Source organism: Epinephelus moara, chromosome 6 (assembly GCF_006386435.1).
Source record: "Epinephelus moara isolate mb chromosome 6, YSFRI_EMoa_1.0, whole genome shotgun sequence".
In the NCBI taxonomy this organism is placed as follows: Eukaryota; Metazoa; Chordata; class Actinopteri; order Perciformes; family Serranidae; genus Epinephelus; species Epinephelus moara.
The window spans coordinates 40,626,215-40,691,188 of record NC_065511.1 but is presented as its reverse complement, the minus strand read 5'-3'; the positions used below and the strand labels follow the sequence as shown (position 1 = coordinate 40,691,188).

At 42.2% G+C, this 64,974-nt stretch overlaps 2 protein-coding genes across 4 annotated transcripts; one reads left to right on the top strand and one right to left on the bottom strand.

Annotated features, from left to right (window-relative positions):
• Positions 1-4,442: 4,442 nt before the first annotated feature.
• On the top strand, positions 4,443-44,075 carry bcan (brevican). Its single transcript, XM_050046665.1, has 15 exons — positions 4,443-4,605; positions 23,766-23,848; positions 24,391-24,783; positions 28,400-28,574; positions 29,028-29,155; positions 29,679-29,972; positions 31,179-32,114; positions 34,986-35,837; positions 37,420-37,641; positions 40,066-40,170; positions 40,288-40,446; positions 42,357-42,439; positions 42,666-42,810; positions 43,059-43,241; positions 43,609-44,075. The coding sequence occupies exons 1-15, from the start codon at positions 4,601-4,603 to the stop codon at positions 43,740-43,742; spliced, it is 3,897 nt and encodes a 1,298-aa protein (XP_049902622.1). The 5' UTR covers positions 4,443-4,600; the 3' UTR covers positions 43,743-44,075.
• A 6,150-nt stretch (positions 44,076-50,225) lies between these two features.
• Positions 50,226-61,315, bottom strand: hapln2 (hyaluronan and proteoglycan link protein 2). 3 transcript variants are annotated; one of them, XM_050046175.1, is made up of 6 exons: positions 61,119-61,315; positions 60,761-60,865; positions 58,161-58,520; positions 55,755-55,871; positions 55,493-55,675; positions 50,226-52,450 (listed from the first exon to the last, which is right to left on the bottom strand). In XM_050046175.1, exons 1-6 carry the CDS (start codon positions 61,150-61,152, stop codon positions 52,173-52,175), a joined length of 1,077 nt encoding a protein of 358 aa, XP_049902132.1. In that variant the 5' UTR covers positions 61,153-61,315; the 3' UTR covers positions 50,226-52,172. The 3 variants fall into 3 exon arrangements, with proteins under 3 accessions (XP_049902132.1, XP_049902133.1, XP_049902134.1); XM_050046176.1 differs by having other exon boundaries at positions 58,161-58,517; XM_050046177.1 differs by lacking the exon at positions 60,761-60,865 and having other exon boundaries at positions 58,161-58,517.
• Between the last annotated feature and the right edge of the window lie 3,659 nt (positions 61,316-64,974).

Sequence of the window (64,974 nt, the reverse complement as noted above, 5' to 3'; positions counted from 1 at the left end):
GTGCCACAGCAACGGTGCGCTTGCAAAAATATTGCCGGAGGGAAACAGGTTTTGGTGTAACACGCCCACAAAAATATCACCTACAGGACGCGAACCATGGCAGAAAAATGGCTACATCCCCGCAAGATCAAACACCGCAAAAGTTAGTAAAGGACGTGTTGAAAATGGTTGAAAACTGCTACACAGCCGGAGGTGGTAGGGCGGGACTTCAGCGGGTGGCTTGTTCCGCCCAATGAGAGGCTGATCTCTGCAGCGAACTTCCGCCCACTCAGACTACAGCTGCACTGAATCCAATCAGCAGCAGGGTGATCATGTGCTGAGTAGACTCCATATACGGTTCTGTGCACATGCCCACCACCTGAGAGCGCCCCATATCATGCAAACAACCAGACACTTTGCATTACATACACCCCACAACAGACAGTTAAATTCACTGTATCTCTCTACATCAAGGGGAAGGTTAGGGAAGGTAGTGCAAGGGGAGACGGGAGTGTCCTGTCATCCTTATTCCTCAGTCCTACCTTTTCTTTCCTCACTCAGGTGCAATCACGTAATATCAGCAAAAACATGCATGTTGCATGTTAATTCTGCCGTAAAGTTGGGCATTTAACACAGGGGTCTATGGGGACTGACTTGCAGTTTTTGGCACTTGTGCATTGGCTTCATTTTTCAGCCAGAGTTCGCTGCTTGGTTGCTTTCTTTAAATCCAGTACCCTGTTAATATAAAACATCCAGGATCACCTCTGCACACTTGGATAATTGCTGCATAAAGTAGACGTGATTGTCACAATGTGTTTCAGAAAATTACAAATATTGTGGAACAGCCCTCCTCAGTTCATCTTGAAGATCAGACACACTTTACCTGAACCATCCTGAGGCCTTTAGTCATCATGTGAAGCCCTTCAGTCACCAAGTAACCTTGGACCTCTTCATACTTTGGGCCACAGACAAGGTTGAGCAAAAAAAATATTGCAAAGCAACATGTGATTTAAGTCTAGATTAAACCATACTGCTTATCCCTCCTAAATCTCCTTGTGCATGGGCAATAATGTGAGTAATTTGATTTGATGCCCTGTTATTAGCTCCATAAGTAAAAGCTAGAGCTTTAAAACCAAAAGAGGCTTTGGATTTTCTTCTGTGGTTGTGTTAACATGTCAAAAACAAGATTTTCTCCTTCATTTTTTGAGGCCAAATAAAAAATGAAAATGAGAAACATCTTTTCGGCTCACTGATCCTTTCTGTAATTTAGACCTTTGTTAAACGCACCTCCACATTATTGATTTAAATTCTATTCCTGACATTTGAAATGAAAGAAGATTAAGTGTTCACCTGCTGTATTAATAAGTCCTTGAAATACATGAAAGAGTGCCGTTGGTCTCATTAGGCAATACACTATGGATTTCATGGATTTTATTACCCCCTGGGTCAAGTTATTGGGAGCTTGACTCTGCAGATTACCCTTTCCATGCACACATCATATTAGTCATGGCCCAGCAACGGCCACATGTGCATAATTCGGCTTTTATTACCCACTGCTGAGCCATCAGGAATTTGTCCATTTCGCACATTGGCAGTTAACCTTACACATACAGTACATACGAGAGCACAGTGTGGGGTGGAAGCAGGATCAGCATATACAGAAGCACAAAGAGTCTTATACGTATGAAAGCTGCAGAGGAGGAATTAAAAGTCTCTGTGCTGTCTTTCTGGGACACCAGTTGGCTTTGATGGATGTTTCAGACCAGGTTTACTGAAAAGAACAACATGTTTTAAAATGCTTTTGCCATGTCCAGATTCAACCAACGGGACCGAATACATTTTCTACTGTTGTCAATTCCAAGATTCATATTCAAAGCTCTAAAAAGCTGAAGAGACAGATTTTTCTCAAGAGTTGGTGGAGACCAGCACAGTTGCAAGGAGAAAATGTTGGCACTGTACATTTAGTTACATTTGTACATTTCATACGTATCATATCAACATCAGCCGTTTGTTTTTAGCACGACACACGCCACAATTTCAGCTGTGGCTGTGGCACCAATACATGTTTATTTTTAGTACAACATCAGCAGCATTTTCAGTGGCAATTGTGCCACCAAAACCAGGTGTTCTTTGGCGAGACATAAGCATTTCCAGCCGTGATTGTGTCATCAAAATTGGTTGTTTTTTTAGCAAGACTGAGACAAGTCCAGCTTTAATTTGGGCATCAAATGCAGGTGATGGCTCCAAAATTGTTTGTATTTGAGCGTCACAGGTGGCATTTACAGCCGTTACTATGGCAGCTAAATTGGTTGCTTTTTAGTGAGACATTGGCGGCATTCCCAGCCGTGATTATGTCACCAAAAGTGGGTCTTTCCTAGCAAGACGTCAGCAGGATTTCTGGCCATCATTGCCGCATCAATATTGGTTGGCTTTTAGCAGGACATGAGAGGCATTTTCAGCAGCGATTGTGCCACCAAAATTGTAAGTGGCATTTCCAGCCGGGATGAGGCACCAAAAACCAGGTATTTTAAGCCAAAGCATGATCTTACACTAACCATAATACAGTGGTTGTGGTGCCTAAACATAACCACACGTTAACCACATCATTGTTGAAGTGTAAAGTTTCAACATATCCACAGCATAATAACGTACAAATGTCACATATCTGTGGTTTGCAGAAACGTACAATGCCAGCATTTACTCTGGCGAATGGGTTGTCGAGATCTACTGAGGCGTATTCAATAATGGAGCAATTAATAAATTGAAGACTTTATCTCATTATGATACCTGTGTCTTATAATAAGAGGGTTTCTGGTTCAAACCCAGGGTGGGGGAGCCCTTCTGTGTGGAGTTTGCATGTTCTCCTGTGGGTTTCCTCCAGGTGCTCCAGCTTCCTCCCACAGTCCAAAGACATGCAGGTTAATTGGTGACTCTAAATTGTCCGTAGGTGTGAGTGTGGATGGTTGTCTGTCTCTATGTGTCAGCCCTGTGATAGTCTGGTGACCTGTCCAGGGTGAACCCTGCCTCTCACCCAGTGTCAGCTGGGATAGGCTCCACCCCCCTGTGACCACCAGCAGGATAAGTGGTTTTGGAAAATGAATGACTATCTTATAATTACAAGAAAGCATCTGCCCTGTCAGTGAATAGTTTCAAGGGACAGTTAAAGACTCACCTGTACAGACTAGCTTTTGAGTGTTAGGGAGCGATCACACCGAGATGAAACACTAGAAATGCGACGCCAGTAAAACCATTATTTTCCTATGATACGGCGCGTCTGACTGGCGTTCAAGCGCCTTTTTAGATGGCCGTTTTTCCAGCGTCTTTTTAGACACGTTTTTAGACGCATGTAGATGCTGAAAAGTTAAAATATTTTCAACTTTTTGAGCATCAGACAGCAGTAGCTAGCGCACATTGAATAAGCGCTTCCAGCGTTTCAAGCATCTTTGAAGCGTCTGTGTCTCTAGCGTCTCATTTCTGTGTGATCGCCCCCTTAGGCCGTATCCACTGTTTTATATTCCGCTTTCTGTTGTTCTCTCAGCTTGTCTACCTTATTTCCACTGGCTCTGCAGTGCCATGTGATCATGTTCTATTTTTAATTTTATTTATTTATGTATTTTATTACTCTACATGCACTGACCTTGCATTGCCATATGCATTGTGTGTATGTTTTCTTGAATGTTTCAGTTGCACGTTTGTTGTGACTGATTAAACTGTGGTTTTATTGTTTGTACTGTTAAGCACTCTGTGTGCGCGTACTATGAAGGGTGCTATATAAATAAAAGTTTACTTACTTACTTACTAAATGAAGGTGGAAAGAAATGTGAATATAATCAAGTTACCACAATAAAGACCCTGTTATTTTGAGCTAATATTGACGGGTGTTAGTTTTGAGACCTTGCCTTTAAAATTATAAGCCACAAAATTGCAAAATGCGATAGTGAACCAGCACAGTTATGTGTAAACGTCTATTTTTTTCTTCCTTGTTGTTGATGTTTTACAGTAAGTGGACAGAAACAGACGTCTGCTAATGAATGCTAACATTGCTGCTGGAGTTGTAAATTGGCACCTGTTTGTTTGCTCCTCTGCCCCCTGGTGGCCATAAAAAATCCCTTGTTGCCGCTTTAATTGTGATTTATTCTTGAACCTAAAATAGGGCACTTCAAGGTCAATGCACAACACACCTCATTATATCAGATTACTTTGGGGACTTCTGCATAAACTGCAGCCCACTTAGCTCCACATATATGAACAGAAAATATCAAAATAATTGATTAGCACCTTCCATTTGTTCGTTTCTCAGCCTGTCCTCTACCTCAGCAGGATTATGATTTTCCAGGCAGCAGGAGGAGGAGGAGGAGGAAGAGGAGGAGGAGGAGGTGCAGGTCTTTAAACACTGCCCTCTGCTCAGTTTCTCCTCTCTTCACCTCCTCTGCTCGCGGCGGTCGGGACGAACACAAGTCAAAGCTCCTGAGTCGCTCCAGCTCTGAGAGGCTGCTGAAGGACCTTCGGTCGGAACACAGACACAAAGATCCACCTGCACCTGCACCTGCACCTGCCCGGAGGCTCCGCGAGGACACGAGCAACTTCTGCAGACATACACCGACAGCTGAGCCTGAGGAAGATGAAGTAAGAAAATCTTTTACATCATCTCTCACATTTCTTTGCCTTTATCCTTTGTTGCGCCGTGGATAATACACTGGCTCCATCTTTGATCAACCTTTTACTCGTTTTGAATCGTTTAATTGTTAATGATCCCAATTGAATAATCATCAATCATAAGGAACACGTGACATGTGTGTTATTAGGCGGCGCGTCCAGATCTTAAGTAACAGTGACAGCATCTCAGCTGCTGCAGCATCACTGAGTGTTTCTGCAGACATGATGGACAGTGGTGATAAAGTACTGAGGTCCTGTATCAAAGTTAAATTAGTGATGTTCCAGAATATAAAAATACTCCACGTTTAAAATAAAAGTACCATTAAAATGCAGGCTCCTCATAGTGTTCAGATTGGCTTCTGTCAGAGTAATATTACTGTATACATTATGTGAATGAATTATTATTGTTAATGCATGAATATGTAAGACTTTTGCTGTTGTGGCTGGTGGAGCTGTTTTAAGTGTTGTAGACACTGTTGGCTACTTGTTGATGCTTTTTTGTGATTAACTTTTATATTTTATTTTCTTATCTTCAAATATAAACAAGCTTAACACAAGCTAGCACCATGCATATCATATACATATATTAATTATATGTGTGTCAGTCCATCAAGCTTTTGTAACTGTAAGAGGAGATTTCCAACATAGAGCCAGCATCTTTTTGGCTGCAGTGATGCCCGTTAGGAGAGCACGTCTGTTCAAACATGTTTTTTATGATTAAAGTTTATTGAATTTCAAATTTCTCACCAACACTAAACCACCTCAAATTGGAAAAAAAGGAAAGAAAACTAACAACAAGCTCCCTGAACAACACCAGACAGAAGACAGAAAAAATAATGAAATAGAAGAACATGTGTATTCAAACATGTTAAATTTAAGGAGGAGGTATCATTTCACAGTAGCGCAGTGGGAGAACATGGCACATGTACATCACACATCAGATAGACTAGCTCACACCTTGCTCCAAAAAAGCCTCACATCCTGGCATTCTCAATACATATGCATGAAAGTCCCTGTAAGTCCATCTGAGCACAAGGTGCAGTTCTGAGACGATGAATGAGTGAGGAAGGTCCTATGGATAAAATTGACACGAGTCTGCTGGTGATCTGGGGCCGGTTGCACAAAACCCCTAAAGTTAAGACTTTCCTTGAAGTCCTGGTTAAGGTTTCCTCAAAATAAAACTGGTTGCACAAAACACCCTTAAGTCTACTCCTGAAGGCTAAGTGTTTGTTTTTCTCCTTGTCTTCGTCTTATACTTAAGGAATCCCTGGAACAAGTTTATTGTGACAAATGAGAGGAGAAGAGTGTTCTGATTTTACACTTCAGATTTGACTGATTAAATTTTGTCGCACTTTCTTCCTACAGTCGTTTTCTGTTTTCTGTTTTTTTTAGCGATCAAATTTACTTCATAGTTGTGCTTTCTATGATCGTAATCCTCTAGAAGTATTATCTTCTCCTCCTCTGACCAATGTGGTTTTCTTGTCTTCTTTTCCTCTGCCATTTTTTTCACCATCTAATATAAGCCGACTTTGTGAGATGAAATCAGACATCACAAAGGTGACTCCAAACAAACAATCTCCATGGGAAGTTTTATTGCTATAAAATCTCCGTCAATGCAGTGAATGGGTTAACATTTTCCTCAACAAAGAAAACCTTTCAAGGGATTTTGTTCAGCTGTGTCAGCTAAGGAGAAATGAAACTCTAAGTGTCATACTTAAAGAAAAAACTTAAGGTGTTTTGTGCAACCAGTCCCTTGGTTTTTAGCATCAACAGCAACTCAGTCCTTACATGTATAATGGAGAGAGCTTTATATGAAATACACCAAAAGATTGATTATAGTTGAGAAAGCAAACCTTTTTTTATGCTCTTGTTGGAGTATAAGAGGAGTGTTCCATGATATTCCAGATGTTTTCATCGTGGGTCGCAGTTAGAGATACAGAAAAAAGGATGAGCATGGTAAATTGTGAGACAGACTTAAAGTTGTCATTAAAGTTGTGTAGCCCGTTCTCACCTTGAATGTTTGCAAAAGTATGGACACCTTCAGGTCTCCAGACCAGGCGTGAAAGTAAGATCCCCCCCAGTGAGGAGAGAATAGTAAAGATTGGGCTATTTTGATGCCATGAACTGTTAGATTCTTTCTCAGGAAGACGGCATATTCACAAAAGACAAAAGCTGTCCTGGTTTCAAAGGAACAGCTGAGAAAATTATTGCTGAGCTCTTTCTTGAAAACATTTAAAAATATGTACTGCAGCTCTCCTTAGATTTATATTCACACAAAGGGACTTAAATACCAGACAGTCTTAGCTGCTGTTTCAGGAGGTTAGGACCAGGAACTGAGGTCTCTTCCTCTCCAGAACAAACAGACCAGGTGATTTAAACAGGTAAAAACCCAGAATAAAGCTTCACGTTTACTAATCAGTGCATCTCCAATGTTCTTGTCTCAGAGGGGCTGCTAACTACGGTGGCTAACTCAAAAATTACAATGTCCCCATCTAGAGCCAGTGTTTGGTTTGTCTGTTTTGGGCTACTGTAGAAACATGGCGGTGCAACATGGTGATCTCGGCAGACGAGGACCTGCTCCCTATGTAGATATAAACAGCTCATTCTAAAGACCGGTTCAGACCAATGATTCGTGATGGGAGGAAACCGTTTAAGAACTTTGCATAGAAAAGTTGCAGCGGTGTGAACTGGCTGGTCTGAGCTGCTCGACTCAAGCCGGCCGATGGTGTCACCTGCACCCCAGCTGGTTAAATCACTGGTAGCTGGTTTTAGAATGTAAAGCATGTTACCTGTTTCTACAGTCAATCAGCTGAAGTGAAGCCCACTGGTCAAGTCAAAATGAGTCAAAATGTTCGCTTGCTGCGGCATGTACGTGGCAGGCTGAGCCCTCTGTTTCTGTCCTCAAGGTGTGCTGGTGTCAGACTGTGGGTCACTGCTGCTGCTTCCTGTATGTGCTTTAGTCAGATAGTGTGTTTGAGTCAAGGCAAGGCAGGTCACTGTGGATGCTCACCCTTTACTGAGGTTTACAAAAAACAAAATCAAGGCAAGACATTGCAACTTTATCTGTGTAGCACCTTTACGTGAGGCTACAATCAATATTTTTCAGATTTACTGAGCTGTATAGTCTCAGCTCATAGGTTTTCTGTCTGGTCCTCAACTTTACTGTTCTGGTTCACTCTCAGCGCTCTCATAGTGTCATTTTCCAGCCCAACTGGCAAAAAAAATGTTGGCATTGTACGTTTCAATACACCACAGATAGGTTCCATTTTTATGTTATTAAGTAGGTTATATTTAAGCACAAAAACGACTTTGTTACAGCTACGAAAAGATCATGTTTTGGCTTAAAATACCCAAATTTCAAGGCACTATCCCCGCTGAAAAAACTAGCTGCTAAAAAACACCCAAATTTGGTGTTCAAAAAGCTGCTGGAAACACAGCTAAATCACAGCTGGTTTTGTTGTTTGTTGGTTTCAAACAGTGGCCTGCAGCTTCGTAGGCGTCTCACCTCAGTGTCACGCTATTCACCAGTTCACCACCCTCCACTTCCCGATGACAAAGTCACCTCATATACTATATCACTTTGGAAACATTAATATGATACATATGAAATATAACATACATGGTTTGCAGAAATGTACACTAAGCAGATTTTTGATCTCAGAACCAAATAAGATGAAGCTAACCTGGAAATCCAGATGCCCCGCCCCTAGCAAATTCGAATTTGCTCTGCACGGGGATGTGGCCCCGACGAGCAGAGCCCGTTGAATCGCCATCGGACCAATCAGATCAGTCTATCTGACAGAGGCGGGCTCTGGGCGGGCGTAACATGATGAGGACAACACTGCGCTGTAGGAGTCTAAAAGTAAACAGCCAAGATGGCAGCTGCCGAAGGACCGTGTCCATTCAATTTAGCTTTGGAAGAAACGCTAAGCCAACTACACTTATCTTGTCCCATGAGAGAGGAACAGAAGACTGCCCTAGAAGCCTTCGTTTCCAGGAAGGACGTATTTGCTGTTATGCAAAAGCATAATACATCAGTTAGCCCCACTGGTCGGCAAACCAATGGGGCTTAGTGCAATGAATACGTCACCTTGTTTGTTGCTGGCTATCGTGCTATCCAATTGCGTACGGCGGCATTTAATATGCCTCAGTTAGTGCCGCCCCCTGGGTAGGAAGGGTGCATCGGTGAGGGCCAGACTAAGATGAAGCTGCTTTTAGCTATAATGCAGCACAAGGTTAAAGGCAACGTCCAGATGATCTTAAACGCATCCCAGCTTAAGCAACTTTAAAATTTAAATGTAAAACTCAGAGTCCTTTGATTAACTGATGCATGCACTGCACTTATTGAGTTCAGGTTATCTTATTACTAAACTATACCTGGACATTAATTGTGTTTCGGGTCGTTTATTTTATTTATTTACTTATTTTTTTTAATTAAATTTCTTTATTTGAATTGATAGAGGGGATGGTGGATGGTGGGACGCCTGATAAACTGCAGACCACTGTTCAAGACCAACGAACAACAAAAGCGGTTGTTTTTTACCGAGACTGCGTTTCCAGCGGGGATTGTGCCCCAAAACTGTGTATTTTGAGCCAAAACATGAGCTTTTTCTAACCACACAAGTGGTTTTGTGCCTAAACCTTACCACACGTTAACAACAGTGTTGTTGAAACGTGCATTTTCTGCTAATTATAATGCAAATATAATGTATCTGTGATTTGTAGAAATGTACAATGCCAAGATTTTCCTGGCAATTGGTTGAAGGGTGCAAAAGTTTATGCTCTGTTCTCTTAGTTGTTGTTGCAGCTCTGGTGGCAGCGTTCTGACTGTGCTGAAGTTGTTTTAATGGTCTTTTTTGAAAGAGCAGATAAGAGGCAGTTGCAGCAGTCCACCCTGCTGGAGATGAAGGCATTAAGGAGTTGTTCTGGACATGAGACCTCTAACTCTTACTTGTCTGAGATGATAAAATGCTGGTTCAGCTCAGATCTGAGTCCATTAAAACACTGCTGTGTCTTCATACTGCTTGCATCAAACTGAGCTGTTAGTCTCTCCCCCTGGTTACAGCGATTTCTGTCTTGTAGAAATAATTATAAAGGGACTCATTTCTAAATTTCTTATCAGACACCTGTTCTGATTACACATGTAAAGGGGGTGACTCTTCAGGTGGTGTGGTTTTAACTCTAATTAGTTTTGGTTTCTCAGTGAGTGACGGTGCAGTCGGCCCTCAGTGGGGGCCGCAGGTCATGCAGGTCACTGTGACTGCTGCACAGTTTGGTTATACTAACAGAGGGTGAAGCTCCTCTGCAGCAGCATCAGTAAGTTTCCTCTGAAATGTGACTCAAACTAAATAATGAGTTCAGACCTGAGCTGTGTTGTTTTTTTTGTCACCCTGTCTGAGGTATAAGCCTTTAAAGCTCACAGCAATTCTGCCTAATCAGCTTGCGGCACGCAGACTGCAACACACACACACACACACGCACACACACAGAAATACATACACACAAATACACACACTTGAGTTTTATAACTTATGGCTTTTGTCACTTCTTTAAAAGTTTTGCCCCGTGGCACACACAGTCAGCCGCTCTCAGCTAATAAGACATGGCTGCTGCTGCTGCTCGAGGCCGACTGTTGAATCATTCCTGTGAACTTAACGTCTCTCTCAGCACTCAGTCATGCTGTATGGAGTCCGGAGTCTCTTTCTTCCTCTCTGCCACTCTTTTCTCTGAGAGGTCTCCGTTGCTTCCAGCCCTCCCCGGCTGCTCCTTGCTTCCTGTCAGAGTGTGTCTGTCAGGGGGGTTCGGGTTGCCCCTGGAGATGTGCAGAGCGAGTCATTCGAGGTGGTGCGATGTGGGACTGGTGGGTTAGTGTGATGGAGGAGCTGCAGAGGGGCAAAAGGGTAACGGCAGCGGTCCTTCGCTGTGAGAAAGCAGAGGGGTACAGCGCAGGGGAAGTTGACCCAACGATGGCTCAGCGAGTGGTTCTGCACCCCATTCTCAAACCTGAAAGACGGAAGAAAAGAGAGGCTGTGCTCAGCTTTATGGGGGTGTGTGAACTCTCTGAGGCTGCGTCCACAAATTCCATACTAACATGCTATTTAGTATGCTAAAACAGTATGTCTGAAAGCTTAGAATGAAACCAACAGTATCAATCAATCATTTATTTGTCGCATGGAAGGTAAAACCCATCAGTTAACTTGTTCACTGTAATTTAGTTCTTGTTCACGTCTTCTTACATTGTTGGCTGCTGCTGTATAATTATCCATGTTTCTGGATGGTTTCTGGTGGTGGAATGATTGAACTGTCCACACATCCCGACCTCAACAAGGCAACGGGAGCAATTTGGGGTTCAGTGTCTTGCTCTAGGATACTTCGACATGCCAAGTGCAGGAGCCGGGGATCTTTTGATTAGTGGACAACCTGCTCTACCCCCATTTTGCATGGAGCAAAAGATACAGCGATCAAATCTACCAAGAGGAGAAGACACCAAACTATATATGCCTGTATGTCCCTTTGTTTCACTGCGTGTCCCCTCTCTAAATTTGGAGGTTTTTGCGGTCCGTAAACACAGCGCAGGCGGAGCTCTTGAATTATTTTTTCATCAGCAGCAGTTTTAGATCCATTCTGAGCTGATCAGATCAGAGAGGAGCAGCTGCTGCAAGTGAATGATAACATTTAGACCTAGCAAAATGAATGATTAAGTTTCACTTTAGTTTGCCTGACGTTTTGCTGCTCCGTCTGTGCCTCGAGTACGCTCTGTGCTCAGACAGTTTGGTGCGATAAAAACCAAACATGTATGTATATATATATATATATATATGTATGTATTCCAATCGCGCTCCTAATGAAGCTCCAAAAATAGAAACAAAAATCTATTTGTGGCGGCAGATGTTTTAATGGCAAAATTAAATGAATGAATGAATGAAATGAAATACAAATGGCCATTTTGCGTTTGAAGTATTTCTTAAAGCCGATCAGGTATCAGCCAGATGTAACTGATCACCCATAGTGTCTTCATCAATGTCATTATAAAATTTAACGTTTTGTTTATTCATTCAGTCACAGCCAACTTAATTTTTAATGATAGAGGGGATGGTGGGTAGTGGGACGCCTGCTAAACTGCAGACCACTGTTCTAACCATACAAGTGGTTTTGTGCCTAAACGTTACCACACGTTAACAACAGTGTTGTTGAAACGTAAATTTTCAATGTGTCTGCTAATTATAATGCAAACATAATGTATCTGTGGTTTGTAGAAATGTACAATGCCAAGATTTTTCTGGCAATTGGTTGAAGGGTGCAAAAGTTTATGCTCTGTTCTCTTAGTTGTTGTTGCAGCTCTGGTGGCAGCGTTCTGACTGTGCTGAAGTTGTTTTAATGGTCTTTTTTGAAAGAGCAGATAAGAGGCAGTTGCAGCAGTCCACCCTGCTGGAGATGAAGGCATTAAGGAGTTGTTCTGGACATGAGACCTCTAACTCTTACTTGTCTGAGATGATAAAATGCTGGTTCAGCTCAGATCTGAGTCCATTAAAACACTGCTGTGTCTTCATACTGCTTGCATCAAACTGAGCTGTTAGTCTCTCCCCCTGGTTACAGCGATTTCTGTCTTGTAGAAATAATTATAAAGGGACTCATTTCTAAATTTCTTATCAGACACCTGTTCCGAAATCTTTAGTATATAATTTTGCCATATTTATTTCTGTACTATTCTAAATCAGATTTTTTTTTTTTTTTTTTTTAAAGTTGTACCAATAGTTTTTAGGTATTGGATCATTTGGTACTCAATGTTGGCAGATACCCTGAGTTTAGGTTCTTTGGTTGGTATCTGGAGAGCAGAATTCAGATTGATGCAGTCCAACTAGGGATTATATTGGATATTGGATTTTTGGCCGATATCGGATGTGCCAATATGTAACAAGTCATTTGACTGATAATCGATCCCGATTAATATATCCACTTTTTCCCCACCTGACTGTAGTGATCATCAAGTCTCATCTCTGGTGGAATTAACATCATATTTTACAGGCATACTCTTATCGTGATGGTCCACCAGCAGATGGAGACATGAAATACAATGCTTTGAAAGTACGTAGTATACATTCATTGTGCAAAATAAGAAAAAGCATGTCGGCCGATTCTGATTACGTGCTGATATTATCATGCATCCCTATCCCAACCTGTAACCATCACCTGAAGTGACTTTTAACACCATGTTCAGACAAACTTGAGCCAGTCCATTCACACAGCGTGGGAGCAGATGCTGGGTTGTCCAGTGAAAAGCTGAACCTGGCATAACTGCAACGCAGCGTGATGTCATATGACGCTGTTGGCCAATCGCATACATACAAGCTGATAGTCCTGGTTTACTTGTGAACCTTGGATTTCTAGTTTAGCTTGCAATCATTGCAACACAAGACAATATAGCTGCTGCTGGACTGGAATCACAAATACTTGTCGCAACTTTAGACATCTAGCTCATGACAGAAGCAGCAGGAATAACTCGATTTCTTTTTGGACGTGTTTGTGGGTGAGGTGTGAAGACTTGTTGTGCTGTATTCTAAATGTGTGTGTTGCTCTGGTCTATCTGCTGAAGCACCAGCCCTCTCGTCACACACTGTGTAAAGTGACAAATGGGCCAAACTCTCACGAAGCTGCTGCAGTCCTTTAAGAATGTAGTTCACCCCTCCTCCCTCTTCCTCACCCCATCTCCCCCTCCCTCCTCCCCTCCAGCCTCAAATGACCTTTTCTGGCAAACTGAGCGGTCAAACATCCTCTCTCTTGGCCCCCGCCGCCTTTTCCCTCAAGGTGAAGTCATTGACTATTCAGCCACTTGTGATGCCTGTCTTTGCACTTCTGATGTTGCCCGGGATGCGTCCTCTGCCTGCTCTGCCTCCTCATAGGAAACCTCTCTCTCTCTGCTCACTGAGGCCGTACACCCAGCTCAGAAAGAGAAAGAGTGAGTCAGACAGATAGCTGATAAGTTTGAAATGAAGGCATTGTTAGATTTGAATAGTCAGACGTGGTGGAAGCTTGTCAGGAGCAATTATGCCAAATTTGTCCATTTGATGTGGAGAGAAAGAGATATGACAGGAAGCTGACAGGTTGGCAGGTTTGCCGTCTCCTTTATTCTGACTGCTCTGTTATGAAGGTTAACACTGGCCCAGAGTTACATCTTACAGAAGAACCTCAATCTAGGTTCACTTTTCTTTATTTCAACACTTCCAATGGTCCTTTTTCCAGCCTGGTTCCAGACATCAGATCTGACGGCTGTTTCATGTTGGATCAGTCTGAGTGCAGGAAAAAGTTCAGCTAACAACTGAGCTACATGAATGAAAAACAGCGACACAAGAAAGGCAACAATCGTGGATGAGTTTGACAGAGGTGTGAAGTGTACTCCCAATAAGTTATGGGAGGAAAGGAAAAAGCAGTTGTGTCTGATTTCTGATTTTCTGTTGCACCCACTACAAGGGAGTGCATTTATTTATGACAGCAGTGACGCTGCAGAAATATGTTCTAGGAAGAAGCGGTTTTGTTGTGATGTTATATTTGTAAGTTAGCGATGGCTCTTGTGCAGATGTTTCCAGTATCCACTCAGTCAGCTCTGCTACATTTGGGCTACATTTATGCCCCTACATCTATGTTGCAAGTGTTGGTGGTGCTTGTTTTGGTTGGAGTTGCATGGTGGTGGCGTGTAGCTGAGAGTCACTCATCACGAAGAGGAAATCACCTCATCAGTCTGTTAAGTCTTGTCCTGCCGACTTCTAGCTAGCTAGCTGCTAGATAACCAGTTTGAGGTTTTCAAATGTATACAAAAGTTAACATCGAGGAAAAGATGGAGAAGATGGACGCCAGCTGGACTCACATCCTGCTTGCAACTGTACAGGTGTTAGAAAATAAACTGGACGACCTCTGTGCCGCAACAGTTTCCAGCAGGATATCAGGAGCATTGATATCCTTTGATTCACCAGAAATTAGTTGTGTTGTTGTCGTTGAGCCCAGCTCAAAAATTCACCAGGATGACATGATCAACCAGTTTTAATTTATCAGTTTTTAAAATTCAGTTTATCGGTATAATAAGAAATGTCAAAGATATATTTGAGGTCATTTAGAAACTGTCCCTGAGTTCCACATCTTTTTATTATACCTCCCTGTCGGCGATAGCTGTCGTCAAAGGCATTCATGTTTTTGGGTTTTCCATCTCATTCTCATGCCTGCAATATCTCAAGAACGCCTAGGAAGACTTTTTATGAATTTGGCACAAACTTCCACTAGGACTCAGCGATGAAGTAGTCAGATATTGGTGGTCATAGATCAAAGGTCAAGGTCACTATGTCCTTGGCCTTGTCATTCTTGTGAACACGTTATCTCAAGATTTAGATTTAGATTTTGGTGGTCAAAGGTCACTGTGTCCTTATATCTGTCTCATTTTCATGAACATGATATCTTAAAAACAGCTTGAGGGAATTTCTTTAAAATTTGGCACAATGTCTACTGAACGTCAAGGATGAACTGATTTAAATTTGGTCAAAGGTCAAAGGTCACTTCACCAAACATGTTTTTGGCCATAACTCAAGGATTCATACGCTAATTCTGACAATATTTCACACAAATGTCTAACAGCATAAAATGATGAAGTGATGACACTTTATACCCAAAAGGTCAAAGGTCAGCTTCACTGTGACATCATAATGTCCTGCAAAACACTTTTCTGGCCAATACTCAACGTCATATCTCTATCTTGGGTGTCCACGTTGAAACTCTGCTGATTGTATAGATCTGAGCTGCCGAGGGGATGATGTGTGTGAAGCGTCCATGTTTTCACAGACATGGATGTAGGTGCAACTTGAGTGGTCTGTGGAGGCGTACAAACACGAAGCACTATTTCTAGTTCCCTTTACTGTCAGCACGTAGTGAAGCTGCCCTCACAACGTATGTGCGGTTGCATGGAGGATGCATACATTGGGACCTACTACTCAGTCATAACATTGCACCTTGAATGTCGACCCTCCTGCTCAAATAACCGTTCAAATACAGCAGTCCGTAGCACAAAATCTAAAGTTAATAAAAAAGTATTTTGATTTGGAATGCAGTGCACTTTAACACTTAACGTTATCTTGGAGATACAGCACCTGGAGAGCTGTGCTGTTGTTTCTCTGCGATATATGTAGACTAAACTTTTAAGTCATAACTGTATCCATCATATTTAATCATATTTGTGCCGTCTGTCAGCTGTCAGTGGGCTGTCATCTGCGGCTCAGTCAGTGTGATGAATCTTCTGCTGCACAGAAGACTGTGGGCCAGAATAGCCAGAAAAGCATGCTGACTTGCAAACTACAGAACCCAAACTGGATGCAGTGGAACATCCTGGTATTTGTTGCGTACTGCATTATTTGACAAACTACTGATTATTTTTCTGGCATACTAAACAGTAGGCTATGGTAGTGTCTTTTGTAACTTTGATAACCAAACTTATATGATGCATTTAGGTTAAATGCAAATGAGCAAGAATATTGTTCACCTCTTGTTTTCAGACTTTTTAACCCCACAAATATTAATATCAGTGTTAGCATCAAGACGACAGCGTCTGTAATATCTTAGCATTGATTTTTCACAGCCTTTTCACAGTTAAAACTTCTGGATGTGGGTATTTACCAGTCTGCAGCTCTGTTCAGTGAAATGATTTAAACGTCCTGCTTGATCCCGAGTGGCATTTCTACTTTCAAAGCTTTTATTTCGGAGCCAACTTTAGGCATTAAAAAATCGTTTAGTGATTATTCATTAATCCTGTTTTGATTAGAAATGTGTCTCTGCTGAGATCGACAAAACAAACTTTAATTTCTGTCGCCATCTTAACTTTAGTACTCCCTTCAGTCAAAGGGAAGTGCTCGTTGACATACAGTAATTTTTTAATGCCTGTGATTTTCATGTATCCTCAGGAGAGACGAGCTCCTCGTCTCAGTTGTCCTCTCCTTGTATAAGATGATAAAAGATGAAAAAGTCTGGATTTAGCTCCTGCTTGTTAATTCAGGCCTGCAGGTGAAGCGCTGACAAGTCTCGCCCTTGGTTGGTGTGGAGTCAGTGTCGCCAGCTGTTTCCTGTTTGTTTTGGTTTGTTTGTGCCTCGATGAGCTGACAGAGAACGTTTCATCCGCAGCAAACACACAAAAAGAGAAAAAGTGGAATCAGTCTTACTCACAGGCTTACTCACTATGTATTTTTCATTTCTCCAGCTGGAGGCTCTGATCATTTATTCACTTCCTGCTTCTCCCACAGTGATGCAGATGTGTTCAGTGACACAGGGACAGACAGGACTTAAAGTTAGACTGCTCCTCTGGGCGTCATTCAGTGAAACGTGACGCTCTGCTCGGCAGTAGCCTGAAAAATTGATCCCAAGCTGCAGACCTACAAGTCTTACCTGTAGTGCTGTTGATCGGTCTAGACTGTCTTGGTGTAAAGATTAAAGTTTCACTGATTGTTACACACCTGAGTGTGTGAAATTTGTTCTCTGCATTTCACCTATCCCCTGAGGGATGGCAGCAGCAGTGCCGCGCTCAGGAATCATGTAACCCCCCAATTCCAACCCCTGATGCTGAGTGCCAAGCAGGGAGGCAATGGGTCCCATTATTATAGTCTTTGGTATGACCCGGCCGGGGATCGAACCCACAGTCTCAGGGTGGACACTCTACCACTAGGCCACTGAGCTGGTTGCCCACATGGATGTATTAAGAGACCCGGATACAGCATTGAATGTGTTGCCCTGTTCAGTCCTATAAGAGCTGCTCACTGGTGCATGAAGCCAAAATGGTTCAACTGCCGTGGATAAAATTACCCAGATGATCCGGGGATTATTGGCATTACTTCTGCATAGAGCATGTGCACCAGAGACTTACAGCGGCCGAGCACTGCAGAGTGCGACTGAGTGGCTGACCTCCACTGGCCGTATGTTTAATTTCCGGTTTAGCGCACTACTAGTCTCTATATACAGACTCTACATTCAGTGAATAAACGGTCCATGCGGTGAACTAACGAGGCGGAACATAATTGGCGTCACTGCAAACTCTGAATCCATCGTAAGGGTTCAGCATATTTACTTATGTATAAATGGAAGTTGGAAACGGAAATTCGCCTCCTCCGCCCAAATCAAACCGGAATGCCAAAAAATCGAGGATCTGCCCCCAGAGGCTGTATCGCCGTCTGCTGGAAGTCAGACGCTGAATACAGCCGATGGGTTCCAAGAATGGCGCACTACTAACTTGAATGGGGACAAAAATCTTAATCTTTAATCCTTCCAAATGTTATTTGACCGAATGGATCAAATCCTGACAGTGAAGGAGTCATTTCTCGCGGGTTGTGACACTCAAGAAAATGTATCCACTGATTTAGGGTGCATCCCATTTCCACCCCTTCCCTCTTCCCCTTGGTTTTGCACGTTCACGTGAGGGGTTGGGGTGTCTCAATTCTCATTTGGAGTAAGGGCTAGGGCCAAGACCGAGGGCTACATAGCCCTTGAAATTGGGGCGGCAGTAGCTCAGTCCATAGGGACTTGGGTTGGGAAGCGGAGGGTCGCCTGTTCGAGTCCCCGTCCGGACCAAAATATGGAGCGTGGACTGGTGGCTGGAGAGGTGCCAGTTCACCTCCTGGGCACTGCCGAGGTGCCCTTGAGCAAGGCACCGAACCCCCCAACTGCTCGGGGCGCCTCACCAAGGGCAGCCCCCTCACTCTGACATCTCTCCACTTTGTGCATGTATAGGTCCTGTTTGTGCATGTGTGTGTCTTTCGGACCTGTGTGTAATTGACAAGCAAGAGTGAAAACATTGAATTTCCCCTCAGGGGAATTAATAAAAGTAAATAAACTAAACTAACTAACTAAACAAAGATTCCGGAGGGCCACGCTTGAAAGAGAGGGCTATGAGGAATTTCGCATCATCCACGGCGTAACCATCAATCAGACGGACGGCAAAAGTTTTTTTATGTAGCAATGGCTGAACGATCTCCCAGAGAATCGCACAAATGTATTTTCAGCATTTTAATTGATATTATAATCACGGCACTCATGTTTCATGATACAGTTAATCCAATGTTCAAGCGGTTTTGCCGACGTTAACATTTCGGTGTTCCCTTTGTGTGTCACAACCAGAGACGGTGGGATTTTTGTTTGTTTGTGTCAACTCTTTTCACTTCTGCTGGCGTACAGTAGCAGCCAGCTTGCAGGAAGGCACGATGATGCAAACGGTAATCAAGTGGTGTCTCATTTCTTAGGAGAACATTTCTACCCCTAGCCTGCTCAACTCTGTATAGAGGGCGAGGGGAAGACGCAGACGAAGGGGAAGGGGTAAGAATGAGAATTGGGATTCACCCTTAAAGATGTTTCTTTCGCTATGTAAGTCAATAGGAAAAAGTCTGTTTGGGTTGCGGGGCATCATGTGACGGACCCTGCCCAGTGATGGCAGTGTCAGCAGCCCAATTCTGGGGCGTCATTCATACCAAGTCTCAGCCGAGTCAAGCGACCAGATGCAGCCAGGCTAATTTCACCCGGCATGCAGAGTTCAGGCCGATTCTGGGCCAGGTCATTTTGGCTACCCAGGTGGAAACTGCAGTACCATTGTTTGGCCACGATGAAAATTGACAGTATTTTGCTGTAACTGTATTTTTGATTTAGGAGTGGACTCTTTGAATTAAAAGTTTTCATGATATTAAAAAAATTGATTAAAGTGCCTGCAGGATGATCTACTTCCCAACTGTCCATCTGAACACTCAGCGTGCTCTGATCAATATAGTTTATCCAGTAAATTAATAATACAGGTTTTTATTCTGCTGTTCTCTGCACAAACCAAGAAAGGAAAAGTTGTTGCTGTCATGTTAAAGCCTTGTTATATTAATGTTTAATAAAAAAAATTAGATTGTATGCCCTGCATGTCAGTTTTCCACCTAGTATCGAATAATAATGCATCAGATTTATATAGCGAATATATTTTTCATGGTATTTTATCAAAGATAGAAATTCCAGTGCCATGACAACACCACAGAAGAAGAAGTGAAAGTTGTTTTTGAGTTTTTTAGGCTTGTTGAACGAGCTCATTGAGTCAGAGGTTTCTTGGTGGCTTTAACTGTGGTCCAGTTCAATCACCAACAGATAGTGAAACTGCTTCCTCTAACTTGCGTCTGGACCCTTGGTTGTAGTCACCTCATGCAGCTTCTGGTAATATAAAGACGTTCTCTTGCTGGATCAAAGCCTTTCTAAACACAGTTTGAGGCAGTTTGTCAGCATGTTTGTTGTGGGAAGAGAAAACTTGTGTTATCTCCAAGAAGAAAAAAAAAAGTGTTAACAAAGGAACAAATAGGATTATAATACAACAAAGAAGCACAGCAGACGGGGAAAGAAAAGTCAGAGTGAATATGGTGGAGGATGAAAGAGTGGTAATAATGGTAAATCTAGTTAAGTTGGAGGCCGGGCTTCAGTCCGACCCTCCGGGGAGTTCTGAGGGAATCAGGATTCAGCTCACGCTCTGCAGCTCCTGAAGTCTGACTCACAGCAGCTACAAAGCTCCAAGGACACACAGACAGTCCCTCTTTCTGTCTGTCTGAGTCTGTCTGTCTGCTGCTGGACACACACACACTAACACACACACTCACACTAATAAGCCAATAAACATTTTCATCAAACAATAGTAAGAGTCAATATTGTCTTTGAATTCTCAGCGTGTTTAAGTGCAAGCTGCTGCGTTATTATGGAGTTATTATAACATTTTGATATTGATTGAATTATTAGTGACTCTGCATCAATTTTAACCTACAAAACCCAAATATTCACTTAGAGCAAAACAACAAATCTGCACCACAACTCTTTCTTTATTGACTCAGGAGAGCCTCAGTGAGGTCGATAGATAGTCAGCCACAACAGTGAGTCACAGACAAACAAAAAATATGATGTGAGTTTGACAGAAATGCAATTGTGAAATAATTATACAGTTTCTAATACAAAGAGATAAAAGATTTCATCATGGGCAGATTATAGCACACACACACACACACACACACACACACACACATTGGGCCTCTGGGCACAGATATGCAAAGGGCCCCGGCATCTCTCCTACACAGGAGCAAGACACAGACTTTATAGCTGTGTATTGTTGCTGTGTGTGTAGTTTGTAGCAATTATGGTCTCTTTGAGGTAATTTTGTGTCATATTGGGTTCATTTTGTGTGTCTGATGTAATTTTATGTCTTTTTTTGGTAGTTTTGTGTTGCTTTGTCATTGTTTTGTGTCTCTTGATGGTGATTTTGTGTGTTTTTACTCATTTTATGTTACTTTGGCATTATTTTGTGTGTCTTTGTGGTTGTTTTGTCTTTCTCAGTTGTTTTATGTCTCTGTGGATATTTATGTCTTTTTTTTAGTCCTTTTGTGTCCTTTGTGGTTGTTTTATGTCTCTGTTTGGATTTTTTTGAGTCCTTTTTAGTCTTTTAGGTCTCTTTGTGGTCGTTTTATGTATTTTAGTAGCCCTTTTTGTTTCTTTATGGTAATTTTACATCTTTTATGTGTCGCTTTGTCAGTATTTTGTGTCTTTTTTTGTAGTTTTGTGTCTCTGTGGTTGTTTTGTCTATTTTTGTGCAAATTCTTAATGGTCATTTTGTGTGTCTGTGTATGTTTTGTGCGTTTTTATGGTTATTTTTTCTTTCATTTAGTTGTTTTGTGTCTCTTTGTGGTCCTTTTTTTGTATTTTTGTAGCTGTTTTGGTCTCTTTAAGGTAATTTTGTGTCTTTTTTGGGTAGTTTTGTGTGTTTTTGTGGTTGTTTTATGTATTTTTGTAGCTGTTTTGGTCTCTTTAAAGTAATTTTGTGTCTTTTTTTGGTAGTTTTATGTTGCTTTGTCATTATTCGTGTCTTTCTTTGGTATTTTGTGTCTCTTTGTTGTTGTTCTGTGTATTTTTGTAGCCACTCTTTAAGGTAACTTTTATGTCTTTTTTTGTTTTGCGTCTCTTCGTGGTTATTTTGTCTTTTTTTTTCATTGTTTTGTGTCTCTTTGTGGTTGTTTATTTTTGTAGCCATTTTGGTGGCTTTAATGTAATTTTATGTTTTTTCTTTGGTTGTTTTGTATCTCTGTGGTTATTTTGTGTCTTTTTTGTCGCTGTGTGTCTCCTTGTGGTTATTTTGCCTGTTTTTGTTGCTGTTTTGTGTCTCTTTGCAGTTCCTGTGCATCTCTTTGTGGTCTTTTGTGGCTTAGTGATCACTTTGAGTCCCTCCTTGGTCAGAATGTGTAAATTCGAGTGACATTTTCCAAGTGAAGGCTGCGGGGCCCCTGACCTTTAGGCCCCTGGGCCTGTGCCCAGTTGGCCCATTCAGTAATCCATCCATGCATCCAGGAGAGAACCCAAACAAAACCTTAAAACAACCAAAGAGTTGTGTAAAACAATGAGAATAAATAATCTAAATCAGTCTCTTGCGTTTCTGAGTGCAGGATAGATAGTTTGTATTCACAGTGTTGGACATGATGGATAAAGTCATCATCCTGTCTGTTATACTGCAGAGACTCTGATGATATTGGCTTGTTGTTACTTCAGTCGCTGTTTAAATGTTTGATGAAAATCGGCCACCTGCCACCTTTCCTCTCTGAGTGTGATGAATGGCTCCGAGTATTAAGTCAATATGTGTTTTTTCTCTGTAGTGAGCATCTAAATTCTGAGAGGGAGGAAGTCACACAAACTAAACCAACTAATAAATCAGAGTCTCAGTCTGGAGACATTTGGTGTTTTTGATTCGTCACCAAAGGCTGAACATTGTTGTATTTATCTCCGCCTAGTCTGGCTTTTTAAGGGGGGTTGTAAGTTTGTTTTATTTGTTACTTTTTATGTTGAAAATTAAATACAAGAAACAAAACAAAAAGAATGGTATTTTTGTCTTGCTTCAAATTTCATCCTCAAATGCAACCTGTTATCACAGTTAATTAATCTGTGCACACTGATTTTTGAACATTTAACCACTGTATGACTGATGGAAGGCTTCATAGATTCCTCTCAACATTGTTTTCATTAACTTCATTGTACAGTAATTAGGTTAAGTTAAGTTAGGACAGTGCGCGCTGTGTGTGCATTTTATTTAAATTTATTGAAAGGATAGCCCCTTGAGATGTAGCATCTCGACACAAATACAAGACAAAAACATACAGACAAAACTGCATTACTTAGCAAACATACACTACAGATACACAGATACAGACATCTCGCTCACCATTTCCCACCCACTCCCCCTGCCCTCATAGTTTCATAGTAGTTTTCAGCAGGACAACTCATAAACATGAGCATTTTTTTTTAATTCTTATTTAGACCCAAGTCAGTCACAAAGTTTCCTGTTTTTTTTTGTTTTGTTTTGTTTTTTAAAATAAAATAAGAAAGCGATCAAATAAAGATAAAAATTTGTTGTATGACTAATCATATATGCAGAGATGGTATTAGTGGTATAATAAATAAAAGTAAACTCACAAATTTTAACCCTTGAGAAAAATATTAGGCAGGAAGAAATAAACAAATTAATTAAAATAGATTAAAATAATTAAATAAAAAATAATAAAACAATAACAATTTTACTTAAACAATAAAAACAATAAAAAAAATACTCATAGATACATAAAAAATAAATAAATAAAAGTAAATAGTTAAAAATGGGAGCTTGCTATCAGTAAAATAATAAATATATATATATTTAAATCCCTTAACATTGTCTGGTCTCAGACCTAAAAAACACGAGCAAGTTTTACCCAACAACATAATGATTACCTTGTCAGTTCACAGCGACACAGTTCAGTACTATCACCTGACTGTTTCTCGTCTCATCTATCTTTAGCCGTTGTTTCCTTTGTGGTATGTAACACCTCTTTGCTCAGTATAATGAATGCTGCCTCCACCTGACTGAGTGTAATTAAACACATGGGCTTGAACCTGTATCGATGGATGACAGGGTCAAAGTTCCCTCTTCTGTACACTGGGGGGAACATGACCCTCGGTCCCCATGGCGATCACGCACATCCTACCAACACTTCTACTTGACATGTTGTTACCTTTTGTCAGCAGATGTGTTTGGTGCAGTCCAGAGGTTTTTGTCATGTTCAAGTTCAAACACTGTCTCTCACCCACAGACTGGATGTGCCCCTTCCTGTACTGCTGTGTACCATCTGTCTCCTCGTCCTGCCGTCGTCCTCTACCCACCACCACGAGTCAGGTACGCACCCCTCCCTCTCCGCCCCCCTCTCTTTTCACCACTGACACACACCACTCCATTAAATCATACGTGACCTCTGACTTAAAGGGCAGCGGGATGCTGTTTAATCATTTCCTGTCGTTCATTGTTTTTGCTGACACGAACTCTCCGGAGGCCGTTTTCAAGGGCGTCCGAGTGCCCCAGCAGGAAGTCAGACGGATATAGTGTCTTCTCCTGTAGTTGGACTGTAGTGAGAATATTGGCAGATTTTTCTATAACATTGAAACATATGGCATGTAAAGCAAAATAAAATGGGGAAATGCAAACTGATTTTGATTCCACGATACCGGCATGCTGTCTGAAATCGCACGCTGGAGTGGCATCATGCCGCCGTTGTTTGGTTCAGTGTAAAACTGTACAGGCGGCATAAAGAAGGGACTTCATAGCAACGCCGTGTAGAAAAAGCTTCCAGACATGAGAGAGGCATCAATCTTGCCTCATCAGTTGAAAGTAGCATATCTCTCAAAATGTCACCTCTAACTTTAAAGGTTGCCTCTCCTCAGATGACTCGAAGCTGCTGCAGGTGACCATCCCCACCACCCCGCCTGTGGTTGCTGTGCTGGGCGGCTCTCTGACGTTACCCTGCCTGGTGTCTCTGGCCCATCCACCGCCATCCCCCTCCACCAACGGCCGCCACGCCGTGCTGTCCCTCCCCCGGGTAAAATGGAGCGTGCTGACTCAGGGCCGAGAGACGGAGATCCTGGTGGCCCGCGGCGACAGGGTGAGAGTCAGCGAGGCCTACAAAGACAGAGCCTCGCTGCTCAACTACGCCTACTCCCCCGCCGACCTCACCCTGCGGCTGGAGAGCCTGAGGCAGAACGACACCGGCTTCTACCGCTGCGAGGTGCAGCAGGGCCTGGAGGACGCTGATGACGTGGCTCAGGTCAAGGTCAAAGGTGAGACACATACACAAAACTAATTATTTTTTAGCAAGACTTGGGCGGCGTTTCCAGCCATGATTGTGCCACTGAAAGCAGGTATTTTAAGCCAAAACATGATCTTTTTCAAACCATAACCAAGTGGTTTGTGTGCCTAACCTAACCACATGTTAACCACAGTGTTGCTGAAGCCTTTCAGCATGTCCGCCACATAATAAGGTACAAATTTTACATACATGTGGTTCAAACAGTTATTCTGGCAACTGAGGAGCTCCAGGAAAATGCTCATATGCTCATACATAAATAAATTGGTGGTTTCGTTAGTCCAAATAATGTGTGCCCCCTTACCTCAGACACAATTTGTCTGTGGACCTGATTTGCCAAAATTTCTAATATATCCTTCTGAATGGTGGCCGACAGCCAGTTGTAGACAACCAGTCATTAGCTACTATAAAACTCCATCCAGATGGATATTCCTCTGCAGTGGAATTAGATATAGCCAAGATATTTTATGGGTTTAATAAGCAGCTCCAAAACTGTCCTGGCAAATTTCTGGTCTTTCTCAGGCTGTCCGTGCTATTGATCATCTCCCACTAATGCAAATCTCTCCCTAATTTTAACATCAGCTGCCCCGTGACTTTTTTTTCATATCCTTTTGACAGGCACCTCATCATATGCTGTTCAAAATTCAAACATATGTTCAGACAGCTCATGATAATATCTACAGACTGTGTTGTTTCACCTCTTGTCAATACGGACCCAAATCTCTTATTTAAAATTTCCTTGATCCTCATTTGAAGTTGTTCAGGGGCACTGGCTTAAAGGCCGACTCAAAGCTTTTATTTCTACTCTGAGGAGCCATGAGCGAGGAAACACAAGCGTAGCACTCACAAAAACCTTCTGTCAGCTGCATGCCCCCTTATTGAATATCAGTTATTGATAAGACTCTGCAGCTGATCGGACTGATCTGATACATCACAACATCAGTGGAGTTTCATACCAGAGTGAAGACAACAGATAACAGATTAAACTCAAATGGATCACTGCCACGTTTTTTAATTTTTCTGATTTTACCATCTAGTTAAAAATCTGAACAACAAAATGACCATAATCAACTTTCTTTCTTAATTAGAGAGATTTTTCTTTTCACAATTTGTTATTTCCCCAATTAATTAATTTCTTTATGGATACAGTTAACGTCAGAGAGTCTGTCAGCAAGAAATTCATTTTACATCATTTGTCGTTATTTCCATTCAGTCACGTGAGACTAATAATTTCAATTTTCCCCTAAACATGTAGCCTGATAAATAGTTGTCATAGTTCAACAGACATCATAATCATAACCTGGGTTATCAAATAATTAATTTATGATCAGAATGTCAATAAATACAGATGCTGATTTCTGAGCCTCTCTGAGCAGGACTCAGTATGCATACAGAAGGTGGGTTGATGTACCTGTGCATTGACGATAACTGTGGCTAGAGGCATTATGTTTTCTGGTTGTCCATCTGTCCCTCCGTCTGTTCGCATGTCCGTCCATCCCATTCTTGTGAACACAATATCTCAAGAAGAAAACTTTGAGGGAATTATTTCAAATCTGACACGAATGTCCCCTTGAACTCAACGATAAACTACGATAAAGATCAAGGAACAAGGACTTGCATCCGTCTCATTCTCTTAAAGGCGATGTGTCACAATTGTCTTGAGGGAATTTTTCTTTGAATTTGACACAAATGTCCACTTGGACTGAAGAATGAACTGACAAATTAGATGGCTGAAAGTCAAAGGTCACTGTGACCTCACAAAACATGTTTTGGGCCATAACTCATACGTTGAGTATTACAAAACTTAACACAAATATCTAACAGGATAAAATGATGAAGTGATGACATTTTATATCCCAAAGGTCAAAGATCAAAGTCACTGTGACATCATAATGTTCTGCATAAAACATTCAACGTCAGTTTAATCGCTATTTACATTATAGACAACAGTATGTTGACATGTACAACTATCAATCTCAAAAAATGTCAAATACGGGGTCCCCCAAGGTTCAATTTTGGGACCATTGCTCTTCATCTTTTATATTAATGATTTTGTTAATTCCTCTAAATTACTGCATAAAGTTATATTTGCTGACGATACAAATTTATTCCTGTCCCATAACAACTCATATGAGCTTCAAGATCTATTTAATGCTGAACTACAAAAAGTAGATACCTGGTTTAAATGTAACAAATTATCGCTTAACATCATCAAGACTAACTTTATTGTATTCCAGTCTAACAAAAAAACAGTGGATCATATCCATCTCAAGATTGATGGCAAGGAGTTGACAAGAGTAAAGTCAACAAGATTCTTGGGGGTCCTCATAGATGAGTCACTCAATTTCAAATGTCACATTGACATCTGTTAACTAAATTGTCTAAATATGCTAGTCTATTTTTCAAACGTTGATATTTTCTTCCTTTACCTGCTCTCCTTATCTTATACAAAACCTTGCTTGAGTCTCATATCAATTATTGTAATATTATTTGGTGCAACACCTTCCCTAGTCACCTGAAGAAATTAGAAAGTTTACAAAAGAAAATAATACGAGCCATAACCTGGTCTGGTTATAACACTCCCACTCGTTCCCTCTTCCACAACTATAATCTCCTGAGGCTTGCTGAGTTCAATGTTCATCAAAATGCTGCTACAATATACCAAGTTGTCCATAACTTGAATTGAAATACACATCTTATACACGGTAAAAAAAGACGACTGAAATGCACTACTCTAAGCATAACAACCAGGGGGCTGCAGATCTGGAATGGGCTTGATGAGTCTGAAAACATCTAAATCCATCTCTGTTTTTAAGAAGAAACTGAAACAAAAAATGCTTAATTTATATGTATAGCATCCTTCACTGATCTGGGAATGTATGTTGATTTGTCCTGTGTGTTTTATGTTTTGTGTCTGTAATATGTTTTGTGTTTGTAAGATGTCTTGTACCATGTCACTGCTATACATCTTGACTCATCTTCCTGATCAGGTTCCCGCCATAAGCTTTAAATAGCTTCATGGGAGACCTGGCACTCCACACAATTGTGTCTTGTACTTGTATAACTGTTGACACATGTTGATTCTGTGTGGTGTGCAAATAAAAATCTGAATCTGAATCTGAATATTATTCACTTTAAGTCTCCAACAATGTACAAAGTGTGCATGAAGGGCTCAAAATGTCAAGGAGAGAGAGAGAGAGAGTCCTCATGCACTCGATGATTTGACAGCTAGACAGCTATAAGCCCTCGCTGACTTAGCAGGAACACGCCTCAAAGGGAGTGTGGACCCTGGGATTGGGCCTTTATTACCATAGTGACAGACAAAACCACCACAGGGTGCACATGGATCAGCAGAGACAAATTATTTAATCACAAAAAATACAAATTACATCTTTGGTAGGAAGCAGCAATAAAAGTTTGGTTGTATCAGAAGTGTTTGTGCGTCTTAATTGTTTAATCTTGTCCTCGGGGTTGATGAAAACATTTTACTTTTCCTGCGTCCTGCATGTCGCCCCTCTTCTGATGCCTTTTTTGCAGAATGACATAAACAGGACAGAGTTCACAACAGCTGCTGGTTTGTTTTTTTACAGGGGTGGTGTTCCATTATCGTGATGCATCCAGCCGCTACGCCTTCACCTTTGAGCGGGCCAGAGAGGCCTGCGAGGAGATCGGGGCTGAAATTGCCACTCCAGAGCAGCTCCTGGCCGCCTACCACAGCGGATACGAGCAGTGTGATGCAGGCTGGCTCTCAGACCACTCAGTGAGGTGAGCGCCTCGGAGAGAAATGCTCCAAATGTCAAACAGGACACATCACTCAACTCTGGATCAAGAGGCCTCTTCAGCACTTTGTATTATTTAGAATTGAAAGTTGAGACACTTAGGTGTTCAGCGTACATTTGGCAGCAGCCCAAATCCTTTATGTTGCTCGACAAAAACAACAACAGTAAACTGGAACAGTGACACGATGCTGTCCGTGTGGCTGAGGGAGCATCGTGGTCTGATAGTGGACCTCTCAGCCAGCTAACATTTGATATGCTCTGTACATCAGAACACACAGATCATCCAGCAGCTGAGAGGCACTCATCTCATCTGAAACCAAACATTTCTCCCCACTTCAACACCCAGTCAGAGAAGAGCTCAAACTAGCGTGATGTTTGGAGTGCTGCCATCAAAACAGAAGAGGTGCTTGGTGTTTCAGTGCAACATTTCCCTCCACAGATATCCCATCCACACACCAAGAGAGGGCTGTTTTGGGGACATGGATGGATTGCCGGGGGTGAGGAACTATGGACTGTTAGAGCCTGATGAGCTGTACGACGTCTACTGCTACGTGGAGAATATCGATGGTAAGACAACCAAAAGGAGTTTTTAATATGTACTTAATTTTTTTTTTTTTTTTTTTTTTTAAAATTTAAACAAACTGGCATGGTGGTGCAGTGGTTAGCATTGTCAACTCATAGAAAGAGGGTTCCTGGTTCGAACTCTGGGGTGGGGGAGCCCTTCTGTGTGGAGTTTGCATGTTCTCCCTGTGTCAGCGTGGGTTTCCTCCAGGTGCTTCAGCTTCCTCCCACAGTCCAAAGACATGCAGGTTAATTGATAACTCTAAATTGTCCGTAGGTGTGAATGTGAGTGTGAATGGTTGTCTGTCTCTATGTGTCAGCCCTGTGATAGTCTGGTGACCTGTCCAGGGTGAACCCTGCCTCTCACCCAGTGTCAGCTGGGATAGGCTCCAGCCCCCGTGACCCCTAACAGGATAAGTGGTTACGAAAAATGATATAATGTTGTTTATATACTCATGGCAGTATAGTACCACAGCAAGGTAACAGGCCAGAGATCATCAGAACTTGACACCTGTCTCCTTGTGTAAAGGTGAAGTGTTCCATGGCTCTGCCCCCCAGCGCTTCACCTTCTGGGAGGCCAAGGCCTACTGTCTGAGTCACGGGGCCGAGCTGGTCACCACAGCTCAGCTGTACGCAGCCTGGAATGATGGACTGAACCTCTGCAGCCCGGGCTGGCTGGCAGACGGGAGTGTGCGCTACCCCATCGTCACCCCCAGAGAGCGCTGTGGAGGCGGTGAACCCGGGGTCAGAACTGTGTATCGCTACAGCAACCAGACTGGCTTCCCTGAGGCTCACACTCGACACGACGTCTACTGCTTCAGAAGTATGAAAACTATGTTGTTTTTATTAAGTATCCTGGTTTATTTTCTTCATCCGGCTCTTGGCCCCTCTGAGGGTTTGCAAGATAAATCTTAGGGGGATAGGAGAGTTGAAGAAACACGGTTCTGTTCCTCCTCTAAAAGAATATTCAACTGTTCTTGTCTGTCCTCATATTCTCATGGACTTTACTTTAATCAAATATTGGTCAAATAGTGTGCAGAACTGAGATAGTGCAAAGAGTATATGGCTGTCTTGGTTTTCCAGTCATACCCGATTTATGTAAGTGCAAGACTGATTAGTGATCCCAGTCTACAGAAATAATTTTGGAAAATGGCAATGTTCCTTTTTCCCTCGCCAAACTTCAGCTTAACTTTGGAGCATTATTTGGTCCCCTTTCTGACTAGATAACATCACATGGTTGGTTCCAATGGGTCCTCTAATTTAATGTGATATCTGTACCTTCACTGTAGCTTTAAAACTGAGCCCACTACAGCAGATTTTATTTGCTAAAAAACCGTCTGCCTCACTTCTCACCTTCAGCTCTGCCTGTCATACCTGCTGCTTCTTTGCATTTCTTTTGTGTTGTTTCTTCGAGGAGTCCCTGATTTTTGGTGAGGCATTCTGACTTAGCTAGTCAGGTTACAGTCTGCCTCACGTGTTTACAGTAGTGGCACTTGTGAGTTCTGCGCATCGTGCATCTGAACCCTCTGTCAGATGGACCGCACCATTTCCATTTGCGGGTGAAAAACAGATTTTGCAGCAGCTCCCCAGAGACACAGAGAACAGTGGAAAAACTCCTTCAGACTGATAAAAGATCAGGTTGAAAAGCATCAAAGTTATCCTTTAAATCATTCTCGCTCCCTCCATTTTATCAAGGATAGTTTGGGAGCTGACTTGTAAGAACTTGCTCATATACCAGCATACATCTGCTCCATTAGTGTTTTCTATTGCTGTTCATCCAAATTGGTTTGGCTGAAGGTAAAATTAAGGCTGATTGGTACAGATTAACCACAAATGCTATAGTTAGTGTCGCTTGCCACTTGTTAACTCTTGTGACGGAGATCACAGATGCTCTTTCTTCTTTCTTACATGCTAATGAGCTTTCTTGCTAAACTCTCAACCAAGTTTTTCCCGTAGTGGCATTAGGAGTAGGTCCAATCAAATCCCGAACATTATGAATAACATTTTCTAACTCTGCTCTTTATTCCAGGCCATAATGGCCCTTACACAGAATCTCCTCAGGATTTTCTTGCCACGGAGCCAGAGGACATTGGCCAGGACATTGTTTTCTTAACTAATCCTGCAGAGGAGGAGGTGGAGGAGGTGGAGGAGGAGGGGTTCAGCCTGAGCGAGGTGACGGCTAAGGAGGGTGAAGAGGTCCAACATGCCCAGACAGCCAATCCCGTAAAGCAGGGCCCGGTGGAGGCTCACTCCCCAACATTGGGTTATGAGAAGGTGGATGTTCATCAGACTGTCACTCCTCCAGCTGAGCATCAGGTGCACGAGGTCATAGAGAAGGCCAGCTACCCAGAGTCTTATCAGCCTGCACCTGAAGAAAACACAGACACAGATCACGAAGAGTCTCACACACTTCCAACGACTCATCCAACGGCTGATGGCGTAGTAACTGTTAGTGAAAACTCCACTTTACCCACAACTGATGCAACAGCTTCAGAGAGCGGAGAGCCCTCAGAGCATCATATCTCTGTGACTGACAGCCTGGATACGCCAGCTGTTACTGCAACATCTGGAACTGATGCAAATGAGCTCTTCAGCAGCTCTCCAGTGGCTCCTCAGGAGGGCGACCTTCCTGTTCTTCAAGAGGACCACACTCCAGATGACCACCTGGAACTCGCCTCTGAAGTTGAGCTCGTCTACTTGAGCACCTCTTATGATGTTTCAGGGCAGCCAGAAGAGGCCAGCGCTGGGCCTGTTGAGGAGATATCAGCCGTGACTTCTTCACCCCACACCGAGGAAACAGATGTTCACTCCACCACTCTGCTGCCATCCTTTGACAACAGTACGCCTGAGAGCCTTCCAACAGAAGAGGCATCTGGAGGGGAGGAGACACAAAACACTGTGACTCAAAGTTTGGCTGGTGTGGACACCTCTTCCCCCTCTGAGCTGGTCCCTACGTCTGATTCAGGTATGTGTACAATGAAGATGTCATAGTGACCTGATATTTGACTGTCATTAAGGCTAAAACTATTTTAAGTTTTTTTCTTTTTCTTTCCTGTGTGATCTTGTGTATCTCTAAATTTTGAGGTTGTTGTGGGTCCATGAACGCAGCACAGACAGAACTCTTCTTTCATCCTCAGCAGCAGCAGTTTGTAGAGTTTGAGTTGCAGGGTGGATAATTAATCAGTCGATTTGTTCAGAGCTGATCAGATCAGATCGATAGATGAGAGGAGCAGCTGTTTGTGAGTGAAAGCAAATTTTTAGATATAGGGCAATGAACGGTTACGTTTCACTTTGCACTGAGTATGCTCTGCGCTGCAAGAGTGTAGATATATTCCAACAGTGCAACTAATGAACGGTCAAGCTCCAAAAATAGAAAGTCAATATGTGGCAGCCGATTCTTTAATCATAGCCGGCCATCACAAATAAATGAATGTGTGAGAAACGCTGGATTTTTTTGTCATATTTTACTTTTCTGTCCACTGGGTACGTTTTGTAAGTAAGACGAAAAGACTAAAAACTTTATCTTATGAGGTCAAACGGATCTAGACATAGTTTGCAATTAAAAAAAGATAACAAGTTACATTAGATTGCAGTGTATGTTATTGCAATACTCAGCATAACACAAAGTTTTACATCACAATAATATTCTTCAGTCAGTAACACTTGTCTTAGATTTAATCATTTATTGCAACAAATGGAAATACAGTTGTGTTTGGTGCTGAGGGCTCCACTCTTGAGGTGCTCCCTAGATTAGAAAAGAAGCAAGCTATGCTGAGAGTGGGACCAAGCAAGACATTAAATACCATTAAACCTTAGAGCCATGTTAGGACTCTGAATTAGAATGGTGAAGGGTGGGGTGGTGGAGGTAAAGCTTGGCCAGCAGCAGCGGTTATGTGGCAGCGTTGGTGTAGGAGGGATCAATGAGTAGAAAGACATATTTAAATGGACTGCAATGGAAGCACATGGGGCAACTGAACACCATCACTATATACCCATTAAAAGTGGTTCTTTTTGCCACAGACAGGCTCAGATTGTCATTATAAGTGTCTGAAGTGTCTCTTTATATGGACAAATAGCAGGTGAGTAGAGAGAGAGGGACCACAGGCAGCAGAGGGGGAACCAGCTGCAGGACATGAAGCTGGGAGACTGCAAGTGTTCTTATGGTATCTGTGACCCTACACCCACACAGAGGTAAAATGCTTATGTTGCAAAGAGTGTTTAGTGTTTGCACATTTCCAACCTGCACCGACAAAATGGGGAGCTGTACTTCAAGCAGCTGTCACCAACCAACTATCTTTGTTGGAAATGGACACGCTGAAGTTTTGGCTAGTTGTGCTACAAATGGATCCTGCTCTCCTGTCCTCACACTGAGCATGAAGACCTGCAGGTCTGCAGTGACCATTTTGATCAGGATGACTACAGTATCTCAAAGAGGAGAAGAAATCCAGAGCTAATTTTCTTTTTTTTTTAAAAAAACCCTCCTGTTCCAAGAGCAAATTTACCTGCTGCAGACAAGTGGAGGCAGGCTAATGCTATTAGCTAACGTTATTATGTGTACATTGCATAACATTACATATGAAAGCATGGCAGGATAACGACAACAATTAATCAATAACCGATTAGGAGGCGCAAAATATCAACTGATTCAGTACTGATAATAACAAATCTGTATAGACTGATTACCCAATTTCATCAGCTGATACTCATAATAATAAAATAAGTGATATCAACAAGCTGAAACTATCTATGCTGCAGTGTGTGTGGTAGAAAAATATATATGCTTCGGTATTATACGACCTATAATATATTTTATTATATTTTATGCTTACATTTGCCCTTCCCACACATCAAGGCGTTAGCTACTGGCAGGGAATGATGATGGTAATGTTAGATATTGTACGAGCCCCTTGTCCTCTCTTCATGCGATCAAATTCAAAGCCACGGTGTTGAAATCATCTGGATAATCATCCATAATATTGAAAATGTTTTAGAAAACACTGAAATACGTTTTCTGTAAACTACTCTGATTATTATACTCCTTAAACGAACGAACACTTTGCAAATCTATTTTCAAACAGGTGCGTAGGAGAAGGACGAGATGAATAAAACTTGTAGAAAACTTACAAGTTAGACGGTGTGCGGACAAACAGACAGGATCAAGTAAGGGGTAAAGACACACTTACAATAACAATCTGAGCCTGTCCGTGGTGAAAATAACCACTTTTAATTGAGATACAGTGACGGCGTACAATTGCCCCATGTGCTTCCATTGCAGCCCGTCCCGTGGCTGCTGGCTGCTGGCTGCTGCCCGTTTCGCTCAACAATGCACCAATTTTCAAAACTGTTGGTCACATCAGTCTCTTCGATCAATTTACACATTAAAATAGGGTCTAGATCGAAAAATGCCAAAGTTATTCTTTAAGTATTGTGGTGATATGATACTGTATCAGGGCCTTCGGTGATATCCAGCCTTAGTGGTGCTAGATGAAAAATCACGGGATCACCAGAGTCATTAAGATTCATCTTTACTAGGGACTGTCATTGTCTGTGGCAGTGGGGTCTCATGGCAATCCATCTGAGATATTTCACTTTGACCCAACGTCGGCATTCCTAGAGCCTCACTGCTAACATGGCTACAAACATATCCTCACAAATAAAGTGCAAATAGTATATTAAGTAGCCTACATGTCTACAAATGACAGCACACACTTCACCTGCATTGTTATCATTAACTTCTTTTTTATGTCCTGCTGGAGTTTTCCATGTTCAAACTAAATTTCTGCAGGAAAAGATGTTTTTAAAATCTCATTTCAGATGATCCCTTTTTTCTTGACAGGTGATGATCACACCACGGAGCACCCAGAAGTAACTGTGGAGTTGTCCATCCTGGTCGATCATACTGATGAGGAGTCTGATGGCACGTCAGGGGAGACAGCACCAGATGATCAAACAGACCAGAGCGGACACTTCCACCCTGAAGACGTCTCCACAGCAGAGGTCATCACAACCACAGCAGAGGTCATCACAGCCACAGCAGAGGTCATCACAGCCACAGCAGAGGTCATCGCAGCCACAGACGACTCCAGTGTGAACGCTCCGGTCTTAAACAGTGATCCAGTTACTCTGATGACATCCCCTGTATCTGTAACCCTGTCTCCACCTGCTGTGGAGGTTGAAGCCAGCTCCCCAGAGATTATAACCTTCATACCCGAAAGCAATACTTCATCTGGGGCCGAACCTCAGGAGGACATCCAGGACAAACTTGAACAGGAGGTATTAGGAGAAAGCCCAGCGGTATTTCTCAACACACCCCAAAATATCACAGAAAGTGATCCGGAGGGGACGGAGCGAGATGCCAGAGAGGGATCAGGTGAATCCTCAGGAGAAAGCCCAGAGGTGACACCGGAACTGCTGCTGACAAATCCAGCTCACTCAACGGACCACACTTCAGAGGAAAATGACAATGAGGATGCCACTGATCCACCATCATCTTCATCAGATATAAAAATCACATTGATCCCTCATCTGACCCTCACACCCGGCTGGGAGCCAGAGCCTTCCTCCTCCACACTACAGGAGTCTCGCTCTGAGCAGGAACACAGCGCTGAGCTGCCTGTCACTGAGGAATCTGATGATGCCTCTAACGAGCAGGAGGTCGTGACTGAGATCACCACTGCTGGCATCAATGGTGAGTTTAAAGGAATAGTCCACCAAAAAAGGGGCACCAACAAGTGTAGCTTGCTCTTTGTGGAGGAAAAAGAAGGTTAGAAAATATGTCTCTGAAACCACTGCAGCATCGTCCATCCTCAATCAAAAGTATTGTAAAAAGAGCTGCAATAATTGGTCATGAATTGATTAGTTAACTGAAGAAATTAAAAAGTTTTTAACCAACAAGGTCAAACAATTGTTGGTTCCATCAGGAAGTGCTGCACAAAGCAGAGCACAGTGCAGCTCACTGTCATTGCTGGTTTCAGACAGACTCTTTGTGTTAGTAGCAAATGCACTCGCACCTTTTTGTCCACGGCTGTGTAGGTCTTAAGGCCCAGACACACCAAACCTGCTGCGTGGCCAGATATCGCTGCGTTTTAGCCAAAAATGTAGCACATGAACAGACTGTAAAGACCACAGCAGTCGGTCAACCATCATATATGTTCTGCGCCTCTGTGGGAGGAAAGAACGTTCCACACCAGCAGATTGGCAGTAGTCTGTGTTCGTCTTACAAAAAGGGAAACTGGAAGACCGTCATGATGCTAGTTAGCCAGTTAGCACATTTACAACACAATTAAATGTTGACAGAACAGAGCATATTTAATGTGTGCTAGTGAACAAAAACACAAACCATCAAGAAACTTTTCTGTTAAAAAGCTCAGTGGATAAAGACTTTAGCTCTTTGTTTACTTTCCTCACTTCTGTTTTGTTCCTGAATTCGTCTTGTGTGCTGAGCTGAACTGCCAGTCAGAGTGATTTACTTCACCGACAGGCTTTGCTGCCACTGTCGGTGGCCAAAATAAATAAATAAATAAATAAATATATAGTCACATTCTTTTGTATAAAAAGCACTTGAGGTCGAGTTGTCTGCATTTATATATAATCTGTGACCATGTAAGGGACTGTTCTTTATTTATCAAAGGAGGGGGATGCCTGGGGTGTGGCTTTGTTTTGTTTTTGTTTTGTTTTGTTTTAATTTTGACCCTCCCCTCCTTGAGCTTCTCTGAGTGACTGGTAGAAAATGCATGACCCTCCCTTTTAAAACTTACCCTTCCATGTTTGAAAGCTAAAAGTTGAAGACGAAATCCTGTAGTTGGATTTTTCACTCTTATTGTGCATGGTGGTTAGTTCGTGCAAATAGTTTAATTTTGGCCAAATTTTATATAACACAGAATAAAGTGATTTTAAATAAAAAACATTATTTTAAACTCAGATTATTATTTTTTTTTCTGACTGACATATTCATCACACATGACGTGTCCAAGGACTGTTGGGAATTTTAAAATCCAAGGATAATTTCTGTTTTTACAGTTTCTGACTATAATAAATGGTGTAATTTTGGTGATAAAAACAAACAAACAAAAACAACAACACATGCCTTAATTTGCCTGTAAAACAAGTCCAAATCATAACTGTTTAAAGTGGTATGCCCCTCCCCTAAGTCTAAATAAAAAATGTCCCTCCCCAGTACTTAAAACATTATTCGACATATCTCCCCTTTTTGCACCACCCCTCCGCCTCACAAGTAACGAACAGTCCCTAACAATAAACTGTCTCTACAGAACATGGATCAGAGGGACATGAGGGAGAGAGCGGCACCAACGAGCCTCCAGTTAAAGTTTGCACGTGGCATGCCGATGAGGAGGAAACCAACGCTCCGACTCATGCCGCCGACAGCAGCGATGTGACGATCACTGCTCCCACCATGTTCCCACAGTATCCCGCCCTGGCTGCGTCCCTGCCTGCTGCCAAAGTGTCTGCTGTCAGACCAGGAGCCATGTCAGGTACCTGTGCTCTGACACAAAGTGCTGCACACAACAGAAACAACAGCTGCTGTTAGAAGCAGAGGGGGAGACATCTGTCTCTGAAAAGGCCCAATCAGGAGAGGGATTTTATGTTCGCTCGCAATTTAACACCTCCAGCTGACTCAGCACAACAGAGAGATTAGGTCCTCATTCAGAGTTAATTCTCAGAGAATAACACACAGCAGGTGTCTCCTCACTGTGTTACATAAGAACAGTCTTTCTTTTAAAAATATTACTCATTCTTTAAAAGACCAAAAACCAAAAAATCTAAAAATTAAAATGATTTTCTTTCTTTCCTTTTTTTAAATGCACCTTCAGTTTGTTTGATAACATACTTTTTATATCGTACAGGATAAAAGTCTCAGCCCAGTCATGAACACAAAGCTGCACCTTCAGTACTTTATATATGTCACTGTGACAATACAACATAAAGATCACTCATGCCATGTTAGTTTGAAGTTACAGTGTTTGTTCACTTAAAGCAAAAAATGCACATCACCAAGTCTGTTAAAAAGTACTTTCATTTGATTTGGCTAATGTTCGAAGTAAAATTTGTAATTCAACAAGTCTTCATTTCAGAAGCATGAAATGATGAATGCTGATGCTAAATGTGGAGTTTTAAGTTTTTATTTGTCTCATACTTCATATTTCTACACTGTGCACTGACAGGCTTTGTTGTAGGCTACCCTCCAGTGCTGTGCTTTAAATATAAATGCAATATACACAATGATCAGCCAAAATATTAAAACCACTGACAGGTGGAGTGAATAACATTGATCATCTTGTTACACTGTAATGCTCTGCAGGGAAACTTTGATCCTGGCATTCATGTGGATGCCACCTGACGCGCTCCACCCACTCAAACACCGCTGCAGGCCAAGTACACCCCCTCAGTAGGCCCCCCAGCAGGACATTGCACCATGTCACACTATAAAAACTGCTCAGGAAAAGCCGAGAGCTCAAGGCGTTAACCTGGCCTCCAAATTCCCCAGATCCCAACTTTCCACAATCAAGCCTCTGTGGGACGTGCTGGTACCCCAGAGGTACCCCTGATCCACAGTGGGGCCTCTTTAGGTCGGACTTGGATCTGACTTGTCAAACAGCATGCAACTTCAGGGGGTGTCCTGTAGTGTCTGGCAGCTGGGTGTTGCTGACGAATTGTTTCACTCCTGAGGGTTATGACTTGTCCTGGCACGTCCCTCGTATGCATGATCACATTAGGATCTGGGGAATTTGGAGACCAGGTGGACACCTTGAGGTCTTTGCCCCATTCTCTTGGGCCATTCCTGAACAGTGTTTATGGTGTGGGATGGTGGATTGTCCTGCTGGGGGGACAGAAACTTTGACCTCAGTGAGGAGGCGTGGTCAACCCTGTTGCTAGATGTGACACATTCTTTTAACAGATGTCATTGGTTGCCCTTTTGTGAGCCTGCAAAGTGAGGACACCCACATGAAATGAACTGTATCACAATATGACACTGTGAAAGTGTTGCCATTGTTAGTGTGATCACTCTGCTGATGGAAGGTTGAGACAGACTCAAGTCACCACTGCTGCACTGACACATTTTCCCAGTTTCCAAATATCTTTGTCTTATGATGACTTTATTTCTGACATTATATCGTTACTGCGTTGGATGGGAGACGTGAGCGTGTCTCTGATGAGATTGATCACAAACATAAACCCTGCATGGCGTAATCTATAGTGTTTCAGTTACTCACTGTCATCCAGTGTTTGGAGAATATTTCTGCTACCTCTTTGTCTTTCCACCAGTTTCTCCTCAGATTAAGAAACTCTTAAAAGTCCCTCTCCCTGCTCCTAATGGTTTATCTAGTTAATCTAGTCTTAACTTCAAGGGGAAATTCATAGAAAAGTAAAACATATCTCGAGGAATTTTCTAAGAATTTTGTCACTGGGAAGCTGGGAGGCTTTGTGAATACAACCCCAGGGTCTTAATGTGGAGAAGAAATGGTAGTTGAGAGCAGTGGGTCACACCTGATGTAACAGCTCCCTCTGCTGGTCCCTCCATGTAGGGCATTTGCATGTGAAAAGACGATATTAAGAATGGATATACATGAGGCAGTAAAAGGTTCTCCTCTGAATGTGTTCATGGGCTGCAGGACTCATACTCTTAAAACAAACATACCATCAAGTCCAATAAAACAATGTGTGGAATATAATTTTGATTCAGATGGAAAAGTTTCTGATTCGTGTACAAAGTATAAGATTGTTTTTTACCTGTAAGCGGTCCTTGACAAATAGATTCAATGAAATAAGTAATTATAAAGGTTAATTTATGGGCTATCTGTAGACAGTTTCTTATCTGAATATCTGAGATACTGAATATGAATACATATTAAAAACAACCTCTGTTATTAATCACCACTGTCTTCACATGGCTGCAGACTCCTGCCTGGAGAACCCGTGTTTGAATGGAGGCACTTGTGTCGACGGTGAATCAACACAATGTCTTTGTTTGCCTGGTTATGGAGGAGACTTGTGCCAGACAGGTTCAGTGTCAACTGTCTCATAAACATATAGACACATCATCTTTCCTGTAATATTTCCAACTGATTTATACGTCAATAAAGTCTTAATATTGTTTCTCTTCTGTCTCCGTCCTGCAGACGTGGAGGTGTGTGAGCCCGGCTGGGAGAAGTTTCAGAGCTTTTGTTACCGTCACTTTGCCAAGAGGCAGAGCTGGGAGGCGGCTGAGCAGCACTGTCGCATGTGTGGAGGACATCTACTTTCTGTCATGACCCCTGAGGAGCAGGACTACATCAACGGTAAATCATGAACCCCCTGCAGAGCACCATCCGCTTAGATCAATGCTTTAGTGACCTGGAGGTGAAACTCATCTGATTTCTGGAGTTAGATGTCATTTCTCAAAGCACAGGAAACAGATTTTGGGAACGTCTGAGCTAGTTAGTAAGTAAATGTGTTTGTGTGATGTGTGTGTCAAATCAATGTGTGAAGAAAATGACCATTTTGAACTTTATAATTTGTGTAGTGAAATTATATTTCTTTGATTCAGTCCTTTGAGATTCAACTCAACCAGTGACGTTACTCACTTTAGATTTTTTTTTTTTGCATGTTTTACAACCACATACATTTCTGATTGTTTTGTTGACGACCACTTCTACAGAAAGCAAATGATACTTTTTTAGATTACATGAATATCTTTCAGGCTTGAATTATTTTGAAAATCAGCGGGTAGATCTATGAAATATTTGCTTGACACAGTGAATCCATCAGGGCAAACACTTGATTAACTTTAGGATGCATTCACTCCAAATCCGGCGTTGGAAGTGTCACTTTTTAAAGGTAGGGTCTGGAGGATTTTCCAGTCACTGTTTGTAAACACACATTCAGATTCGGCCCCTCCTATCAGGCTCAACTCTCCCGGGTGTACGGAGCCCGGAGGTACGGAAGAAGGCTTCACAGAAGAGGTTCAGGCAAGGCTCGCGCTGGTGCACGCTCGGACACGCTCGGGCACGGCACCTGCGCTCTCTCATTGGCTGGGGAAATGGCTTGCTTGATTTTCACATTTCCAACAGTCCTTGGATGCATCATGTGTGACGGATGCTTCTGTCAGTAAAATAACAAATACAAATCTGAGCTTAAATAGTGACATTTCATTAAAATCACATATTCTAATCACTATTCTACATCTCATTTAAAATTTGGCCAAAAATCAACCATTTGCAAAAGCTACATCGAAGGGTTAGTTTTAAAAATCTGATAACTAATTTATGGTGGCGGGAGGGTCGTGTTTTTTCTGCCAGTCACTCAGGGAGGCTTGAAATAAAAAATAAAATAAAAAAGCCACCCCGCACCTCTGAATAGTAAAGAACAGTCCCTTAGTGTTTTGTCAAAGTTTCAAAACTCCCTCTGATGTTAAAAAAAACCTGATAGGTGCAGATCTTAAGACTTAATTGCAGCAGTTATACAGCATACCTGGACATTCACACCAACTGTTTTTCTCTGTCTAACATAAGATCCTACTTCAACATTACCATTAAAAGTAACAATATATTTAAAGGCATATAAAAGGATGTGAAAGGTGTGAATTTGGTTGTTTCATCCAGCTGTTCACCAGCTCTCAGGTGTCGAGGCGTCCTTGAACGCAGCAACATTTGAGCAGTTGGGTTCATCCTTTGCTAAAAGGCTCTTTGACAGGGACGGACATACTTCCCACAGCACATATCAATAGTGATCTTTTCTAACATTCCTCCGATTCAGACTCTTGAAAAACCCAAAGTGCAGAGTTTGTTTAAACAGCGAAGCCTCTCAGACGAGACACAACAGCGACCTTTCATCTCTCCACTTTTGTTGAAGCCAGTTTTTCCTCGAAAATGTCACGGTTTTTGAAGTCGGTGTCTGTATTTCGTCTGGCAACGAGGCGTGGAGATAGAAATCTGACATTCCTCTGGTGGTTTACTCTGCGGGCAGTTACTATGGAGACAACAGACTGATACTTAGACTGTTGGAGAGGAAGTGTAAAAGAGTCGTCTTCACAAAAGCAGTCGACTTCAGAAGAATTTCAAAAGCAGTGTTGTATAACTGGCGTCTCTATCAGCGCATTTAAAATACCAAAATATTCAGTTTATATAATAAATAGATGAATAAATTATGATCTAGCTAAAGGGCAGTGAGCTCTCTCTTAATTTCTCTCCTCACACCTTTTTATTTTCAGACAAATACAGAGAATATCAGTGGATCGGACTGAATGACAGAACCATCGAGGGAGACTTCCGCTGGTCGGACGGGAACCCTCTGGTGAGTTCTTCCGAGTGTCCATAACTCTGCATTGACTTTTTGTATTCAACCTGCTGAGAATATAGAACATGTGAGACTTACAGTCCAGCAAGTCCAGTTTTAGTCGTCAATCCCAGAGAAGAACAGGAGTTTTTTAATTGTTTCCTATGAGTGGCCAAGCTGTCAAAGCTTTGCATCGTGTTCCTTGATGTGACTGTGTTTTAATCTGCTCTGCCCTCTCTGTCAGCTCTATGAGAACTGGTTCAGAGGTCAGCCTGACAGCTACTTCCTGTCAGGTGAGGACTGTGCGGTGATGGTGTGGCACGACGGCGGCCGCTGGAGCGACGTGCCGTGCAACTACCACCTGTCCTACACCTGCAAGAAGGGCATCTGTGAGTTCACCTGCATATTCTCTTTGTTAAGTCCTATTTTTAAATCAGCACCACAGGGTGACGATCTGAGGGCTCATTTATACTTCCTTTACGTACGAGAATAGATACGTTGTAAATGTCACTGCCCTCATGTATCCTTTATTTTGGCAAAGATACAGCCAATAGATGGCACTAGAGAAATGAAATGAGAAATGAGAAATGAGCCCTAAGAGGCAAAGTTGTCTCTCCATTTTTCCTCCATCCAACAGCATCCTGCGGTGAGCCCCCCAAAGTTCCCAACGCTAAGGTGTTTGGGAAGAAACATTTGCGCTACGAGACCAACACCAAGGTGCGGTACTACTGTGAGGACGGTTTTGTGCAGAAACTGAATCCGGTCATCAAATGCCTGCCCGGTGGCCAATGGGAAGAGCCTCTGATTGCCTGCATCCCAAGTGAGTGCGTTAACTGGTGGACCTTGATAAGCCATAGCTATGATTACCAAAACAAATGTAGGCTAATAAGTGTGTGTGATCTACATAGTTTCTAAAATACTTTAAACAGAAAAACCTTATAATGGAATCACAGAATGACCTGAATGTGTAATGCATCATCAAAAATGTTAATTCTTTATCTACCACCACCTTAATATGCCCTCCCACCAGTCTGGATGAAATATCTAACATTAAATATGAAGTGTTCTTTGTTGAAAGGAGTACTGTATGGAGCAGAAGTAGTAAAAATGGCAAAATGACCAAAACTGGAACAAGATAAACTTTGAGGCTGTGATCCTTTACTTTTCTGTTTGTCTCCCATCTTCAGCCCCGTTGATGGAAGAAGACCCAGTTACCTCACTTCCCTCCCAACACGAGGTGGTGATGGAGGCCATGGAGGTGATGGGATCAGCCACAGAGAAAGCAGCTCCACTGTTCTGGGACATTAAGTGGAATGTCTGAAGCCATCCTGCCTTTTTTTACGAAACAATATTTCACCTCCTGGTTTCCCCGTTTTCTTGTGTCTCAAAGACTTTCCTGTCCAGTCTGTGTTAAAGTGTACGAATCTAATCTTTCATCTTAACGTCACGTCAAGGCCACAGATCTTACAGTCATGGAAAATCTGGAAAACTTGAATCCAAACATGTGTTCTTTAGATAAAGAATGTTACAGAAACTTAAAGCAAATTTGGCCACATTAAAAAAAACACTCCAAGCCTGAATGTTTCTTGATCCCGAGATCCCTGAAAAAAAGGCCATCCAACATTTCTTATAAAACAGTTGTATGAAGAGATAAGAGCGGATCCTCCACACTGTTCAAAACAGCAAATTTATATCAGACACTTTGATTCAACATCCATCTTCCCCTTTTTTATTTAAAGACTTTCTAATTGTTAATTTGTGTTTTCAGCTCTGAACAGTTGGTCAAATCCTCTATTATCTTTTGACGTTCACACAGAAGGACAACATTCATACAGGAGACACCTTTGATATGAGACAGTCATAAAAACATCCTGGAATCTAAGTAACAAAATGATTATGAACACGCAAGTTCCCTTATTTCTTTGCAGAGTCAGTTATCAGCATCAGAATACGTTAAAATGTCAGATACAGTTCTAATCAGGCTGAAAATACCAGTTAATCACATTAATGTACATGTCATCAATCTGTGTTACGCAAACGCCGGAGATATACTTGCTTTTAACCACGCGTTCACATAGAATTTTTCCCATACTCGTCTATGCACTGGGCATGTTACTGGAGGATTCCACTAGAGGGCAACAGAGAACTCAGACTGTATAAAACTTCTGGATTTGCATGATGTAAACAACAAACATGGCGACAGTCGAAGAGGTCACTATTGCTGTGTTACATTTACCTCAGAAGTTGGAGGTTAGAGCAAGGAATGACGTCACGTGAGTTGACCACGTTCCAGAGACAACAAGTTGGAAAATCTAAGATGTTGTTAGCCATACCAGTTTTGCACAAACACCACAGCAGCATGTCCACACATACAAGTTGGGCAGGACTCTGTGTGAGACAAATAAGACCGAAGTGCTAATGAACAGTATATTATTACAGCTTTCACTGCTGTTTATATATGGAGCAGCCATCTTTAAATTTTGAGGTCAGGGCATGTGAGGTTCCTCTGACGTTCCGAGTCAGAAATCTGACTTCAGGGGGTGTTTCAGTTGAAAATTCTAACTGGGAACTCAGAAATTGCGACTTCCCAGTGTGAATGGAGCACATGATTAATTGTTTATACTTAAGGTGTGGACACACCAAACCGACATCAAAGATCTAGCAGTGACGAAAGCCAACTGTTGCGTCGTCTACATCGCCTCACGTCGCCCTGTGTCAGTTGCATTTGAACACACTACAAAGACTACATCCGACGGCCAAGTGGCACGTATGTTCTGTGCCTGCGTGAGAGGAAATAACGCAAAAAGGGAAACCAGAAGTCTGAGGAATGCATGAGATAAACAGAGTAGTGGAGTGACAGAGTGGTACATCCTGTCAGCCGAGGGGTTTCCTATCTGTGCAGCCGAGCACCGCAGCACCTCCACGGACTATTACATCCAGACGGTCCCGGTGTTTCCTCCGCAGGCTCCACTTCACTCAGCTGCCCGATAAACCCGCTGCTTCTTCCCACTTTAACCTGAATAACAAACCAGGGCTCGGTGCTCCGGTTGGATCCAAACGGAGAGCCGGGGCTAGCTCAGAGACTAGCGGAGGCTAACTGGCTGTGCTTCCCTCCGGTCATGCTGCGGCTAACGCTCCGCTAGCCGCTCCCAGCTAGCTCCGGTTTGTTATTCAGGTTAAAGTGTGAAGAAGCAGCGGGTCTGTGGGGCAGCTGAGTGAAGTGGAGCCTGAGGAGGAAGCACCGGTTAGCCCCGGTTTCACTACAGGCAGATTCACTCGCTACAGGGGCGAGGAAATAAAACCTGAACAGCCAATCAGAGTGATCTCTCTCATCAACAAGCTCCGCCGCCGATTCGACATGCTCAATCAGCCGAAAAGCCACCAACGCAGATGCTGAAGTGCTGACGGTGCGGGACACACCGCAAAAACTAGGGCGATTTTGACCGACGGCTTGGTGTGTCAGGGCCTTTAGATCACCGTGTAAAAAGACAAAACAACAGCCGGGTGAGCGCACATCAGGGGTCAGCACTCTCAAGTATCAAAAGAGCCATTTTGACCAAAAATAATTAAAAACAAATCGGCCTGGAGCCACAGAACATATTTGAGCCTAGTGGTAACACTGCGTATTAAGTCTAAATTAGCATATCAACATAAAAAATAGGTCTAAATGAGCATTCGGAAATGTTTACCACAAGATGGCTCCTCTGCTTTATGATTATTTGGTACTTTAACATCGCAGCATTGGCAGTAAAAGCAAACAAATCTGTCCATGCACCATTAAATTCTTTATTTTCCTCCAAGACTTTTACTTTTATGGATTTGGAGTCCATTGCTAGCCTTGCTTGGAGGCAAAATTTGGAGGAAAAGGTGCCAGGATATAGACGTATGACACACATTTTAGTTGAATTTGTTTTCCAATTCAGAGCCAAAGCTGCCTACCCCTGGCGTAGATGGTATGTAGCTATCAAGCACAAGTTGACAGTGGCAGGTATATTTCTCTCGTTCTGTCAACACTGCCTCTAATGTTCATGCATGTCTTGCATCTTGTGAACGCCTCGCGTTAATTTCTGAGGACGTGCACAAACAACGCTACAAATGGACGCAGGATACGCGAGGCAGCCATCAAGCACACATGAACACAGAGTTAAAAGCAGGTATATCTCTGGCCTAAATAAGCCAAATTAAATATTACATAAACCAAGCAAGAGTTAGGTGATAGGAAGGATTATGACCCAACCGAGGGATTCACGAGAATTTATAAACAAATATAATTCTGGAGCATCCTTTCTTTATTCACATGTGGTGTGCTTTACTCTCATCAGCAGCAGCCATTTTGTAACTTAACCGTTTTTAAAGTGGATATTGCAGAAGTGAAAATGAACCTGCTCTATGACAATGTTGAATTCATAAATTTGACTGCTGGTGCCGTACATGCTGCATTTAACAGACTGCTGTTCACAATAGTTTGCAGTTTAATTTTCAGCATCAATTGATCTGAAATTCACTAAAGACTGTTGTACGTGCAGTCTGGAAGGTTCCTTCTTTCTAGTAGATTTGCATCAGTGCTGAGAGCTGCTGCTGCAGTGGCTCTCTGATACTCTTTATTTCCCCACAGACTGCTGAAGTCTTTAAATAAATGTGGTCATGTTAAGGTTTACTCCGCAGGAATTGTTGGGTAGTCTCTTAACACAACAATCAAACTTGGCCCCTCCTCCCTGCGCTGCTACTGTACCATCATAGGAACATGACATTTGTTGTAATTGAAAAGCTGATACTTAAGCAAACTAGCTAAACACCTACCTGTCCAGCAGATAACAGGCCACCTCGTCGCTCTTCATCGTCTCCTTCAGTGCTCACCAGTGAAAGTGAAAGCAGCCAAACCCAGATTCACTTTATTTTGGAACGAGCTCTGTCTGCTTTGTGTTTCGCCTCACTATATTTGCTTTTGTTTCAGCGCTGTGTCTGTGATTTTTGTGGCTTCCTCTTGGATGTGTGCTGCTTATGCTCTGACACCTTGTTTCTACCTTTTAAAAAAATCCCGACCTCACTTGTACTCAACAGCAAGATAAAAAAGAGTCTCTGCTGCTTAGCATACCTTAAATGTGTGTTGAACCTCTGACAACATGTATGTACAGTCTACTGTAGGAAAAAACTGCACCCACAGAATTTGTATGGAGGAAACAACCCAATCATCAGAATAAATGTTGGCATTGAACGTTTCTGCAAACCACAGATACGTTACATTTTAAAACTATTATGTATCAGATACACTGAAACTTGACATTTCTTTAAGTTTCAACAACACTGTGGTTAACGTGTGGTCAGGTTTAGGCACAAAAAACACTTGGTTATTAGGGGTGGGGGAATCAATGCAGGGTAGTATTGCGATATTTTTGTGTGGGGATATCATATCGTCACACAGTGCCAGTGCCACATGTTTTATTATATGAATTATTAATATTACAAATACAAGTTAAACTTAAGGTAGCCTACTAAAATAATATAATCAACTGCTTTTTCAGAATCAGAATCAAAATCTCTTTATTGTCATTGTACAAGTACAACAAAATTGAGGTAGCAGCTCTCAGAGTCAGTGCAATAAATGTATAAGTTGAATACAAGGCAGCAAAACAACAGCTATAGAAATATGATAAAAAGAAACTATGAATAAGAAATATCACTAAACTGTACAAAACAAATTACACTAGTATACAGATTTACACTATTAAGTAAACTAGATGCATTTGGCTGCTGCAAAAAATGGCTGAGGTGAGATGAACAGACTAAAACCCTTATCTTATGAGATAAAACAGATGTTGACAATGTTTTTCCTTTGGGGACGTAACTTACAGCTGAAAAAAGGTGATAAATCACAATATATCGCAATAGATTTTATTGCAATACTCAGCATATTGCAACATATTGAAAATCACAATAGTATTGTATCGTGACTTAACTTTTGGTTATGGTTAGGGAAAGATCAGGTTTTGGCTGAAAATACAGGGTTTTGGTGGCACTATCCTGGCAGGAGATGCAGCAATGTCTTGGTAGACAACAATCACTTTTCGTGCCACTCTGCCTGGTGGAAAAACAGCAACAGGTTGTTAAAACACTCATGTTTGGTGGCTTAAAAACAGCTGGTAAAACAGCAATGACGTTCTAAATCCGACTGGTCGTTTGTTGGTCTCAAACAGCAGTCTGCAGCTTTGCAGGTGCTTCTCCTAGTTGTCAAGCCATCCACCATTCCCTCCACCTCCCAATGACAAAGTTAGCTCATAATAATAGAACTATATTAATAGAACTACGTCAACTTTAACATTGATATGATACGTATGAAATGTACAAACATAACGTATTCATGGTTCACAGAAATGTACAGTGCCAGCATTTTATGCTGACGATTAGGCTGGAGGAAAAGCACTATTTACGGTGTGATATGATGCAGCTGCACAGGGTGTAGAAACTCTGTGGACTTTTTAATACAGAAATCATGTTTTTCAATTAATTGCAACTTTGACATAAATGTCCACCTGGTATAAACCTCATCTGTACCTGGATACGTTATCTGGATACGGACATCTGATCACATGCCTTTGGTTTTACACCTGGTATTAACTGTGTTGTAGTTATTTTGATTTTGCAAATCATGTAGGCAGATTAACACTTGAATAAACATGTATTTTATTTTCATATAATACATCCATGTACAGGTTATATATTAATGCCAGGGGGAAATGGCATCTGAGTATCTTGTATGTAGCACTCAAGCTCACTCACTCTGTTAATTGACACCTAACGAGTCACCTGTGTGTGGAGGAGATTCCTGCCAGTGATCAGAGATCACACCTGAGGTCAATACAGGCAATCAGACAGAACCTTGGCCATCCCAGTGAATGTGAATCAATGCTTTTCTTTTGGCCTGCAGTCCCACTGTGTTTCAGGTCAATATCTTTATTGTTTTTTAAACGCGAGCAGATAAATTGTTTTCTCAAAATACAGGTGTGCTGAAAATGTAACCACTGTTTTATTCTTGGAGAGAAAATAGGCTGCGTCCTCTCCCTCAGTCCTTTTTGATATTATTTTTATTTACATAAAGAGATTTCACCGACACAGCGCTGAAACACCACCTGACTTTCTGTGTGCACACGTGACATCTTTATGAAGAGTGCAAACTGCTTGTCCTCTGGTGCTTTTTATTCGGGTGTGTCTGTTGTATGGTTTGCTGATATGAACCGTACTGTATCTGTGTTTGGCCAGAAGTGTATTTAGCACACAGTCTCCTAATCAGAGTTTAATTTTAAATGTATCTAGATGTCTTTGTACTGGCTCAGAGCTGATGGCTGATCTTCGGGGATCAATCCGGAAAAACAAATGTTTCGATGATGCAACAATATCTCATCTACTGTATCTTTTCTAGTTTTTACAGAGGTACTGTAATAGACACTGTAACAATGCAGGTGATGTTAATTGTTAATCTAATGAACACATAATAAATGTACAAGTAGAGATAATAAAGTAAAAGTTGATCCAATGAGAGAAATACACTGTAGCCTAAATTTTCACTGTTGTTAAATGTCTGTTGATTTAACCGTGTACAAATTAACACATTAAAATTGTTTGTAAAAATCTACTTGTAATATGTATCATGATCATATGACTCCTAATTAACAGTAGCCTAAAATGTCTAATAATTTAAATCCATAATAACATGTAAGCGAGGGGTGAGCAGAGGAGAGCTGCACACGCTGCACCTTTAAACAATGCACAAATAATCTATTGGCAAATGAATACACTGACATGTGAACATATCTTTATTGAATAAATTACATCACATGTAATTAATTTACAGATAAACCAGTTCATCCTTAAAGTAACCAGCAGTGTTATTTACAGTTGAGAGTTTTAGTGTCTTTGAATGAGCTCAAAGGAAGCAGTTCAGTCTCATGTTAAATGGACACGCCAACAGGTGCAGTGATCAACCCAACATTAACCAAACGTTTCATTTACCTTCAGTGACAATGACAGAAAGTCAAGATGTTATTACAGGTTTAGTGCAAGATGATTGTGTGTATATGACATTTGTTCTTCTCTGCCATTCTGCCAATGCTCCCATTAGTCAAAGTGGTACATGCCCCCAAAATAAACAACGGTAAACCAACAATTATTTCATAAATGATTATTAATTTTAAGAGACTGACAGGGGAAGTAGAAATAGTGGTTTACCAGCCAGAACCAAATTACCAGCATGTCGGCATGCTGGACAAACTGCAAGTATCCTTGACATAGACTGTATATAAAGATGGACAACATGAGAGCTTTCCAAAAGTGAAGCCAAAACATCTTGATTGCCCCCTGGTGGCTGGCTGCAGTAAAGGTCATAAACTCCGCCCACTCCATGTTAGCGGATGGGACATGAACCAAACCAGAAACTCAGTGCATGATAAATTTATTTTTCCCAAAGATGGTTCCTGTCATTTTAGTTCGGTTTTAATTAGTAATTTGATGCAATAAAAAGAGGGTTTGACGTCATGATGGACAGCTACACATACCAATCATTGTGCTCGTGATCAGTGGTGCTGCTCACAATTGGTTGGACGGATTTATGGGTGGGAGCAGATTGCTACTGCGCAGACTCTTGGTACTTCTCAAATTCAAGGATGATTCCGTGATAGGTAAGGTCCTTCCAAGTTGGGTCCTACTGTAGAAGCTGGGCAAGACGCCTTCCTAGCATTTGGGGAACACATATCGTAACAGGCTATTAAGTGCCCAGGTGTGTGTCATTAAAGAAGTTCTGCTTTTAATTCCAGCAAATCGTATGAAAAGATTTGTGGGTACTGCATGTCTGGTAAGGATACAAAAATGCATCCTTGAAAATTCTCTGAAGGAACGACTTGATCTTCGGTAGAATTCAAAGGATCCTTGATATTGGAACAGTCCTATGACATAGCCTCCTTGTAATTAATCCATTTAAGAATCCTTCCTTGACTTTGAGAAGCACCATGTCTATAAAGATGGATGACATTAAAGCTCCCCAAAAGTGAAGCCTGGTGGCTGGCTGCAGTATAGGTCATAAACCCCGCCCACTTCATGTCAGTGGATGGGACATGAGCCAAACTAAAAAGTCAAAGTACAGGTCAAATTTTTCCCAAAGACTGTTTCTGTCATTTAAGGTAGTTCTTATGATTGACAGCTATGTGTGCTAATCAGTATGCTCGTGATCAAAAGCAGTGCTTGCCAATGGTTGGATGGGTGTATGGGTGGAACTCTATATCGGCGGAGACTGCTCCTGCGCAGACTCTAGATCCAAATGACATCACTAGATAGCAGCGGCCGTATCCAGGATATTTTGGCTTTACTTTTGTACAGTGGGCGTAAGTAGAGATGTGTCACTTGTCTCTATATCTCAGTTTGATGTAAATTTGTCTTTGTCTCATATGAAATAAGCCAAAATCAACCCCATGTTTTAGTCCTATATATTCTCTGCATCTATCAAGTCAGATAGAAATGGGGTCTTTGTTTTAGAAATTAGTCTAAAGTATGTGACTAATTTAAAGATATTTGATTTCAAATACAACCTCATAATTCTACTGTCAGTAATTGCCTGCGGCTTCAGATGGGAGGTTTCTTGTTCAGGACTATCCGTTGGTGGATCAAGCTGTGAATACTGTGCAGTGGATTCTGGGCCACTCAGGCGTTTTGCTCCGACTCTCAGCTCTGTTGAGACACTCATGTGAGTTGTTTTTGTTTTGGGCTACCTGTAGCAATAGGCACCGTACAGATGCGTTGTCTTTTTGGGGAATCCAAATGAGCGCACCCCCGCTTCAGGGATGCCGCCACAGTGCTCCCTGGGGTTGCTGATGGGAAACCGTACACTGCCGTCTCTCAGCCATCCGCCGTCACACTGGTCGTACTTTTTGAAATGCCAGGCCGAATAAAGCTGGCCGACTAATGCCAGCTCAGCTCCCTGACGTTGACACGCGTGTCCTGCCTGCTCGAAGGAGAAAGACCCTGACAAGTAGTAGACAGAGCCTGTGAGAGGAGGAGAGGGATATGAGATATGTTTATATGCACACAGTAATATTCCACTACTATCCAAAATATGATATTATTCTGAATTGATATGGGTCATGTACAACATTTTCTGTTTGGACTTTCCGAATTAGGCCTTTTTCGGAATGAAGCATTTTCCAAACAAGACGTGGAATGTGCTCAAATTATTTGGGTTTTAGGAGCAATTCTTTGGACATGCATACAGCACTTTCAGAGTATCCGTCTCAATTGGGGATTTTACTAAACATTGCAACATACTGCCTCTTGCCTTTTATACGGTCAGCTCTTTGCATTGTCATGGATACATTGTACACAAACCAACTCACCAAGTTTGCAAGGGTCAAAAAGAAAAGCCAACATTGTTGGATATCAACAGGTTTTTGGATATATGCACATTTTGCAAGAAGGTGGTTGACTGAATGAAAGATGGAGGCTGTGTTCACATGGTCCAATATGTCCACCACTGGGCCCAGACCTTTGAATCCACCCACTCCACTGAGTTAAGCCCAGGGGGCATAAGCACATACAACGAGCAGCAACAGTGACCCACGGCATGACCCTGTTACACGTCAGGACGTAAACAGAGGACTTGGTGGGGATGGAGCACCTGCCACAGCAAGCAATCACGCCAGCTGTGGTCATTTTGACTTGACCAGCATACTTCATTACAAGCTGATTGGCTGTTGAAACAGGTGATGTGCTATAAAACCAGCTGCCGGTGATTTGACCAGCTCAGTTGCAGGTGACACTGTCATCCAGAGTTGATCAGCGGTTCCTTGCTTAAAATTGAAAAATAACAAATGAATGCCTTGGTGGGACTCAATTAGCCAATCAGTGTCACGGGCAGCACTAATGCCGTTGTCAGGTGTTGTCAAGCAGTGCACTGTCTGGAACCAATGAGGAGTAATGATGATGGCGAGCACAATAGTCAAGACAGATGCTGCTATAGAGCTCGTAAGTTATGTGTTTCCCTTTCCGGTACATGGGACCTTAAAAATTGATTTCTCATAATGTATTTCAATGGCTAGACGAAAATTATTTTCTGGTCCCGTTTGAATTGTGCCATGAATTTCACATATGTTGTTTGTGAATTTTTAATATATTTTTTCGTGCAAAGAAGGCTACAATTTAGCGGGAAGAAGTTTGAAACTGTTAGGTTTTGTGTGAGAACGCTTTGTGGACTACAGCTCTTCGCTGTTCTCGACGCATATGATATACGTCACCACTCGCACTCGGAACATGGCTGTGTCTCTGGTACACTTCATCACCTTCTTTCAAGGAGAGGACAAAAGCCTTAAGCGTGGCGAAAACCACTACAAGTCTGGACATGTGGAAACTTTCAGCTACGCCAGTGGGGAGATGGTCGCCGTTGTCAACGCCAGTAGACGAGGCGAGTTTTAACATCAGACGGGAATCGAAAGAAAGAACAGCTGTTCTTGTTGGAATGGTGACATTGGGGTACGAAACACACCGGCATCTTGATCTGATGGCTCCGTAGATCATGGCAGAAGACGCAGCAGCAGCACTGTGAGTTGAGAAGTGGAGGGAAAGTGTGATGATGTGACGTCACATAGGCGACATGTAGTCTTTCTCATTACGTTGTTTCCACAGCCTTTAACTGAAGAATCATACAATAAACTGTCAAACTCTTAACATGAAAAAATATTATTCAGACCCACACAAAACATTTGTGTAATCCAAGGCATTTAATGACTGGGACCAGAAAATAATAATTTTCTCTCCATTGACTCCCATTCATATTTTCCAAGCCTAGAGGTTCGATGGGGGTCTACCGGAAGGGGCGTGACTTACTATGGAGGCTCCTGTTAGTTGACATGTTTTCCAAATCTCGCCAGACATCATAGACTGTTAGCATGGCTACGCATCAGCGTGCAGTTAAAAGGACATTAGATTCAGTTGGATGTTGGTCTCAGGTGATTGGTTAGGGAAAATGGAATCCCCCTCCCCAAAGAAATCCGAGTCGATGCAATGTCAGACTAAAGACAGAAACTGTGACTTGACAACTGTCTGATATCAGGAAAGGCAACAGGCGATCCACCTCTCTGTATGTTGACATGATAAACAACATGGTAAACAGAGTATGCAAATTTGCATGTAAACTAAATATTAGTGGAATTTTCATTTCCATTAGCAGTGTACACAGCTTCGTAGGAATATTCTTTTTCAGAATCAGTTCTTGCCCACTCTGCCTCTCTGTCCATCCTTTCAGCCACTTCCCCAGGCGGCCCCCTCTTTGCCGTTCTCTACCTGTTCACCAGATGCCCTCAGACCATTTGCCACAGGTCCCACTCACCTGACTCTCATTCACCTGCAAACCTGTTTCCACATTCCCTCATCAGCCCTGCAGCAATGCCTTTCCTGCCTTTCTCATTACCAGACCTTCCCCTTCCGCATGCTCACCTGCCTCCCATTTCCCCAATCAGTCCCCTTCTCCCACTCAGTATTGCTATGCACTTTGATTCTCGCCATCTGATCCTGTACATTAACCTGAGCCTCTATCCGCTGCCTGCCTGTAAGCTGATGAATCATCTGTCTACTAATAATCCCTGAACTCCTCCTCTCTGACTGAACTGTTCGCACTTGTGTTCTTTCCATCTGCTTTGCACCCACCCGTCTCACCAACAGATTTTATTGTTCTGTCAGCCTACTATCAGTCCCACTCTCACACTGTAAGGGTCACTGCTAAAGGTCAGCTTGTTGCCACACAAAGTTGATATTCAGCAACACTACAAGAGGAAACAAACTGTGTCTATGTGGAAATCTCACTATGAACCAAACAAGGCAGAGCAGTAGCTAATATGAGGAGACCCAGCCTGCAACTGACAAAAATACTAAGATAAAAATAAGAGTTTTATGAGCATTTAAATTTCTATTTCTTATATTTTCCTCTAAGATCCGGAGCAACTTTTCCTTGGACAAAGTGAAACTCCAGTTTGCTTCCAGCTTTCTGTCAGTAAATCAGACTAAACGTTGATCCGAGTCGATCCCCTCACAGCTTACCAGATGTCTGGGAGGTGAAGCAGAAGGCATCGAAGCGATCGATATTTTTATCTTTTGGTCCATAAGTGCGAATGCCGGGTTGCAGCTCTCCTCCACAGGCAGGACGAGGATGAATGATGGGGTAGTGAACGGTCCCATCGCTGAGCCAACCGGCATTACACCAGTCCAGACCCTCCGTCCACGCTGCGGGAGGAGACATGCTGATTTTAGAGAGCTGATATACCTGCAGACATCTTATTACTGGTTTGACAGTATGTGGTACCTCTGTACAGCTGGTTGTAGGAAGCTAATATGCCATCTTGCTCGGCACAAGCCTCCTTAGCCTCACGGAAGGTGAATCTGTAGCGGCCACTTTTGCTCTGATATGGGAACACCACACCTGGAGATAGAGGGACTTGTCAGTGTTTCTGTTTTTACACGTGTAGCCAGAGGAGAGGAAAACTCACAATAAGATTTGTCTTTGTGCAGCCTAACTGAGCTCAATATAACATCAATATGAGATTTTGACCATTTTCTAATGCTTCAAATTCAGCTCCTGATAAACAGTCTTCCTCTTGTCTCAGCCTGAGCCTAATTTAAGATCTTAAAATGCACTTTTCCCCTTTCAAATAATCAGCTCCAGAGATAACAGTGAGATCCAAAAGACAACTTGATTGGCTTATAAATGATCCTGCACAATCCAGAAATTTGTCTCAATTATCAGATTCAAGTCTCAACTCTGTGTATGAACTGTTCTCAGAGCTGAGAAACCTCCGAGAAGCCTCCGAGCACAGCAAAAGAACTCCTGCTGATTTATTCTTTTGCTCCTGATTTCTCCTGAACAGGGGTTTAGAAGATACAGATTTGAATTTAGTCATCTCCAAATAAAAAGCGGATTTATTTCTGATGAGACAAAGAAAAGACTGCTGTGAGCAGCGAGATTTTCCTCCGAATACTGTATCCCATAAATCCTCTTTCATCAATAGTGTGATTATCTATCTATTAACTATAAACCCTCAAACCCTATAAATCCCCGCCCCTGTTCCTCTCAAAATATGCCCACGTAGCTCATTTGTACAAGCAGCTTATCAGGACTCACATTAATGTTTATTGTTAGGTGGCAACCTACATATTGAGAATGGCAGGAGCAAAGGAGGAAGTTGGGTAGAAGTCTGCATAGGGAGGTGTTCTGTGTGGACGTATGGTTCAAACAAACACAGGACATAGGCCACATGACATACTAGTTAACTTCCATCCATCCATCCAATTTCGTAACCGCTTATCCTCTTGAGGGTCGCAGGGGCGCTGGAGCCTATCCCAGCTAACATTGGGCGAGAGGCAGGGTACACGCTGGACAGGTCACCAGACTATCACAGGGCTAACTTATGTATGTAAATAGTTATGTAACAAACATACTCATTTTTTCTAAACCTAAAGCTCCTTTCCCACTGGACAAAAACACACCAACACCTATTACCATCTGGGTTTTGTATTTAATGGAAAGGTTACAATCTGCCTTCACTCCTGGGACAAATTACTGCAGTATTAACAGGTATTCACCAGCTCCAATTGGCTTTGATGGAAATAAAAACACAGTTCATATGCACTAATTTTAGCCTTTGCTGAATTGATGCAATGAAGGGCCGCAGCAAAATACCGTGTCTCAGTTCAAGCAGTGCTTCAACATCGTTCGAAATTTTGTCTGCACTCAGTTTGAAAGAGAAACAGAAAAAGAAGTTACCACCACAGCATTTTCACTGGCCCTCGTGCTGCGTTCTACTGTTTACTAACCTCTTTTCCAGCGTTAAACATGACACACCAATAGAAAAAACAAAAAAACATACAAAGGCATACTCATCTGCTGCGGAGCTGTGTACATGGCTGTGGTTTACTGGCAATGGGAAAGGAGTCTATTGTCTATTTTTAACTAGTTTTCCCACACTTAAAAAATTTGCTTGTGCGTGCTAATTTGTGTGGAAAATGGTGTCGAGTACTCCAACGATGATATTTTTCTGTAGGCTACTGCAGAAGTTAGTATCAACCTGGTTCCCTCATCAGGAAGCCAATGATCATTGCAGACAATATGGCAAACAAAAGATTGTCACTTACACGTTTTGTTCAGCACAATAACCTTTACAAATGAACACCACTTTCATGATTTTTGAAGCCTCAATGTAGTCTCCACAAGTAAAAAACTAATGTTAGGCTATAAAGGAACTATGCCACAGATGCATGACTGAACTTCCCTAACAGAGCGAGACTGTCGAGTGTGACATTCTGTAGTCTCATTTAGCCACTTGTAAGCAACCCCCTTTTTTAAGACACATAAAAGCTTCAAAACTCTCAATGTGGTATTTACTGACATATTTTATGTCGTAGAACAAAACATGAAAGTCTCTTCAGTTTTTGTTAACCAGAGACCTTATTTCAGGCATCTAACCAAAACCCACTGACTTGGAGACAAGAGAACCGGTTAGCCATGTGTTTAAAACTGCAACAGTTGATGGTCACATACAACTTATTCTGTCATTTAGGTATGAGGACGTGTTGATCTCCTGCCACCAGTAGAGGTGCTAATTTAGTGGTTAATTTTGTTTCATGTTTTACTTCATTTGCACAAGAGACACCTGGTACATTCCTTTAAGTGAACATTTTGAGAAAACACTGCGCTCATTATCGCTTCACTAACCTTCAATCCTCAAAGTAATGACGACACTTTCGTCCTCGATGCCGTTGACAAGCTCACAGCGATACGTGCCGCCATCTTCCAGCTCAAGGCGGCTGAGCTGCAGGGAGGCGTCCATGGTGTGAGCCTTCCGGAGAGAAGCCCGCGGGCCGAGATGGCCGTATGGCTTGTGGGCATGTGCATTTGATATCATGATAATGTTCTCTTGCCCCACGTGTTCTGGCTCCAGCTTTGTCCATTTCACTTTGTAATGGCTGGGTTTGGTTCTCAGGATACATGGCAAGGTGACGTTTTCTCCCCTTTGGGCGACCACCTCGGCGTACACAGGCGGCTCGAGGAGGTACTTGAGCTTCTTGGTTGCTGCTGGTGAAACGGGATCCAGGTTATAAATTAAACTGCAATAAGTTATAACTCCATATATTGTAGATTCTAACATATTATATGAATGCCAGTGAGATTACATTTGCATGTCTCTGTGATTGTTATTTAATACTTTTACCTCTTTGATTTGGATTATATTTAAGATCATTTGTTTAATTAATTAACATTCCTATTATTACTATTCCACTGGTCACCAGTTACTTTAATGCTCTCATGTGTCATTGTGACGTCTGACAGCTGTCAATGGGCTGTAAAGCTGTCATCTGTTTGCAACTCAGTCGATGTGACACATCGTCCCAGAATAGCCAGAAAAGCATGCTCTTTGCATACTGCAAACTCCGACCAGATGTCGTAGAACATCCTGATATTTTTGGCATACTGCATTTGACATACTATGTATTGGGACATACTAAATCTTTTTCTGGCACACTATATAGCAGCCTATGGTAGTGTGGGTATTGGAATCCACAGTAGTTGTAGTCTTGAATATGGTGACTCTGCAAGATCCTCCGCCTTCGCAAATCTTACAATCTTACAAACTCACATGAGGGCGTGTCACACTGAAGTCTTTTCAAAGTTTTTTCAAACTCTTCCAGTAAATGGTGGGCATAACTCTTCATGTCATTACAAATCCAGCCACTTAGCTCCTTCCCCTCACCTGACTGTCTCCGCCCACTAACTCACCTGCTCCACATTCCCCTGATTAGTCCAGCAGTATATATGCACCTGGCTCATACCAGCACTCTGTTGGAGAGCAGCCGTCCAATGTGTGTTAGTGTGGACTCGTATGGAGCAGTTCAGCAACACTTTACTGCCTTGAATTTACCTTTCAAGTATTTAATCTCTCAATCAGCCACTATATAGTATTAGCATCAGAAGAAGAAATGTCTAAGCAGACCGACATCTGAACGATGCCTGGATGTCTTTAGAGTGTCTTTGTAGTCTAAACATGATAAAGAAATGGGAATAACTGTGCACAATGTCAGACCATCTGTCTTCGAAGGCCACTCACGAGAGTGTCATATTCAAAACGCGTTCTCATACCAACTCATCAAATACTGACGCTTTGTCGGAGCTACATGTGAAAGTATGACGTGTTAGGTACCTTCCTGTGTCTGTGTTCAGGGATGGCATGTCAGTTTACACTTGTTACATGTGTTACATTCAATGTCTCTCTTCGAAACACTTCTGTTTTGACAGAACATGTAGTTTCTGCTCATTACATGCGTTCAGTCTTTTTTAACAATGTAATGTATGTAAAACACTTGAAATTTATTTCCTTAAGTTTCTGCAAAAAAGCATGTGGTTTGGTTTAGAAAGAAGAAATCATGGCTTGACTTAAAATAAATATGTTTTTTACCAATGTGAACATGTGACATACGTCATGTGATATACATGACTACCATCACATGCAACGCCTACTAGCACACTACATTTTTAACTTTTCTAAAAGATTACTTTTTTGGGCTTTTTGCCTTTTATCGATCGGACAGCATCAAGTGTGAAAGAGGGAGAGAAAGGAGATGACACGTGGCAAAGGGACACAGGCCGGATTCAGACCCATTGCTGCTGCAGCAAGGACGCTGCCTCTGCACGTGGGATGCCACTGGGCGCCCCAGCACACGTTATTAAAATAACTCATTGACTTCTGGTTTCACGCGGGGCTCCTGCATCAAAATGCAGACATTTGTTCGACCCATCCACCGCCCCTTCCACCCACCTTATGGACTTTCTCGCTCTTTGTACTACGGAAGTCGCCGGTGGCATTACAAACTGCTCCCTCTGTGCGTTGATGTCTGATGCCAACATCTGACAAAGCAGCTGTATTTGACGAGTTTGGTTGTTGTCTCCTGCGTTAACAACTGCTGCTGCCTGCTGCACATCATACTGTGGCAAAGGTGCCTCTGTGGGTCGGCGTCTGACGCCGAAATTACAAAGTGACAGTATTTAATTAGTTGGGATTGAGAACAAGCTGAAATGATGGGAGCTGTGTCAAGAATTGAAAAAAGAACACGGGTAAGAGGTTCACACCTTCACACCCCTGTCCAAACGCTGTGTAAAGCAGGTGTGTGTTGGTTTCAGAAAGTAAAAAAAATGATTGGACACACACTTTGTTGTAAGGATGTGGGCGGAGCAGTTAAATGATCAGAGAGACTTCCTTTGCCATCATTCATTCATTAGATAGACATGAAGGAAAACCTCATCCACATTAATGACTGTACCTGCTCTGTGCGGGCTGTATAGAGCTGAAGACCAGGTGAAGCAGCTTGATGTTATTAGAAGAATCACAGCACAGTTCATCATGAAGACTGTCGCTCTTTTAGTTCCTGCAGTTCATTAGAAAACAGCACAGAGTTCTCACTAAGATTCAGCCTTTGGTGCACAAAACCAAACACACTTTGTTCTCACACACCACCTGACGATAAAACAGTGAGGTGAAACTGCAGTAAATCTGACAAATAATCCGAAGTTTCAAGCACTCGTCGTATTCTATGGTCCGGCAAATTCCAAGTCAGCTTGTTACCCACAAACTCTTTAGTCTGAAATCAGCAGTGATGAAGGAAGAAACATAGTTGAAACCTGTGAAGTTGGGAAGATGCAGATGTCGGCTCATCCTCCTGTGTTGTCCCACATGATGTTTTCAAAGTGTCTGAACTCCAGGGTAACTCATAACTTCAGGAGGAAGAAGCTGCTGTTCATCCCTGTCAGCTCCTCTGTCCCAGCCCTGAATGTTCAGCCGTCATACGCAGTTCATCTCACTCTCACTTTCACCCCCCCTCTCTCCTCACTCTGGTCATATGGTCCAGTCTGTGGTCCGCAGTGTGTAAACAGGATTGTTGTCCTCTCTGCTCCAGATGCTGATGACCGTATGAAGGTCTGACATGTCGTCTTTGTCTCTGTTTCCTCTATTGTGAAACGGGCAGTTTGTAGTTCTCCCCACGACCATTCAACTGATCTTTATTTGTAAAATCAGTGATGTAGAAAAGAGAAGCCGCTCTGCTTCCAATGCTTTAAATGTTTTATGCTTGTTAGGCTTTTGGCCACACTTCAATCAGTGATTTTATAGACCTGAATAAGCCTGTACCTGCATCTTTAACCCTGTTCCGTTCAGTTCAGTTTGGTTCACATTTTTTTTTATGTTTCCATTGTGAAAAGTTGTGGATTGTACCAACAGAACATCCCCATTTTTGTCCCCCCTCTGTTGGGGTACCAACACACTGATCCGATACTAAAGATGAAGCTGAAACCCTGCAGTCTGCTGATTGGTCATTAGAGAACCATCACTCCTGCTCAGGGCTGAGCTGTGCCTGGTTTTGAAGCTTATATGTGACCCTTGTTCATACCGTGGCACATTTGACATACATTAGTAAACTATAACTATACAATGAAAGGATATTTAACTTAACTCACTGAGCTGAGTGCAGGCAACTTTTAAGGTGGAAAGTTTACTAGTAATGTTGACGACATGAATCCATCAGTACACCTTAAATTTCAATATGACAACTCTGACCTTTCCATTAGTTTTTATTTACTCTCTTGGATGACATGCACTTTTAGTAATGAGTGGATCTTCAAGAGTTTGATAAATGTATATTATCTGAAGACAAATTTCCTTCAGGACAATAAAGTTGAATTGATTGATTGATTGATTGATTGATTGATTGATTGATTGATTGATTGATTGACTGATTTACATATACTAATCCTCACTTGGAGAAAAAAATATGGCAGAGTGTTGTTCCTGTGGGCTAAACCCCTGAGCTTGCCTGAGAAGGACTAAATTCACAAAGCTGCTATTTTTAAATATCCCATGGAGAGAGACTCTCACTGCAGCCTGTTCTATTTTGTTCTGAAAATGTGGGCGTGCAGCCTCGTTCTGTGGACGATAAACCAGGTGCAGACTTCCATCTGTGTCACCGCTGATGAGGAAATACAGCGAGTGCTGGACGGAGCAGTGAGTGACAACAACCCCGCCCACATTTAAAGGGACATTTCGGTTTATTTCAACCTGTCTCCTATCGTCCTAAATTTGTTTCAAGTGACTAGTGACATAAAAATAATAGTTAGCATGTTAGCCGTTAGCCTAGATACAGCCGGGGCGCATAGTAGCGTCAGACCTGTTAAAACGTAAGTGAACGGGCATACTTCAAGTGCAAAGTTAGTCCACGTATGAGATCGCTGCTTGTTCTCGCGATATTTCGGCCGCGCTTTGGAAAGCAGAGCTAGATGGTAAACAAACATGGCAGCACACCGGTAAGGTAAGACAACACGTTTACATGTCGTTTTCTATATGTTCTCTGACATTTATCCTAACGATATGAGGCGGTCTTTGTGGAAAAAAAGCTTGTTTAGTGGACTAACTTTGCACTTGAAGGTTGCCCGTTCACTTACTTATCTAGGCTAACGGCTAACATGCTATTATTTTTATGTCACTTGAAACAAATTTAGGACGATTGGAGACAGGTTGAAATAAACCGAAATTTCCCTTTAAGAGTACTGTGTGCTGTGGAAACGCTAAACGAATCTATGGTCTAGGAACATATTCACAGGGGTTACTGTTGGTACCGAAGGTACTATACCTAAAGTTTTTGGTGGAAAGGTACCCTAAGTTTAGGACCCAAACCCAATCTCAGACACAAAGCGTTTTGTCATTCATTACTTAACCATTAGCTAGCTAGGCTAAAGCAACAAATTTGCTACACACTCCTATCTCTATCTGAACTTTCCACTGGACAGTGAATGTCTACTTGCAATCAAAAGGATCTGTTCATTTAAAAGATTTGTTCACTGAATCATTTACTGCTCGACTGGTCCCACACACTGAATTGAAACACAGCTTCGTATCGGTTGCAGCTCCAAGTTCTCTTACATGATTTTTTCTCTTTCATTGTGTCATCACTGCTGTGTTGGATAAAACCAGTCAGGCTCAGATATGCTATTCGCAATTGAGGGTCCGCCTCGGCCCACAGCAGTAAACAAGAGGGCTGGGCTTACGATGCTCCTACTGCCGACATCGGGTGAACGTGAAACAAAAAGACACTGCTGGATCTTAAGCGGGTTGATTGAGTGCAGATGTCACAAAAGCAGTGAGAAGTACAGATTGTATGTGCTAGATGTATTCAAGACAATGGAATGTTGTTTGCACAGACAAAGCACAAAGGTACGATGTAGTGGAGAGAAACAAGTCCCTTATTTTGGTATATCGATCCTACTGAGGCCAGGATCGATCTTCAAAATGAAAAGATTGAATGAGAATGACAGTATTGATATTTTAGGATTGATCTGCCTACCCTTATTGCCAGGTACTTTCCCCCTGGAGTTGCATTTTCAGATCCCTGTGAACATATTTCTTTTCCTAAACCTAACCTCTGTAATTTTACATTAATTACAAAACTGTACGTTAAGGACTTATCATCATTCATGGGGCACAAATTCATAGGATGTGATACGAACTGTTGTGCATGCATTTTTCGTAGGATATCAGTACCAACTGTTAAATGAGAATACGCTGCTGGAACAAACACTAATTTTAAAAAATCTGTAACAAGAGAAGTCATTTAGTAAAATTACTCTCAAGGGCTGAATAGATGTGGCATTAATATGTTGTTGTTGTTTTTTTGTGACCATATTTGACGAATAAAAATGTCACATTCCCATGCTGGCCACTATATTGGCTCCTGCTGTCAAACAGCATATTGTGGCATACAGTGCGTACGGTGATGAGCCATCACTGAGCCCTGCGGACAACAAGCCTTCCTGTGTATTCTAACCTTTCCCAGAAGGCTGCTGCCAAAGAGGACTATAGCGTGCATTCAGCCATCTTTGTTATTGCCCACAGAGCTCTGGGGGCAGTGGGATAGGAAGCTGTGTCGGCTCTAGTTTCCTCTGCCGCCGTGGCCCCCGGGGGCACAAGGGCCGCATTGTGACGGTCACGGTCTCCACGCAGTGACAGCAGGCGGCGGTCACACAAACACTGTCCAATGTGGAAAAAAGATGAAATAATGGGATTCTTCTGTTTTTGCTTGTGTTGCTTCTCCATTGTGCTCCGTCATCAATGGGACTCTTTATTGGCCTCCAATTAGTATTCACCCAAACACCTCTAGGTGAAAACGGCCAACTGTCTCTGCAGCGCTATCCATCCATCTATCCATCTATCTGATCTATCTATATATCTGCAATTCTTTTTCCACTGCCAGGAGTGTGAATGCATGGCAACTTAAGGAAACACATGCAAATACATGAACAGCAGCAAATAAAGAACAGCTCCTTTATTACTCTGACATTCCTTGTGTCGTGTTTATTCAAAACACACCTGTAAACTATTAATTCTATGTTCTGTATGCATCATCATCAAATGTGCTGCAAATACAGAAAACAAAAGCAAATAGTGGAACCCTTCATGTGCACAGGTTAATGTGTAACTGAGTTATGATGC

Excerpts from the sequence above, each read along its gene's own strand:
- bcan (XM_050046665.1), top strand. Across the intron at positions 23,849-24,390 it reads TACCCACCACCACGAGTCAG|ATGACTCGAAGCTGCTGCAG; the intron begins GTACGCACCCCT and ends GCCTCTCCTCAG. Across the intron at positions 37,642-40,065 it reads CAGACCAGGAGCCATGTCAG|ACTCCTGCCTGGAGAACCCG; the intron begins GTACCTGTGCTC and ends ACATGGCTGCAG.
- hapln2 (XM_050046175.1), bottom strand. The coding sequence starts at position 61,152 with ATGAGCCGACATCTGCATCTTCCCAACTTCACAG. Across the intron at positions 60,866-61,118 it reads GCATCTTCCCAACTTCACAG|GAACTAAAAGAGCGACAGTC; the intron begins GTTTCAACTATG and ends AATGAACTGCAG. Across the intron at positions 55,676-55,754 it reads CTACAACCAGCTGTACAGAG|CGTGGACGGAGGGTCTGGAC; the intron begins GTACCACATACT and ends CTCCTCCCGCAG.